The 63,641-nt window shown below is 34.4% G+C and overlaps 1 protein-coding gene across 1 annotated transcript; it reads right to left on the bottom strand.

The window, feature by feature from the left end:
- Window positions 1–18,712: 18,712 nt before the first annotated feature.
- On the bottom strand, window positions 18,713–35,736 carry si:ch211-79m20.1 (uncharacterized). Its single transcript, XM_051094900.1, has 7 exons — window positions 35,252–35,736; window positions 28,773–28,869; window positions 25,908–25,979; window positions 25,132–25,325; window positions 21,820–22,687; window positions 21,459–21,582; window positions 18,713–20,127 (listed from the first exon to the last, which is right to left on the bottom strand). The coding sequence occupies exons 1-7, from the start codon at window positions 35,321–35,323 to the stop codon at window positions 20,115–20,117; spliced, it is 1,440 nt and encodes a 479-aa protein (XP_050950857.1). The 5' UTR covers window positions 35,324–35,736; the 3' UTR covers window positions 18,713–20,114.
- Window positions 35,737–63,641: the final 27,905 nt, after the last annotated feature.

The following is a 63,641-nucleotide window of genomic DNA, read 5'->3' as shown; positions in this document are numbered from 1 at the left end:
TCAAATTGAATAATCACGATTATTTGCATTCCAAATAAAAGTTTGTTTACTGTGTGTATATATAGATAGATAAATAGATAGATAGATAGATAGATAGATATAGATACCGATATAGATATAGATATATACTTTACATATACGTTTGTGTATTTATATATACAAATAAATAAACACATTACACACGAATATATGATGTAAACACAAACTTTTATTTTGGATGTGATTAATTACTTAAGTAGTTAGATTTTTAAATAGTAAAAATATTTCAAAATTTTACTCTTTTTTCCTGTTCTTTGGATGAAATAAATGCAGGCTTGGTAAGCAGAAGAGACTTCTTTAAAAAAAAAAAAAACATAAAAAATCTGTAATGGGATATAACGACATTACAGGACATAAGTGAGTATATTTTACAGGTAAGGTAAGGTGATTCACTAATAAATTCATTTTATTGTTATAAAATATATTAAACAAAAATGTTAAAATGTGTACAAAATTTATTTTACAACTGACAAATCATCAGGGAGCTTATGTTTTGTAAAGCGTAGTTCTTGATAGTGGACACGACCTTTACTTGCCCTAACGGCTAAAATGAGCATGTGTATAAAAACACATCCGATATTCATTGTCTGATGTTTGCAGGTTCCTCCATGTGGTGTGTCGGTTGCACATATATGGCTGTAATCATTCTGCCGTAATAATCATGCTATGGAGCAGACACTTCATTAGTCAGCTGTACTGCGCTGAGTCATGGCAGTCTGATGAAGTACTCACATAATCAGCTTCTGCGGTGAGTATGGCACAGCGCACGTACACACACACACACAAAACCCAGAAATATCCCGACATGATCAAATGGGAACAAGGGAAATTGCAAGAAAGGGCCTAGTAACTGAAGGAGATGACAGGAGAGTGAATTAAAGCCTAATGGCTAAAGGCTGCTAACGGGAAGGAGCGCTGACAGCTCAGGATTAAACAGAGGGGTTTTGGGAGACAAAACGAAACTGTGAGACAGGGAGTGCAAGAGAAGGTCAGAGGTCAAGGATCCAATTAACACCAGGCTCTCCGCACTGAGATGGGTTAAAATATCTCAAAGCATCAGCGCATTTTAACACCAGACACCTCTATGGCAACCGCAATCTAAATAAAACAGCCGAGGACCGGAGGGACAACACCACGTTTCACAATTCGCATTTCGAAAGACAGAGACCAATGGCTTTTATTTGGAGACGTTCCGCTTTTTGAGCGCACAGAACATTTGTTTACTGCATGACGAAGCTTCTCCTTTGTTTTTGGATGGAGTTTTGATGGCAGGATGAAAGAAGGAGTGAAGCAGCTGATGCCTTTTAACTTCTCCAAATGATAAAATGAGAAGGAAATAGGTGGCCTTCTTACTTTCGATTAAACAAGCACATTTTATTTTATCTCAAGGACCGCACAAAGTAATTGTACATTCCAGATTGGACGTACGCAGTAGAAAAAAGAAAAGAAACTAGATTTTTGCACTTTCTGAGGAAAATTGAATTGGCTAATAAGGTAGCATTATGAAACAGTTAATTACAAATCATTTTAAAATTAAAATACATATTTAGTTATTAGTAAGTTATTTTCAACTGTATGTTGATGTTTTCATGGTGTGGTGCAGAATCATTAGCTCTGTTCACTAGTTCTGACTGACTGGTATTGCGTGAATGGCTTTGCATTTTGAAGAGTGGACAAAAAAGGAAAATGCTGATTGTAAAAAATTTCATTCAGCATTTTTCTTGATGGAGGGTGTGAATGATTGTGACATCCAGTAAAACTACATGTGCGAAAGCAGTTCAAGACTGCTTTGAAGACATGCAACGTGTGAAGAAATGTCAGCAAGTGTTAGAGATGGAAGAGTGAGATACGTGCTAGTTAAAAGGTGTGAAGCCAGCAGTGTGTGTGTGTGCAATCATTTAAGTTAGCTTTAGCAAATGTCTAAGCTTAGCTATAGTAACGAGGGGCAAATTTCTAAAATTCTCTTCACGAATATAGTGAAACATGTTGTAAACTGATTTGTGAGCACATTTAATAATTCTAACTTTTTGAAAGACTTAAATTAGCCAAATAACATTTAGCTTTAGCTTTACATCTAATAGAATGATGTAGTGATGACATTTTTGAAGGCCAAACCAGATGGTAGCATCACCCTGGTTTCCTCAACAAAAACCCTACAATATTTTTCCATTGGCTTTTGTATTATGACAGAAAATAAGCTGCGTGACCAGCAAAAGTTTATAATTCTTACACAAACATCTGACAGACGTCTGTAAGATGTCAGTTTTACATACATTCTAAATCATAAACATCTTGAAGACATCTAATAGATGTTTATTTGACATCTGATAGGAGACGTCCTGTAGACGTATTGCAGATGAGCAAACACTCTAAAAACCCAGATAGTATACGTATGTCGGCAAGATGTCTGTTAAAGATCACTTGATCTGGAAAGCATCTGCTGTGTACAAACATCTGGCAGATGTCTGTAAGATGTTAGTTTTACATACATTCTGAATCATAACCATCTTAAAGACATCTAATAGATGTCTATTTGACATCTGATAGGAAACATCCTGTAGACGTATTGCAGATGAGCAAACACACATACGTCTGCAAGTTGTCTTTTAAGGATCACTTGATCTGGAAAGCATCTGCTGTGTACAAATACTGAGATGTTAGTTTGACATCTCAGAAACATCTTAAAGACCTCTAATAGACATCTATTTAACATCTAATAGGAAACGTCCTATAGATGTATTGCAGATCACTCTAAAAACCCAGATAGCACATGCCTTCAAGATGTCTGTTAGAGATCAATTGATCTGGATCTGCTGTGTAGAAACATCTGACAGACGTCTGTAAGATGTCAGTTTTACATACGTTCTAAATCATAAACATCTTAAAGACATCTAATAGATGTCTATTTGACATCTGATAGAACACGTCCTATAGACGTATTGCAGATGAGCAAACACTCTAAAAACCCAGGTAGCACATGTACGTCTGCAAGTTGTCTTTTAAGGATCAGTTGATCTGGAAAGCATCTGCTGTGTACAAATACTAAGATGTTAGTTTTAAATCTCATAAACATCTTAAAGACCTCTAATAAATGTCTATTTAACATCTGATAGGAAACATCCTATAGATGTATTGCAGATAAGCAAACACTCTGAAAACCCAGATAGCACACGTATGTCTCCAAGATGTCTGTTAGAAATCAACTGATCTGGATCTGCTGTGTAGAAACATCTGACAGATGTCTGTAAGATGTCAGTTTTACATTAATTCTAAATCATAAACATCTTAAAGACATCTAATAGACATCTATTTGACATCTGATAGGAAACGTCCTGTAGACGTATTGCAGATGAGCAAACACTCTAAAAACTTACATCTTCCAGATGTAAATGCAGACGTCAAATAGATGTCTTTGTGATGTATGTGTGCTATTGAGATTTTTCCACAAAAGTGCATCCATCCATCATAAAAAGTACTCCACATGGCTCCAGGGGTTTAAAAATGGCCTCCTGAAGTGAATCGATTTGTGTAAGTAAAATATCCATATTTAAAACTTTATAAACATGCAATCACAAGAGAGTGGCGTTCCAGCGGATGACATAGACGAACGTGAAAGTGATGAATGCGGAAGTGCACAGGAGAGAGCAAAATAAAACACAGGTTGCAAATTAGAAGTACAAAACGAGGAGTTGCAAATAAAAACATTGGAGGCGTGTGGAGCACTTTTTATGATGGATGGATGCACTTTTTTGGGCTTCAAATTCTCAACAGCCATTCACTGCCATTATAAAGCTTGGAAGGGCCAGAACATTTTTTAATATAATTCTGATTATATTCATTATGTGAACTATCCCTTTAAGGATGGTGGAACCAGTGGTGCTAAAATGCTAACTGCTTTCCAGTTTTTGGCCTGCAAAAATATATTATTCCATACTCTATAATGTCAACATATTACAAGAGTTACAGTAAGATTAGAGGTAAGTTATATTAACTATCATTATCTTCGTTTCAAAACTATGAAAGGGTACTTCAGCTTCAAATGTCTGTATGTGTGCGTATCTTCAGTGCTGTCAGTCATGGTGAAACAACATATAGCTCATAGCGGATGCTTGAGTGGGGCCGTGATCACTCTCTAGCACACACACATTGACAGTCATGGTGCAGTTGAGAGGTCTCTGACTCTAGCTGGGTGGGCTTCCCTCTACTGAATGCTTTCTAAGGGGAGGAATTCACAAACCGGCTGAGACAGACAGACAATATTGACACAGTACTGCGCAATGAGGGAGAAATCATTACATCTACAGTACATTCCCAAGATCAGTAGAACGTCATAGACGGGTAACCTAAAAATAATTGTGAAAGTAGAACGTCTGAATTGTCCATCAAGCTTGTCCGTGTTTGTGAAGCCTGCAGGCATTGAGTCATGCGATATGTGTCAGATATGTTGTCTGAGGGGAAGACATTAGTCACACAGCGAGATTAGGTCATGACACAAAACCGATTAAAGAGTTAAGATACTGCTCAGATTAACTGTCAGATTGAATTCTGGGATGAATGTGGTGATTACAAACTGCAATGGACACTGTAGGATCTTAAGACTGTTGGCAATTTTATTTGTGGAAAAAGTAGTTTTTTTTATTTTCTTATGTGTGTATGTGACTCATGCAGTGGAAATCTTGGAAATCTAGAGATTTCTGATTAATAAGCACCGTGATAGTATGTGTAATAGTATGCATTTGTGTTCATTCCAGACTTTTTCAATACTAATAAACATGCATGCACATTCTGCCACCAATATAGTCCACAATAATACAAGCCAGGCTCCAAAAATATGTACATTTTAGGAATTGCAAAGCTTAAATCACAAGATGCGAAGCTTATCTGCAAGCAGCTGTAAAGGGGCCAGACAAGGGGCAAATGCAGACAATTTCCTAGTTTGTCACTTTTGACCAATAGGTGGCACCGTTATCAAATTGTTAAGGTGTGGTCAGTGTGAGGTGACAGTAACACATAAAAAGTTTGATGTCACTATGCCTCAGTATCAGCTTGGCATCATGCCAACAATTTCATTGATGTGTTATTCGAAAATGGTTTGGTCTATCAAAAAGCTTTTGATAACATTTTGTCGGCATGGTCTCAAGATGGCCTGAGTCAAATTTGGTGAAAATTGGACCAAAGGTCTAGGAGGAGTTCGAAAAGTTGGTTTTCAAAGAAAAGCAAAATGCCGAACAAAAAATTGCCCAAATTATGGCATTAATGGTATTGATGTTCCTGGCATGATCCAAGAAATCTATCAAGACCTGTCTCATGACAATAAACAAAAATCATCAAAAACTATTAGCATTTTTTAATTTTTGACCACAAGGTGGCAGCAATCTTTTTGAATACATTAAAGGGTTACTTCACCCCAAATTAAATATTTGTGATTAATCACTTACCCCCATGTCACCTCAAACCCGTAAAAACTTTGTTCGTCTTCAAAACACATTTTAAGATATTTTGAAGGAAAACCGGGAGGTTTGTGACTGTTCCATTGACTGCCAAGTAAATACCACTGTCAAGGCCCAGAAAAGTATGAAAGACATCATCAAAATAGTCCATCTGCCATCAGTGGTTCAAGCATAATTTTATGAAGCTATGAGAATACTTTTAATACGCCAAAAAAAAACAAAAAATAACTTTTTTCAACAATTCGTCCCCGCGTCACCGTAGCGCCATTTTGGAGAGTATCCACTGGGCGCAAACAGCGTACGCTGTTCTGTGTCAGCCACACCACACGGATATGTTTTCTATGTTTATTTACATTTTGATTTAAATGAAAACAGCGTATCTGCATAACACAGCTGACACAGAATGGCATACGCAGTTTGCGCCCAGTGCATACTCTCCAAAATGGTGCTACGGTGATGTGGAGGAGACAAATTGTTGAATAAAGCCGAACTGAGAAGTTATTTTTGTTTTCTTTCCGTACAAAAAGTATTCTCATAGCTTTGTAAAATTATGCTTGAATCACTGACGATGCCTTTCATACTTTTCTGGGCCTTGACAGTGGTATTTACTTGGTAGACAATGGGACAGTCACAAACCTCCTGGTTTTCATCCAAAATATCTTAAAATGTGTTCTGAAGACAAACAAAGCTTTTACGGGTTTGAAACAACGTTAGGGTAAGTGATTAATGACAGAATTTTCATTTTGGGGCGGAATAACCCTTTAAGGGCATGGTGCCAAAGATATAAAGTTTCGTAGCAATATGTCAATACATTCATAAAATATATCATTTTCCGTCAAAGTTCAAAATACCAAAAATGCCCAAAATGCCCAAAATGGAAATATTGGGTATCGTTTGACTTGATATGTTGCTCCGAATCAAATAGACTAGTCTTGTGATTTTTGTCCAAAGCGTTCAGAAGCTATAAGCAAAATTTGTCTCCTGACCACGAGGTGGCACTGTGGCAAATCTGTACAGTTAACCTCAGGTCATAGTTATCATAACACTCACCAAGTTTGGTCTGATTCCGACGAAGCGACAAAGCATTAAAGAGATATAGCCTCTGATATGTCCGATTTGGCAAGCTTTTCATCAAATTCATTTGCAGGGTCTTTGGGATGGGATGGGTCTATCTAAAACATGAACGGTGAACCAACTGTCAAGGAAGAGTTCGAAAAAGTAGGTTTTTTGAACTATTAAAAATGTAGAAAAATCTTGACGAGTAGAATTTTAGATTTTTAGAGTCCATTTGACTCAGAATGAGCCATGGAATCAGAGGAAAAATTATTTTTCTTTTAGACCTTGCTGTTCAAAAGTTATTATCATGAGCATGAGTAAAACTTTGCACAAGTGGTGGCACTAGAGAGTTTGAACTTGAGGTGCTTGGCCCCTAATTAAATACACAGTAGCTACTTAATTTTACAATAACAATTATTAAATTATGAATGCAAAATATAAACAATATATTGGGGAAAAAGACAAATATTTGGTACAATAAACATTTTAATATGCCTGTTAAGACCAACACAAACGTCTGAATGCCATCAGTGTGAAGGATTTTTTTAGGAGGTTTCTAATTTCTTTTCCATTTCACTGTAAAGAAAACTGGCCAACCAATAAGATTTGTACTTTTGGTGACATGCCCAGAGCCGCTGATGTTACAGTTACATAAAACTGACTTAGTGGTATTTTACTAAGCGACAGTGAAAATCAGAGGATGAAATCGTTTTTTAACACAAATTGCGCGTAAAAGTGCAATCAAATTTTCGTGAAAATGAACCAACGCTATCTCACGGCCAGTTCACGGCCATTTTACAAGGTGGCTAATTCGTACAAATTCGTATGATTTGTCTAAATCCAAGTGACGTGTAGGTTTGAGGGCGGGGTTAGGTGTAGGTCATTCGTAAAAATTCAAATATATTGTGCAACTCGTAAAAAACGTACGTTTTAGCTAAAATTGTATGAATTTGTACGAGCGAGGTCATACGAATTTGCACAAATTAGCCACCTCATAAAATATGTACGAATTGCCGTGAACAGGCCTTAAATCTGCAGAACAAAATCGTCACTTTGACTGTTTTTATGTAATAAATTACTTGCAGTTTAGATTTTGAATACAAACTCTCTGACGAATTACATTTTTACGAACAATCGGTTACAGATATATCTGTATCGCACAGTTCTGGAAAGTGCAAATATTTTATGTGTATTTTCTTTTTGTTTTTTTGCATTTTTAGTGTTTCCATCTAGCATTTTTCAAACTGATCTATCCCAACATAATCTTATGGCAATTCGTAACTATTTTATGTTTTGGCAGATTGTTAGCTAATTCATATGAATTCGCACAACCGTACATTTTCGTACAATCTGCATGCGTCAACTCAAACGAAATCGTCATCTCTTATTTCCTTGAAATTAAGTTGGGTGTCCCAAAATTTGTATAAAAACATGATTAGCATTATCTTTAGCTAATAGATTAGCATTGTGTCCAAGAATAATGCATTTCAATGTTAAAATTAGCCAGTAAGAAATATTTATGGCTATAATGTTTCTCAATTCTCCAGCAATTTGGGCATAGCCCTTTACAATATTACAGTATGGCCCTATTTCTCTCACTGTCACTATTTTTTTGTTTAAGTGTCAATCTGTGTCCCATATGAATGCTGTGGGCTGTATCTGTCCCTTTAAGAGTGTGTCCTTACACACGGCTGCTAAATCTGGCACAGGTCTGTGTGTAGCGTTACCAGCCCTGCGCGATCTGATGGTGATTATGACACTAGGACATTAGGCCTTATTCCACCCATGCATTATCAGCTCTATCTGTGCCAGCCAAAACACACAGAGCACACAAATGTATAAATAATGCACACTGCAAATCGTAGCCAAAACATACCTCAAATGGTCCAGGAACTCATAAAAAGTTGATTCAACACTAACTGTTACAGAGCAGCTGAGAAAATGCTTATAAAACCTTTAGACATTTGAGTTAGCTGTAATGGTGCTAAATTTGGCAGCATTTACTGTGATATCTCCGTAAATATCAGAAATATATACTCCAGAATTTTTAAGTTTTACACATCAAAATGAAGCCAGATACGAAAGCTAGTTTGCTAAAACACTGGTTATTCAGTTAGCATTAACCAATAGCCTGCCTGGCCTAGATGACATCACTGGAAAATAAAATTGTTTTAGATATAAAATAATTAATGCTTCAGTTATAAAACGTGTAGCTGCTAGTGATAATCTCATATTCTCTTTGTTTGCATACCATAGAATGATCCTTAGCCAGGTGTTTCGAGAGCAAATTTGACCCCCGCTTTACCTTTCTCTTGTGCAAGCACTACACACCAATGCACTTTATATTAGATGCACACACACTTGTTAATTCTTAGAGGTGTTCAGTGGTTGTTTGAGCAGTGTAGATGGATGGAGGTTTGACCGGGACAAGGGACATCAGGCTAGGTGGAGCCCAGGTGTGAGTGAGTTCAGTGAGGGTAAGCTGCAAGATGTGCTAGGGGTCAGCTGGAGCTCTCACATCACGCTAACGCACCAAAACCACAGCATGCATCACAACACACACACACAGGCTGAGACAAAGTCACTCTCAAACACTGTTTTATGTCATCCTCCCCCGAGTCTGAACCTTTTCACTCTGGGTTGAATGAAGTTCACAGAAAAGTACCCTTCTATTGTACATTTCCATGATACTTTTCAGTTTGGAGTTACTAACTTTCCAATCAATATCAGAGTAGTTTTCTGAATGAAAGACGATTTGAGGAAAAATTCTTGGCTGAACTTTTGCAGAGATGCTCTGTTCCAAAATCTAGCGAGTTGCCTTCCTAGACAGCATTTTATGGTGTCATAAATATGAGATAAACAATTATAGACATAATAAAACTTTAAAATGTCCAAATTTATTATGCCATAGTTAGAACTTTTTGTGATAATTAGAACTTTTTATCTTATTATTCAATCAAAAGAGTAGTAATCAAATACACAGTACGAATGAAGAAACAGACAAAAAATCTACTTACTTCAAGAAGTGTGCACACATTGGTCACTTTAATATCCCATGAGTTCACAAGGGAGGAGCAGTTTGCAACATCAAGCACCAGAACAGACGGTTTTTGTGTAGCTAAAATAACCTGAAGTTTAAAATGGCTGGTAAATTCTTCAGTAAATGCAGTACATACTCCAACTCTCGCTACTTCCACTCAAACACAACACTGATAATAAATATACTTCATATAAATAAAAATAGTCATACACTATGTTTTTATGCTGTTAGTTCAGCAACATGCTAAAGTCAGTCTTTGTTGGTTTGCTGGTTTGAGTACACTATTTGTGTAATTGCAGAGCATTCCATTCCATTTAAACCAAAGTAAAATAAAAGTTGTTTAAAGTTGCTATCTCATGGGTGATTAGCTAAATATTAGCCTGAATTGGTAAGCTAGCTAGTTTTTCCAAAATGCCAGCTATGGGGCAAAGTGAGCCAAATGCTGTGGGGTAAGTTAAACCAGCATTATAACTTACCCCACCATAAGGCACTGAAGTTAAGTTAAATCTCTGAAGTATAAACTGGTATTTTAATGTGATATTACATAACTGGTTATATATATATATACATGTGTGTGTGTGTGTGTGTACGTATGTATGTATATATTTGTAGTTTATTTGATTGAGACGGTGTACAAGTGCACCAAATCCTTCTCTGAAAACCAGAAGATGCTTTTCATCACATTATAATCAAATATATCTTTCCACCTGTAGTCCCTAATGGCCAGTTCAACATTGCAGCAAAGGTACCATGCCAAGAATCTTTTGACAAAAAATCTTATTCGTTTCAGTGGCATTTATTCCTTCATTCCAATTCAGGTTTTACTTATTTTACTTAATTTTACAATTTTACTCAACAAACTCTCTGTTTAATCTGTTTTTGGGAAGGTTAGAACTTTGGTTCTACAATTCAACAATTCAAGATTGAAAATTAAACTTTATTTGAATGTTTTTTTTTTTGTTTGTTTGTTTAAGTTAACTTTAAGAAAAGAAATATGACTGTTTGTAAAATTAAATTTAATTATTAAGTTTACTTTTAAAAGGTAAATTATCTTTAAAATTTCACATGGGTTTGAATCAGATTCAGTCAGATGTTCAGTTTTCACCCAGAGGGTGCATCTTACACCCTGACTCGGGCCAACTTACCCATAACCTAGGGCAAATTGAGCCACAGGAACACTTTCTTATTATAAGAAGCCATATTTTTAGAACCGTTTGTGATAGATACATTCTGATCATTTAAAATGATAGGAAACATCCTGAAATTACTTTAGATACTTTCATTGTACTTCTGCCTCATTTTCCCTTACCTTGAGGACCACATAAGTAAAAAATGGCTCATCTTACCCTACTCCCCCATACACACGCTTTTAGAAGCAGCCGTAACCCTGGTAGACAATATCAACCTTACTTTGAAACACTTAAGTGAGCAATTTTCAGTGATTGTATGAGATGCGATTCATTAGCTACTATAGGTAAATAACTAGAAAAATTATTTGTCCTACAAACCAGTGTGCTCATGAATGCGATAATAAACTAAAATATAGCTGCAAGCAGCGATTACCAGGGTTCAAGCGCTTTAAGGCATTTAAGCACATATGAAAAAAGACATTAATATTGTCGTCCGAGAATGAGGAGTTCTATCGTATGATACAATCGTGCATATGTGCAAAAAACCACGCATAAAATCATGTGTATGTGTGAAAAAAAAAAAAACAAAAAAACAAAAAAAAAAAAATATATATATATATATATATATTGATATTTACTCTCCAAAGAATCTTTCTGAACTGGTTTGGTTCCGACCGGTCGAAAAACCTAGGACTAGTTCCCAAAAGTAGGTTTTTCAAAAAATGTTCCGAAAATTCTGCGGGTTCACGATCTGAATCTAAGGTGCATGTTTTTTTTGTTGTTGTTGTTGTTTGTTTGGCATGAGCCAATGATTCCAACGACATAAGACAATGATGGTTTAGGATTTATAAGCAATTTTGTACTTTTGTTTGTTGTAGCGCCCCCATCAGGCCGTTTGGGGCAAGCCTTGGCGCCTTGGTCACATTGTCGCCGGTGTGAGTACTACCATCCCTCCAAGTCTCTATGATTTACGGTTTGGTCTGCACGATCAGTTTTTTACGTGGAGATCTTTGATCCGTGACCATTCCAGCAATTACAATAGGGTTTTAGTGCTATAACAAACATCAATTTGCAATATCAAGCAGCATAAAATCATGTGTATGTGCGAAAAAATAAAATATCGCCCCCCCAGTGGTCGATTTCCTTCAAATTTCTCTCAGACCTTTAGGGCTGTGAGTCAAGCAGGCCCACTGAGTTTTGTTCCGATCGGCCCCTGTAAACCTTGTCTAACAAGTGCTCAATTTTGTCGACCAATGGCCATGTTTTTTTAGGTACTCAAATGTCCTTGTAGACACTTGTGGCACTTCAGACCAAGACACACTGATTTTCATGTTGATATGACAAATGGTTGTTATAGCCATTTTTATGTGTTTTCCCTTTATAGCGCCACCAAGTGGCCAAGCTCCACGATTTTTCCTGTGATCTCAAATAGAGCTCTGACATAAGTGTTCTGAATTTGGTGAAGATATTTCATTCTGTTCAAGAGTTTTAGGCGTTTTACTAAAAGTGGCCCTGCCCCTTTCGAATGTTTAGACATCCCTTTGCAACAGTGAGTTGAAAGTTCATTTTTTAAAATATATTTATGGATAGTTACTCTCTGGAGAATCTTTCTGAACCAGTTGGGTTCTGACCGGTCAAAAAACCTAGGACTAGTTCCCAAAAGTAGGTTTTTCAAAAAATGCAAAATACCCCAAAAATTCTGCTGAATCTAAAGCCAAGGATTCCAGTGACATAAGACACTTGAGCCGGTGACTGACGGTTTAGGAGTTATGAGTGATTTCGTACTTTTGTTCGCTGTAGCGCCCTCGTCAGGCCGATTGGGTCGAGCCTTGGTCACACTGTCGACAGTGTGAGTACTACCATCCCTCCAAATTTCACGTCTCTACGACTTACGGTTTGGTCTGCGCGATCAGTTTTTTACATGGAGATCATTGATCTGTAACCATTCCAACAATTACAATAGAGTTTCAGTGCTACATGCTTAAACCCCTAAGTATTATAACAAACACCAGTTTGCAATATCAAGCAGCATAACAGACTGTTTTCATACAGCTAAAATAACCAGAAGTGACTGACACCGGAAGTCGTGCACATTCAGAGTAGTCCAAAAACCTGTGTATTTTATGGTAATTAGAGTACTGCACTATTAGGCAATGCCAAAATCAAGCTCTGTTGGAATGTGAGTAGAGTTTCTTATTTCCATGCAAACACATGGAGTTGGTGCCTCTGTAGAGCATTCCATCTACACTTAGTATGGCAACTCACCAGTTTTGTCTGGAGAATATTTGACTGTTGTGCATTTTTAACATCTTGCTCATATCTTTATGGATCTGGCGGTGTCTACAAATTATTGCTGTGTCTATTTTTTAAACTTGAAACTCATCTTGGACCCTTACTTGAAGAGGCAGCCCCCATGTCGGGGCCCCCAGACACACACATACCTCCCACTTTGAGGTTACTGAGCACTTGTAAAGATTAGACGGCCTGTGTTCGCAAAGATTTACCACTTACACAGTGTCACTCCCTATATGTCATCCATTTTCAGTTTCTCTCACACTCCCTTTTCTCCCCGTCTGCCCTCTGTCAGACTCTCCTCTCACTTTGCCGTTAGACCCACGTTCTCGTTCTGGCTTTCTGCTGCCCTCCCGTTTGCTTTGTCTGCGTAACATTTATCAGTTCATCTCCTCCTGGCCAGCCCTCTCGTATCTGTTACGCCACCTGATCTCCCTCTGCGTACACGTCCATCTGTGCTGCTATGACGACTGTCGGTAACCACTGCGACCTGTCACCCTCACACACACAAATCACAACTGTAATGTGACCACCACACGCTACATGCTTAGAAAGACTCATGCTGTGCAGAATCATCCATATGTAGACACACAAACAACATTTTGAAAAACCTGTGAAGCTTGATTTCTGAGGAAGTATTTGCATGTGTAAAAGTCTGAAAAATAATATCTATCCTGATAAACATAATCTTGATATTGCATTTGTTTGACATGTTTTGCATGATAAAGCCAGATCTGGGTAGTAACTGATTACATTAATCTGGATTATGCAATCAGATTAGAAAAAAATAAGTACTTGTAATTAGATTAAACTACATTTTACATACTTGTAATCAGACTACTGTTACTTTTTAATGGATTACATTATTACATATTGTTCACGCAATAGCAATACATTTATAATAGTTTTTGACTCTCCCTAATTTTCATCTTTTAATTGTTCTATATTTTAAAAGCCTACAGCTTCTTACAAGTTTGTGGACATTTACACAAAGTCAAAGTCACTAGTCAAGTGGCTACAGAGCATTTGACCATTGGATTTACAAAAAAATCAGGTTTAATAACTGTTTTAACATTGCATCAACTACTGATGAACACATTCGTTTTTATTTGAATTATCACTCTGCAGGAGTCAATATCACCAGAGAGTGGCTTTCAAGCCTCACAATAAAAAATTGAGTCTTAATTTCCCAATCGCTTTATGTCATGTCATAAATAGTAGACACTCGAGTACTATAAAAACATATTAGCTGAGCTCCCACACATTTTTTTTATAGAATATTATGGGCCATTGTTTGAAGCATGAACCATAAGATATGTCCACCCTGTCATGGACATATATATTACTGTTAAATATGTTTGCATTGCAATATTAAAATGCAAATCTTATTTTTTTGAAAGGTATGATGTCCTATTCCTAAACAGGGTTATTTGTTTGCTTTTAAATTATAAGTACATAAAAGATTTTTAATAAACCATGGGTTTTTAAGGAAACTCATACAATTCGCACATGTATTTTTTTCTTATTTGAAGAAAACTGTGATATTTGGATGCAGTTTTTTGTTTGCATGTTATTGCCCCCACACCTAGCTGTTGAACACACTGGATTATACAGATATGATTGAATTATTATTTTAAATATTATTTTTAAATATAAAGATGACAGGGTGGACCAGCACATGACGGGGTGGACACATAAAGCAGAACACATAAACCATGACAAAATATGACAATTTATTCAAAAAAAAAAAAAAAAAAAGAATAAATAAAAATCTAATAATACATTATTAGATTCATTCCCCCATTCAGTTTAGTTTTTAGCAATATTAACTGCAAATGAATGCTATGAGTGCCACAACAGAGTGGACTTTTTGGAACAATGACAGGGTGGACATTTTTAGCTTCAGTTAGCATATTAGCTTACAACAAACTTTGACTAGCTAAATAGTCAGTCTGGTTGTTGAAGAGAATTTGATGTATTTAAATGTACATATTTTGAAAATACTTAATTCTAATAATTTCTGCCATATTTTATGCCGACAGGGTGGACATGTTAAGCTTAGGAAAAGCAAGTATGCAAACTCATATGAAGAAAATTTTTCAGTTTAAAAAGTCAGTTTACTTCTCTCATCCGTTGACATTCCCGATACTAAAGAGACCTGTCCTGATGTCACTAAAGGGGACGACTTTTTCTTAAAGTGGCAGAATCCCCAATACGACAGGGTGGACCATTCAAGGAACTTGATTGTTTTTGATTGGGAAAAATATTGTTTTTAAATTGACACTTAAATTGAGTAATCTCTTATTTAACAAAATATTAACAGGAGAACACAATTTTAAAATGTTATGATTTGACTATATTCTACTCTCATTCAAATTTAATGAGCAGTGCATGGGACATAGCAAAAAATAACACGCATCCTTCTACACAAAACTGAAAAAAAAAAAAACTAGAAAATGTATCTAAAGAGCAAAGTAATGCTTTTGTTATGAATATAAAAACTTAGACTAATATAACACACCCTTTCATAGTCATTTTTACGTTAAGTTATCATGGCAAATGAGTTATTTATGTATAGGACACCAAAAGGCACCCTACAGTGATATTGACCCGTAGGTTGTTTAACCATGTAATAATATGTCTTTGGAAGGCTTTTGTCTTTCGAACACATTAAAATGCATAAATTCACATTATTCCTGTAAATGTAATGCAGGGATTCCCAAACTTTTTTGTCATCTGAAGTACCCCTGAGATTTTAAAATAAATATTTTAATAATTAAGTATGACATTTGCATGTTCATGGACCTCTGATGTTGGTTATGGCCAAATGACATGCAGGTAAACAAATAAAATATATATTTTTTAGTAATTGGTTTATTTTGATTGATTTTACAATATTTTTATTTAACATTTTTATGATTTAATTATTTATTAGCTTTTCATTAAACTCATAAACCCCATGCAGTTCCTTCACAAACCCCAGTTTAAGAAACCTTGACATGATGTAATGTTTAATGCACTTCATGTTAATAACAACAAATGGAATATATTTTCTTTTCTTTTTTTTTTTTTTTTTGTATTTTTATATCAATATGGTACAAGACTGTCCTATTTGAATAAAAGTGATAAATGAGTGAGGTCAAAAGTAATCTAAAAAGTAATCTAAAAGTAGTTTGATTATGTTATCCAGAATTGTGTAATTTAATGGATTAAACAAATTTTGACTTTTATTTTGGAATCAGTAACGAATTTTAATCTGTGTCCAGCTCTGGATACAACTAATGCTACATAGAAAATGTACTGATTTTTCTTTTATGCCAAAAATCATTAGGACATTCAGTAAAGATCACGTTCCATGAAGATATTTTGTAAATTTCCTACCGTAAATATTTTAAAAATTAATTTTTGATCAGTAATATGCATTGCTAACAACTTTAAAGGTGACTTTAAAGTGATGATTTTCTTTTTCACCCTCAGATTCCAGATTTTCAAATAGTTGTATCTCGGCTAAATATTGTCTTAACAAACCATACGCAAGTGGAAAGCTTATTTATTAAACTTTCAGATGATGTATAAATCTCAGTTTAAAAAAATGTACCCTTATGACTGGTTTTGTGGTCCAGGGTCACAAATGTGCCTTTACTTCAAGGGATTTTAATTATATCCTGATTTGATTCATGACTTTCCTAAAAAAAGAATCAACCATATTTACAGACACACACAAATATTTACTGAAGTCATCGCAAAGTTTGATTTTTGAGGACGCTTTAGCATGCACACTAGCAGGAACAGTCCGAAAAATAGTGTTTATCCTTATTTAAGTAAAAATAAGTAGAATTTATGATACTGTTTTTGTCAGATTGTATTGCTGATTGGCAGATAAACACAGTCTTAGCCCTTTTTGTTTGATATTGCATTTGTTTGTTACATAAAAATGTTGGGTGTTTCCAAGATGGCTGCCAAAAAGTGGTTTGGTTTCAAGGGATTTTTATTACATCAAATTCATCAAATTTGTTTCATATTATATCACAATCCAGACCATGTGATATTAATGATATAAATTAGGCTGGGTCAGTGTGTTAAAAATCATTTTAGATTTTCACAGACAGTACCTGTTTCTCATTATGCGTTCTTGTGGACTTGTGAAACGTCATTGCCCAAAATTCTTGATGGCTACTTTCCGGTATACACCACGCCTATCAAGTAAAGGCACTGTTGGTGGTGGAAATGCAAACTTGATCAGGGTGTTCCGTCCGAATCATGCCGTACTGTACTGCACTGACCCGTACTGCTTGGTGGAAATGAGCCATAAGTGCAAATAGCCTGACTTGTTGGCAGAGGCCATTTACACTAACTCCACCCACCAACATGTGGCTAGACAACATTACAAAAGACAATCATCAAACAACAGTTCCTGTGGTGTAGATGGTAAAGCATATGTTGTAGTCTTTTTAAAGCGATTGTCCCGAGTTCGAATCCGCCTTTCGACAAACTTTTTTTCCCTCCCTTTTCAAATCTCATATCAGATCGGAAAGGCATTTATTTTCAATTAAAATGAAGGAAATAATCGAAAAGTTGAAAATAAAGTATCGGGTAGGTTTTATTGTTTCAATAAGGTGCATCCATTTAATAATTTGAATTAAAATTATAATTTACTCTGAATACATTATTACTGCATACAGTTTTATAATGTACTACAATGCTGAGGTGCATATAACTGCCACTATTTGCAATAAGTAGTATAAATAGCAGAAAACCCTGCTATTTTAACAGTGTAAATAGAATCTATAGCTATTCATACTTAGTGTAAATAGCATATCGCTAAAAAATACTGCTATTTGCACTTAATGTAAATAGAATCCACTGTTTTTTGCACACAGTGTAAATAGCATCTATAGCTATTTTCACTTAGTGTAAACAGTCACAGCTTTTATTTATTTGTTTTTATTTTGGGGAGAATTTAGAGATAGAATTTTTATGAGAGGATTTTAGCATGCTAACAGTAACAGTAAACTGCTAGCATGCTAAGAATCCAAGGAAAAATACATCCATTGTCTTATAAAATAGCTCTGAATATTTTGATGTTACATCTTGCTGTTTCGTGAGGGTCTTGAGGACAATGTTTTGTGACCATTTATGTAGTTTAAAATAGTTCAACTTTTAAAAACATGTCTTGAGACTCTTATGCTATGCATATGCCACTTTAGAAACCATAGCCATGGTCATCTTTGAATGAATACACTTCCAGTTGCACTGTAAAAAATAAACACAATTTGTTGAGTCAGCTTAAAATAATTTGTTACCCTGCTGCCTTAAAATTTTAAGTTCAGTCAACTAAAATAAGTTTAGTCAACTTGAAATGTTAAGTTGTACTAAGTAACAACTTAGATATTTGTGTTTGCTAAACTTAACAGATGGGTAAGTAACCCAGCTGCCTTGAAATTATACTAATTGACAACTTAGATATTTGAGTTGAATCAACTTAAAATTAATTAAAAGTTGAATAAACTTTATTGAGTTGACTGAACTTAAAATTTTAAGGCAGCTAGCTTACAAATTATTTTAAGTTGACTCAACAAATTGTTTCTTTACAGTGTGGGAGGGTAAATAAAATTATCATCATATTAGTAAAATCGTAAAAGATTTTGCAAAATTCGATTGGAGGTGAAAAAAAGAACAAAAAAACAACAACATCAATCCAATAATAAATTTAACACTTTTTATATTTATATTAAAATAGCATTATTACATTAACAATAATTTCCATCAAAACAAATAACAATTAATTACTCTTGGAAGCAGATGGGTAGAGCATCTACCTTTTATAAATAAGTTACGTAAAAAGCCAGAAAAGAAATGCATCATTTACAAACAGTTATTTTATAGCTTTACAAGATTCCAGAAGCAGCTGAATGCACAGACGGACGTTTGGGAACAGCAGGCATAAAATGACAGAGCACTCCATACCGCCTCCTACAGGATGGGAGTATTTCACGGTAACCTCATTTATGGCTAAACACAATCTTCTTATTTGCATTTAAATATTGAATTAGGTACTAGTTGACCGTGCATCTACCGACATGCGAACATTAAGTGCTTTCAGCACTTCATAGTTGATAATCTCCAGTGTATGTCAATCCAGTGTTTTTGCACCAATTAAATAATGTACATGATACTGAGAGATCCTTACAAAAAAGTACTGAGACGGTACCATGGTATCAGATGGATTACCATATTCATATACCATGGTATATACATGGTACTCCAAAGTACTTCAACGAATACCATCATATTACCATGGTAAGTGTCCAAATGACTATTTTGTAAGTGCTTTCACTCCTTGGTTTCATATCTAGCCAGCTGATATTTTACTATATAATAAACTTGGAGTGTTTAAGTAGCTTGGACAATGTACAGATTATACCTTGAGATGAATTTGTAATAGTTACTCGTATTTTATACTTTTCTGGAAGTCCTGAGCTTCATATTTCCAGTTGCTCTTTGAGAGTCCGAATTCAACTTTCCAGTTTTAACTTCTTCCAGTTGCTATTCCAGTAGTTCCTCAAGTGGATAAATAGTCCACAGTTGTTTTCCAACCCGAGCCACAAGTAGGTCTACATCATTCATTGGCATTTGAAGGCTACTTTGACTTTTCCAAAGTAGCTAATCACCGATTCGAGCCAGATTCTTGGCCAACCAGTAGTTCAAGTCAATATTGCACCGCATTTGGCAGTTGTTGTGCTGACCGAAGTGTGAAGTGTATTTGGCAGACCGCAATTTTGTTGTTTTAAGTACAGTCTCACTATTTGGCAGGCTGTGTTTGCGTCCATATGGAATCCCTTTTAAGTCCTTTCTCACAGGATATCCTGAGCACGACCAGCTCCCGTAGTGCAGAGACCGCAGAGCTGGTGGCCTCTGGCGACTGCAATGGCTGATGGGAAATGTAGTTCATGGGAGCTTATTTGGCAAAGATCAAAGACATTTCCAGTTATTATAAAAAGATTTCCAGTGTGTCTCTGCTATATCCTGTGTGTGTGTCTCCACCCTGACTCCCAGCTTTGTGGTTGCTCCTGGGACTTTGGCAGCAGTTCAGAGTCTTGGTCTTCTTCAGGACATTACCCTGTTAGAAGATGGAGGTCCAAATCTGGTTAGATCTTTGATTAGATTTCACTTGAAAATTCAATTGCTTTGTCAAAGCCGCAGTGCGTCATTTCCGCGCCACTAATGGTATCAAACCGAACTGCAGTCTGTTCACAAGGGGAACAACCAGTGATGTCTATATGTATGGAGGACACCATTAACCTTAGCATTCGCTAGCATTGTTAACCCAACAACGGTGGACGGGGTGTTGGAAAACACTTCTGCAGTTCTGTTTGATGCCACTAGTTATGCAGAAATGACTCGGTTTTGACACTCTGTTTAATAGTATACGGGTCAATGACATGTAAGACTGAATGACTTTAAAGGGATAGGTCACCCAAAAATTCTGTCATTAATTACTCACCCTCACGTCATTCCAAACCTGTAAGACCTTTGCTCATCTTCGTAACACAAATAGATGAAATCTGAGAGCTTTCTGTTCCTGTATAGACAGCAGCGCAACTGACACATTCAAGGCCCAGAAATGTAGTAAGGACATCATTAAAATAGTCCATGTGACATCAGTGGTTCAACCATAATGTTATGAAGCTTTGAGAATACTTTTTGTGCACAAAAAAAACCAAAAATAATGACTTTATTCATTCACGAGAGTACCACGATGCATTAAATTATGGTTGAAGCACTGATGTCACATGGACTATTTTAATAATGTTCATACTGCCTTTCTGGGTCTTGAACGTGTCAGTTGCATTGCTGTCTATGCATGGTCAAAAAAACTCTCTGATTTCATCAAATATATCTTAATTTGTGTTCTAAATATGAAGGTCTTACAGTTTTGCATGACATGAGGGTGAGTAATTCATGACAGAATTTTCATTTTTGGGTGAACTATCCCTTTAAGTGTCATGTGGTATAATGTAAAAAGTATATATTTCACATACATTATACACATATTATTATTATTATTATTATTATTATTTTTTCAAAAATGGTTAAAAAATGGTAACAAGATTTCAAGGTAATTTCACAGTCATTCCAAACGATATTTTACAACCTGATGTCATTTCCTGTTTTGGTGCTGGTAACCAAACAGTTGATGGTAGCCATTGACTTCTATAGTATTTTTTTTCCATTCTGTGGAAGTGTTTGCTTAACAACATTCTTTAAAATATCTTCTTTTATGCTCAACAGCTAAAAGAAATTTATAAAGATTTAAAACAACTTTTTATTTTTTGGGTGAACCGTCCCTTTAAGATCTTCTTATCAAGAATTTGATTCGTTTATTGAGGCTTTTGTGTCTTTTTGTTGTGTCATACACTTTCGATTATCATACTATAATAATATAATTACATTATCATTGCTCTCATGGAAGCCTTGCTCATCCTCCTCCGGTGTTTTCGCCGGCGCTTTCGCGGGGGCTGAAGAGGGGGCGGAGTCTGTGGGGCTGAGGGCGTGGTGGGAGGGGATTTCGTCACTATTGGATAATGAAGAAAACAGAAGACATAAAGCATGTAGTTAGAATGATGGTTGGATGAACGCTGAAAAAATTAATCTCAAGGCAATATTAGTGTTACATGACCCTTGACTTTATAAGCTACCTCTGACGTTAAAGAAATGGAAAGAATAACAGGAAGCATAAGCTACTAATTACAATACAATGCATACACACACACACACACACAATGACTCAAGAGACATTCTAGATACTGACCTGTTCTTTGTGTGCTAGTCTGTTGTTGGCTAACTGCTTGCGTTGTATGTTGGTGAGGCTGATGGTGTCGGTGGTGTTGGTGACGAAGAAAACGTTGCGTTTCCTCCTGCTGCTGTTCCTTTTCATGCTTATTTTGGTTACTTGCTTCTGATTGATGGTGGTGGTGGTGATGTTTTCTAACTTCTGATTGGTCAGAGTGATGATTTAGCACTTCTGATAAGCCGCTGGATTGGCCAATGACCTCAACGTGGCTGTAAGTGCGACTAAGCCCGTCTAATTGGCTGTTGTGCGGCATGCTGTGCTCTGATTGGACGGAAGTGTGTGAAGGATTGTTTTTTGGTTGCTGTGGCGTCGTTTGGTATGGTTTCGTCTGTTGATCCTCTTGCTGTTGCGTCTTTTTCGTTATGCCGTCACCACTGTGTTCGGATTTCATGGGCTCGACCTCTTCTGTTTGTGTTGTGTCACTCATCATGTGTGGATTTCCTAATGTGGTTTGTCTGGTGGGAATATCTCCTCTGCTTGTATAAACCGGCGTGTGTGTGAGCGTATGTTGGAACGGGCTTTGTCGGTAGCCCTGTGTGTGTGTGACTGTGTATTTGGACTGCCATTGTAGTTCTTGACTCTCTTTGTCCTCCAAATGGAGCCTTTGATTATGTTTCAGTTCATCATTGCGGTGTAGCTCCTCTTTCGATTGCGTCTTTGGTAATGTTACTTTAGGGTGGAGTTTGGGTGGAGGAAGGGGTGTGGTCTGGAGCCGTGGGGAGTGTGCAGGAACACGTGATTGACAGCTACAAGTTACATGGTCCTCCACGGGTATGATAACCTTCTCGTAGACTGGTTGTCGGTTGATAAACTGGATTTTCGTCATCTAGACGAAAAAAACAGAGAGAGGTCAAAATAATGATATTTATAATGATTAAAAACCACTTACTTTCTAAATCCCAACATTTTACTAAGATAAAAATGTGACATACTAATTAGCATAAAACAACACAATACACAAATACTGGGTAAAATAGTCAAGTGTTAGCATGTTACCATGTTGCTACATTAACAATGTGATATGCTAATTTCCTCAAAATATAAACTACATGTAAATTTTGGGTAAATTAATCAAGTGTTAACATGTTAGCATGTTGCTATGCTAACAATATGATATGCTAAGTTTCATCAAAATATAAACTACAAGTAAATATTGGGTAAATTAGTCAAGTGTTAGCATGTTACCATGTTGCTACATTAACAATGTGATATGCAAATTTTCATCAAAATATGTACATTTTGGGTAAATTAGTCCAGTGTTAACATGTTAGCATGTTGCTATGCTAACAATATGATATGCTAATTTTCATAAAAATATAAACTACAAGTAAATATTGGGTACATTAATCAAGTGTTAACATGTTGCTACGCTATCTGTGATATGCTAACTTTCATCAAAATATAAACTACGTTTAAATATTGGGTAAATTAGTCAAGTGTTAACATGTTAGCATGTTGCTATGCTACCAATATAATATGGTGATTTTCATCAAAATATAAACTACAAGTAAGTATTGGGTACATTAATCAAGTGTTAGCATTTTGCTACGCTATCTGTGATGTGCTAATTTTCATCAAAATATAAACTACATATTGGGTAAATTAGTCAAGTGTTAGCATGTTAGCTTGTTGCTATGCTAACTATGTAATATGCTAATTCACATAAAATATATACACTACATGTAAATATAGTCCATTTGTAATAAGATTTCATGATTTTAATGTTAGAAAAATTTGTTACGTTAAATATGCTAATTTGCATAAAATTACCCTGTACAATTGTGTAAAATAGGCTATTTGTAATCAGATTTAAATATTTTTATGTTAGCACATTTTGCTAAGCTAACAACGATATACACAAATTATACTCAAGTTAAAATGCACAGGGCATATAAATATTGAGAAAATTAGTGTACTTAAAATTATATCAAACTATTTTACGTTAACATGTTGCTACGACAATGTTATACACTAATGTTCATACAAATATAAACTACATGTAAATATTGGGTAAAATAATCAATTTGTAATTAGATTTAACTATCTTTATTTTAGCATACTGCAATGCTAACAATGTGATATGCTAATTTGCATAAATTACACTATGATTAGTTAAAATAGGCTATTTATAATAGATTTAAATATTTTATGTTAGCATGTTGCTACGAAATATTGGATAAAATAATCAATTTGTAATTAAATTTAACTATATTTTAGCATGATGCTATGTTAACAATATAATATGTTAATTCGCATAAAAATATACACTACATGTAAATATTCGGTAAAATAGTCCATTTGTATGTAGATTTAAGTATTTTTATGTTAGCATATGTTGCTAAGCTAACAATGTTATACACAAATTAACATTAAAATACACAGTACATATAAATATTAGGTGAATTAGGTTATTCAGAATTAAATTTAACTATTATGTTAGCATGGTTCTACAATATCAATGTTATACAGTACTTCTTATACAATTATAAATTACATGTAAATATTGGGTAAAATTGTCAATTTGTAATTAGATTTAACTATCTTTGTTTTAGCATGTTGCAATGCAAACAATGTGAAATGCTAAATCGCATAAACATATGTACTACATGTAAATATTGGGTAATTAGATTATATTTAAATATTTGTAATTAGATTGAACTATTTTATGTTAAAATCTTGCTACTTTAACGACATTAAATATTTTTGTTATGTTTTGTTATATGTTGCTAAGCTAACAATATTATACACAAATGAACAATAAACTGCAAAGTATATATAAATATTGGGTAAATTAATATTTAAAATTATATTGACAAATTTTATGTTAGCATGTTGCTACGATAACAATGTTATACAGTAATTAGCATAACATACAGTACACAAATATTTTGTAAAACAGTCCATTTGTAACTAGATTTGACTATTTTATGTTAGCATGTTGCTAAGCTAATAATGTGATGAATAATACAAATGTAATACATACAAATACTGGATAACTGCTTCACTTTTATTGATGTTTTAAGATTTTGATTGAAGTACAAGTATTTTTTTGTTTGTTTTAAGATTTCTATCAACTCTCGTAGGTGGGGTTTTTTGTTCATTGTTTTTTTTTTTTTTTTTCTCATCACAGAGCTCTGTGCAATGCATTCTGGGATTCACTTTCTCAGTGAATGCTTCATATAATGTTACCTGAGAAGTTGGCCAAAATAAATCTATTAAGGCATCTTTTAAAAACAGCTACAAAGTGATTGCAGTTTTGCACATATATACCTGTAAATGTCGAGTTTCTGTGGTGACTGGCACACACTGTATAACGTGTGTGTTGCAGCAGCCCGAGCATCGCTGCACTTCCACACACGGAGGCCATAACAAGAAGTTGGCGTTTCGTCTGTCCAACATCGAACGGGTCACTTCCATAACTTCTGTTCTCACCTTACACATGGCCTGCTGGGCCACCTGAACATCTGTCAAAGAGACAAAAATAACAATGGTTGATTTATTGTTTATTTAATGTTTATTTATCATACTCCCACATAGAAGCAGCCAAACTGACTGGAAGTTAGACAAACCAGACTAACAAAACTACAGACGAACTCTATAATTCACCCTCTCAGCGTGTTTGTTGTACAAGTCGCAGATCTGAGGTGCACTTGACTGAAAGCGAGCACTCTGAGAAAGAGTGAAAAAACATAAGGGTTCAAGTACATGTGCGAAAGAAGCGTGGGTGGTAAAATTGAGCTTTGAAACTTGTGTGTGTGTGTTTGAGGGTGACCTAAGGACATGTGGCGAGACAGGACGAGACAGAATCAATCACAGAGACGCAACAGCAGACTCCAGCCTCATATATGCACATCTCACACACTCGCACAAACGCACAACAAAGCCACAACACCATTGTGAAATGGAGATGCCACGGTGTCTCAAAATAATCGCCACAGACTGGAAATACATTGAAATTCTGCTGGAGGACAAAGACCAAGAGACGAGAGTGTGGAAAAGAGACAGCGAGACAAAGAGAGGAAGGGAGGGAATGCTAGCAGACTTACTAAGGCTTCTGGGAAGACGCTTGTGTGTTCCGTTAGAGTGCATCTCATTCTCCGGCTTCTCATCATCTTCCTCTGGAAATGAATGACAAAACATAGGAGGAATTAAAAATATGGACATCGTTCACCTGTTTGGATAGTTAGAGGTCATGAAGTTGACTTTAGATTTGTTACCTACTGAAAGTCACCAGTGTAATTTCATTTTTGTGTAATAAGACTTTAGACAATCACATTAAAGGCTGTTCACACCAAGTATGATGATATGATGATAAGTGTTGGAGGAAGGTTGCTTTTTAAAGTAATAACAATATTGTGTTATTCCATAAAAAAAAGTAACTAATTGCATTACTTAGTTACTTTTTATGAAAAACAATTTTGCAAACTCATGTGCATATATATATATATATATATATATATATATATATCTCTATATACTATATACTATATGTTTGTGTTGTAGGGTCGTGATGAAAAACCAATCCATCACGATTTGTGGATTGATTCTGAGATTCTCCGAATGCATCACGATTCTCTGAAATCGATTCTGATCTTAGATTTTAACAGCCGATGGCGCTCTAATCTAACAATCTGTAATTACAAGGGTGTTGAAAGTGGGATGTGTTTACATTAATCTCGTGTCATAAAAGCCGAGGTGCACAAAATATGCTAACATTTGAGTGTGCAGTTAAAAACTAGATTAGAGCGCCATCTGCTGTTAAAAACTAAGCTCAGAATCGATTCCAGAGAGAATTGTGATGAATTCGAATGATTATTTTAGGTTTAAGTGCGTGTAAGAAATCGGAAGCAAGAAGAGTACGACTGTTTCTAAAGCATGCAGCGCCATCTGCTGTTAAAAACTACGCTCAGAATCGATTTCAGAGAAAATTCCGATGCATTCGGAAAAATCTCAGAATCAATGCAAAATCACTTCTCAATTCACAATGCATCGGTTTATCGTCACAACCCTATTGTGTAGTGTTTCTTTACAAAGCAACATTGCCAACTACTGGCCTGGCATGCATAATACAGCTTTTTTAGTCGTTTTCATAAGTGGTCTGCTTTATAATATGTGGCTCCAGTAACGCTAGCAAAGCATCAATGTTCACTGACATTCTGAAGTAAACTTTGAATCGCCCGGGATAATGCCGCAGCTCCTTAAGGAGGTGCACACAAAAAGTATTCTGTCCTTCCTCTCTGTATCTTATAATTGGATGGACAAAATATGTCCTTTCTTTTACTCTTTTTAAGAAGAGCATGGGCAACAAAATCATCCTCACTGCTGCAAAAATGATTTAATACGCATCAGAGTCATTGTGCAACGTTTCTATGCATGACAATTTTTTTTCCGAAAAAACGAATACAAAAATTTCTGACCTTAATTCTACGCAAAAAGAGACACAGTGTAGCTGTAGTGATATCATTGGAATCACTTTCAAAACAATTTGTTGCAGTCGATTGATGACACAAATATTGACAGCCAATCAGAATCCATCTTACAAAGTGCTTAAAATTTAAAAGCAGAAAACGACAAAAGATGGTGACAGCACACACTTATATATAATGTATAATGTGCCTTAAAGGGAAAACCGCACCACGACTATAACGACAATAACGACACAGAGGAACAATTTCACTCTAATCACTTTCAGAATGATAAAAATACTCACAGCCAATCAGAATCCTTACTCCCTTTCTGGGTTTTAAACGCGGTAGTTGCGTTGCAGGCTATGGAGGGTCAGAAAGCTCTCAGATTTCATCAAAAATATCTTAATTTGTGTTCCAAAGATGTTCTTAAAGGGTTTGGAATGCCATGAGGGTATTTCATTTTTGGGTGAACTGTCCCTTTAAGTTTTTAAAGTGACAGAAGACAAAATAGCACTGACCACTTATATTAAAACAGAACGTAACCATTTAATAGTGTAGTTATCGTTGTAGTTATCATTATGTGAACTGTGGTTTTCTTTCTTTCTTTAATATATGTTCTCCTGCTGTGGAGACACTTCAGTTAAATAGCATAAAAAAAGAACCACCCACTCAAATAGGAAAAAGTTGTGTGACTGACATGTGAAGTGACCACACTGTCTTTTTTTTGTTTATCAACATAATTCTAACATTCATCTTGACTTAAAATTTATTATAAAGTATCTTAAAAAGCTTTTTTAAAAAGTTGTACATATGACTCTGTTTACCACCAGACTCATGGAAACTTGCCATTGTAATGCATTCACGTTGTGCAGCTCTTTACTGTCTGTGCATTTGCATGCGTCTCTATATGCCTCATCCTAAAGACCTACTGCGTCTGGGATTGCCGTTTGAATCCTCTTGATTCCACTGTCCCGTCCCCTTGCCGTAAATCTGATCAAGCCCCGTCTATTGTATATCCATAAGTGACGTTCGTCTGGTATAATAGCGCTTGTAGTAAGGACTAACAACATTGTTAAATCTGGTAAAAATGCACACACATACACACACCGGTATAGTGAACAATAGCGTAGCCTTGTGTTTGTGTCCCTTCTGTAAACTTAGAGCTGGACTGGGCTCAAGGTCACTGCTATTGTGCCTGTGAGGAGCTATACACATCCCATTCATGTAAATATTACCATTATCCACATGCATGCACACACACACATGTACGCACACACACACACACACACACTGCATTCCAGACCCCTCACTCTTTCCTGCCTCACCTTCCCAATCAACACACCCCAGAAAACACACACATTCCACAAATGACGAGACGGTTACCAGTGCTGATATGGGTTTTATAATGGACGATGACGATATGTAAAAAAGAAGGGGGCCAGTGCATGATAGAATATCAATGTGTAACAGAACTCTGTATTTCAAGCACGGGATCAGCTTTACCTACGGATTCTACGTCCAGAAGTCTCTTCAGATCATCTACAGATGAGATCGGACTGTTCATCACTAAATCCACCAGAGATGGAGGGAGAGGGTCCTCCTGATGAAGAAAGAAAGAGATAAAGAAATGGTCAGATATGTCTAAAACAAACACACACCTGTCTGGGTGCAAAACCGGTTCCTGTAATTTCAATAACATGTGCATATACACGTCTAGCCTGAGTATTGAGTACATACGGCACGTGTTGCAAAGTTACAGAGAGCGTGTGTGGAGAGCTCAGTTTGTACTTTGTGTTTATTTATTTTTTTTTATCTGTGTCCTTTATTAAGCTGCATTACTCATAATCAGGTCACTGTGTGTTTGTGTGTGATTTGGTCAGTGTCATGTGGCAGCACACAGTGGGAAAATAAATATATAAATAAAACATATTGCTGTAAGCAACAAACCAATCGAATGAGGGACACGGGATTCCTCATAAAAGTGTTATAGTTTATAATTTTACACCTTGTATTGCAGCCAGGAGATTTTAGAACAATGACAGTTGAGCTGTTATTATCTACATGCATGCAATAAATTATTAATAAACTCATTAGAAGAAATGTGATAGATATGTTGGTCAGGCTGTTTAAAGGCCAATATAGACCGTGTTGTAAACCATTGTTTTTGGTAATAGTATTTCCTCATTTTGGCTACAAGAAGTGATTTCATTTCATTTGGTGTCATTAAATTGTACTAGGTAAGTAAGAATGTTGTTAATGTTAAGTTATGAAAACATGATATCTAATGTTCTCTGAACATTCAAATTGACATTTTTTTTAAAAAGGTAGACGAACATTAAACTAAAATGTTTCAGAAACACTTCTGAACAATGTATAAGTAATATTTCTGTGCTAAAATTTTGTAAATATTAACTGTTACATGTTAAACGATAACTTTAAAAAGAAATGACAAGTTATGTCATGAAACTCTAGATAGCGCAGGCTGGTGCGCAGGCAAACTGATTATACTCACAACGTTAATCTAATGGCACAAGCTGATTCGTTCATGTTGCATATGCAGCCAATGAGCTTGCTGCTTTACATTTAACCCTTTCATTGGTGAGTTTAAAATATTCCAGCTGACCCCCAGAGTTTTTTTAGGCGACTGTTATTTTAGAATGTTTGCCCTTATTGTTTCCATGGCAAAGCGTCATGTCATGTGACACACCGCAGCCACAATAACACTGTATGACGGATGGATCTCTTTTATGTTGTTTTTCCTTTTTTATTCAAAATATTCACTCACTTGCTTACCATGTCATGAATTATCTGATATTCCGATTTACAAATATGTGTAAATTAGTGTGTTTTGTCGTTTAAAACTCTATATAAATGATCTGGATCGTGATCTATAACGTGAGATGGGCGCCGCCATGTTTGTTCGTGCTGCCGTTCAGAGAGTCCTGTCAGCCGGGATTACAGCATGTAAATTCATCAGTTTCTCCCGAAATACATGCAAGTAAGTGGCTGGTGAACTGGAAGAGGAATAAAGTGAACTTTTTAGTTACTTACACTATGTGTATGTGATATGAATAAAACACATCTGCAAATTATATTTGAATGAATTGTTATTTGCTGCTTCCATAGACATCTGTGTGTTTTACAAACTCTGAATGTATTGTTATACTAGTACTTATGTGTATTTAAATGTCTGAAACCTAAAATAAGCATTATGTGGTTAAAACACTGCATAGTTGTGATTAAGTGCAGAGCTAGTCTCTCTCTGGCTCAGCGTCAGCCAACGCACAAAAGCGCAGTTTGAATTTGGCAGTTGCGTGACGTCACCAAACGTTCTAAGTCCCATATGTGGGACCGTACTCCCAGGGACACAGAAATTAGAATCCAACATTTGGGACTGTACCGCACAACAGGTTAAATGGCTGGTTAGCATTCTCTAAAACTTTTTGCAGCACACCTTCAGAGTTCCTCTGAAACCCTCCACCTCCCCAGCTCCACCTGTATGGATCTGCTACAGGTTATTATGTTATTTGTGCAGCAGCAGTATGCCCTAAATACTCACAGCAGCATATTGGTGTGTGTATTGACAGTAGCAAGTGTATACAACAACAGCAGCAGCAATTCAGCAGCATAGCAGATCTAATCCGCCAATACCAAATACATTAACGCTGTCATATCCATTAGCATGCTAAAATCTTTTAATGTTACTGGAAAACTGTTTGTTCATAACTTTGAGAAATCCTTGCCAGAACACTAGCCAGAATTCTCAGTTTGTTCAATGTTAGCTGGGTTTTAACATAAGCCACTAATCACCCTGCTCTCTAGAGATCAGCATCGGCCATTGAAAACCCATTTTGGTTGACCACTAGTAAAACGTTATCATTTAAATGTTCTGTATATTGTCATAACCATAAATACAATACATCTGCCCATTTTAAGTATGCAAACGTGACAATACAGTCTCATAACAATTCATAACTATTTTGATGTGTTCGCATGATGCATTTGTATTTTTGCCCATATATATATATATATATATATATATATACACATATATATATATATATACACATACATATATATACACAGTCGACAACAATTTGTAACTTGGATTTGTAATTTGGAACAAAACTGGCCACTCGTGAAATAACAGTTCTCTCATTCTTACGTTTCCATACAATTTGCCCGAAACTTTATACTTACTTTTTTATAAGCATCACATCGCAAATTTCTACGAAATTGCACACTCGCTAAATAGTTGTAATGTGAACATCTGTCCAAAATGTTAATACTGCTGAGCATGCAATCATAACAAGAAAATTTGCATACAGAAGCCTTAAAGGTACAGTAGCAACAATCTGTTTCATTCAAAGAAATGGTACTCTTGTGAACGTGAACGTGAATGTGAAAGTTTTTGGATAAAGTCATTATTTTTGTTTTCTTTGTGCACGAAAGGTATGCTTGTAGCTTCATAACATTACGGTTAACCTGTGATGTCACATGGACTATTTTAACATAGTGGTAGTTGCATTTTTCTCTATGCCGGGTCAAAATTTTTGTGTGAACTAAGATGCCATCCAGTTGGACAGTAAAAAAATAATGTTCATCTTGTGTATAAAACTCCTAATGGATCCTCAGGTGTGAAGAACTGCATGTTAGTTTGAAACACACATGCACTAAAGCAGTATTTCATACCCACTGCCAAGTGCATGTGTGTGTGTGTATGTGCAGCACTGTAACACATACAGTATACTGATCCTATTAGAATGACATCACTCCCATTTGCCACATGCTGTAATGAATCATGGGACACAGGAATGCCAATAGTTCATCCAGGGGAAAAGTTGAGGAGGAATGGGGTATAATTACGGACCTGGATTGCTATACGCACACACTTGAAACATTAGAGGGCGGCCACATGGCAGTCGGCCATAACTGAATTCAGACATAAAGAAATACTGTATCCACACCTGCACATACAAAAACACAGGTCACATAAATAGATTCACTGAAAGAAGCATAAAAAGAAGGATTTAAGCTTTGATAATCACGCTTGCATAGAGGAGATTAAATATTATATGAAAGGATAAGCACAAGCACAATAAGGTCGATCCATTTTCCATTTTCCAAAACTGAGTCATTAATTCGATGCACATTTGTTTGGCTCCTCTCAGGTGTTCGGCTCAGCTTTCTTTTGCTGGATTCCTGAGTCATGTCTGCAAAAGCAATTTCAATTTTTTTAAGCCCTCAGGCCGTGGCATACACGTAATGCCCCGAGAGACCCAAAGCCAAATCATCTTACGTGATTCCAGCCGCACGTCTTTACCGTGCCGCCTAGATTATTTCTCTCTCTTATATAACTTAAACACAAGACTTATGATGCATCAGCTGGAGGACTAAAATCCCATCAGCTGTGACCTTTTAAACTCCCTGAAACCGCCTGAATCGGAGCACTCCGTTTTAAAGGGTAGACCTGATAGAACGGTTTTTTTTGTAAGTTTGGTGATGACGCAATGGTGATATTCAAGAGACGGATTACAGAAACATCACAAGGAGATTTAGGTCTTATAGCGTGTGTGTGTGTGTGTGGACGGCAATTCGATGTGCATGTCATAAAGACCTTTTCATAAAGGTCAGGACGCATACGTGAGAATATCTGCAACCCAAATCAAGGAATGATTCTGCTAAATCCGTTCTATTATTGTAGGACGGATAGATTTTAGTGGCTGACATCGATACATTTAGAGGATGGCTGTATCATATTATTACAAATGAGATTCATAACAGTATATAAGATACATTTGCAAAATAACTACAAGAAAATCAGTAAAAATATTGCACACTATCCACTGATCAGGCAATTATATGATGCCAATAATCTCAACCATCCATGATTATTGGACTGGATAACCATTTGAATGAATAAATGAATAAATATTTTAAGATGAATCTGTTTGACTGATTCGTTGAAAAGTCCTGAATCAAGTTTAAGAAAATGTACATTCAAAAATATTAAAACAAACACATAAATATATACTTTTACAGACAGGCGCACAAATCTGTTTGATTTTTGATCATATTTAAGAAAAATATATACATTTAAAAATGTTAAAATGTATATAAATATAAATTTTTGTGCACATACACACATGAATCTGTTTGACTGATTCATCGAAAAGATTTGAATAAGACACAAATATTACTTTTCAACAAGTTTTAAAAAAACGTACATTCAAAAATACTTTAAAACATATATAAATATATACTTTTACGGACACACACACATGCAAAAATCTGTTTTACTGATTCACTGAAAAGACCTGAATCAGACACAACTAGGAGTTTTGATCAAGTTTTAGAAAAATATACATTTAAAAATATTTTAAAACATACATATATTTTTACCACACACACTCACACATCTGTTTGACTGATTCAAAAGACCTGAATCAGAAACGACTATGACTTTTGATCATATTTTAGAATTTAAAAATATTTTAAAACATACATATATATATATATATATATATATATATATATATTTTGCGCATAGGCACATGAGTCTGACTGATTCGTTGAAAAGACCTGATTCAGACACAAATATGACTGTTCAAGTTTTAGAAAAATATACATTCAAAAACATTTTAAGCATATATAAATATATTTTACGTGCACGCACACACAAGAATCTGACTGATTTGTTGAAAAGACCTGATTCAGATACCACTATGATTTTTGATCATATTTTAGAAAAAAGTACATTTATATGTATGTATATATATATATATATATATATATATATATATATATATATATATATATATATATAAATAATTTTTTTTTTTTTTTTTTTTTACATAATAGAACTATTTATCTCTATGTCTTTTCAGATGAGATTTTTTTCACATTACGTTTTAGAAAAATTTACATTTTTTACAATATACATTTTGACCAAGCTTTAGAAAAATGTAGCCTACTTTAAAATGTATTTTTAAAAATATTTTAAATATATTTTTACACTTTGGAACGTAGTTCAAAAATGCAAAAAGTACATTTACATAATTATGTACAAATTTATATGTGACCCTGGACCACAAAACTAGTCATAAGTAGCACGGGTACATTCGAAACAATAGCCAACAGCACATTGTAAGGGTCGAAATTATTGATTTTTCTTTTATGCCAAAAATCAAAGATCATGTTCCATGAAGATATTTAGCAAATTTCCTACCGTAAATATATCAAAACTTAATTTTTGATTAGTAATATGCATTGCTCAATTCTTTTTTTTTTTTTGCACCCTCAGATTCCAAATTTTCCACACATCAATGGAAAGCTTATTTATTCAGCTTTCAAATGCTGCATAAGTCTCAGTTTCAAAAAATTGACCCTTATGACTGGTTTTGTGGCCCAGGGCCACACATAACAAATTTACAGTTTGTCTGTGTGCGCCCGCATGAGATTTCAGATTTGATTAATTCACATGATTGTTCCTAGTCTGGAAAACTCAGTTTTAAGTTTTCAATGACCGTGGGAACCCTCCAGAGGACCTTCTTCTCTAGAAACTCACAGCACTATTTTAATAGGGCTAAAGGCGTACCGTAGTGTTAAATGCACAACATAATTGAGGTTTAAGAAGTGACAGTGATGCTCTTGGACTGAGTGATGTGTTTTTGGCAGTGCTGCATCTGGGAACCCATCCAATGCACATTAATGCTGCTGGCAACCCTAACAGTGTCTTTGTTTGAGTTTAGAATTGCAGACATAAACAAATACAGATAGATCAAGCACCAAATCAACTATAGTTTCTCTTTTCTCCTGCACTTCGGGGCCAACACGCAGTCAGGCATGCTTATGAGGGAATTCGTTACAGTTTGCTTGAATTTCATCCTCGAAATCAAGACGTGCCGTGAATGCGGCTATTGTTAAATAACACATAGAAATTAAAGTCAAACCGAGCGTGACGTCAAGCAGGTGAAGCTTACCTGTGCGCGACCAGACCGCAGGCACGCCGCGAGCGCCGCGAGCACCAGCAGCAGAAGCCGCGAGCTCATCATGCGCGCACATCCAACTGTCTCTCTCGCTGTCAAACACACACACTCTCACACACACACACTCTCTCTCTCTCTCTCAGCTGCAGGAAAGTTTATTCCAGAGGGGCTGAGTCACTTTGAACACCGTGCCAGCTGATCCCGTTTGACATTTAACGGCGTATCCCAAATCTCCAGTGTGGAAATAGTGTTCACGTCACCGGTGCGTTAAAAATCGCATATTAATGATACGCTTGAAAGGCGAGAAAGCAAAACTCCACTCTTCGGCTTGAATAAATATCCAATTAAAATACGTCCAGTGTGTTAATTTGTACAAGATAACCCGTGCGGAATCATTCCAGCGCTGCAAGCGTATGCAACTTTTCCCTGGCGCTCCTGCAGCGTGTTTCTCAGGTGCTTTAATGCCGCGCTGCTGCACTTCGCTGTGGCTTCAGCCTTAAAAAAACAAGCCCCGCCCTCCTGCGTTCTGATTGGCTGGCTGCGCTGCCGAGGCTGGACTGATGTTTCCATATAAGGCAAATGATTAGGAGCGATTCTGCACGGATGAGGGGGGGGCTCTTCATACACGACCTGACATTCTCACAGTGTGACTTTTATTGGGAGAAAGGCAACAGTTTTCTGACACCCACCTGTTGTGTCTTAAATGCTTGTGAAGTGGGAAGACACTGCGGTGGACCAGAGCCGAAATTGGTGGTGAGGAGATGATGGAAGTGGTGTCATATACAGTATAAGCTTTATGACTCTTATGAAATCTGTCAAGGACATTTCTGGGTCAGATACTTCTGGGCCAAATTTTCTGGATCATATATTGAAGGAAATAATTTTATTTTATTGAATTAATTTTAGGAGCATTAAGATTATTTTACCCCAAAATAATAATAAAAGAAAGAGATTGATTCATTGATTCACTAATTGATTTATTGATTCATTCAGTCAAAATAACATTATATATATATGCTATATATATACTTTATTGCTTAAAGTAAATTAAGGTTATTTTAGGACCATACAGATTTTTTTTTTTTTTTTTTTTTGTACTATGAATTTGTGACATTACTTCAACAAAATTCATGACATGTTCATCACAAATTCTCTTTTTGATATTACAATGTCTAATTTAAAGTGTAAACTGCACCATTTTTGCACCATGAATTTGTTGTACTCTATTTGATGCTGATTTAAACAAAACGATCAAAAATTAGCAATAATTGTGATATTATTTTAAAAACAATTATCTTCTTGTCATGTAAATAATATCACAAATCTTAAATAGGTCTTAAACTGGATTCATATTCTGTATGATATGATATCATATTCATGTATATTCATTTGAAATTAAATGTAATTTTTGAAATTGACTAAAATATAATAATAATAATAATAACAAATAATAATAGTTATTATCATTAATTAGTTTATTTTTATTTAAATTATTTAATCATAATTGTTATTGTGTTATTATAGTATCATTTTTATAATATTTTTCAAATTAAATTAAATTAAATACAGTTATAACAATAAAAATAGTATTATTATTATTATTTTTCAAATGTAATTAAATGAAATAAAGATATAATAATAATAATAATAATAATAATAATTTATTTCATTTAAATTATTTTACCATAATCATTATTTGTTATTATTATTATTATTATTATTTTATCATTTTTATTTAATTTCATTTTTCAAAATGTAATTAAATGAAATAAAGATATAATAATAATAATAAATAGAGTAATATAGAAATATAATAATAATAATAATAATTATTATTATTAATAAAAATAATAATCATCATAATTATTATTATTACTAATCATTTTATCATTTATCATTACTAATAATTTTATTATAAATTAATAAAATATTAATTCATTTTTATTTTATTTTTGTAAATAAACGAAATACAGATATATGAGAATAATACATATATAAATAGTAATACAGATAATAATAATAATAATAATAATAATTCTCTTATTTAATGATAAATAATTTTTTATTTTCAAATGTATAAGAATTATATATATATATATATATATATATATATATTATTTAGATTAATATAGATATATTTTGATCTTGGAGTAAAATATGACGCGTACACATTCTTGACAAGCTTGGTGAGAATTAGTAGATAAGATACTGGGAAAACATTAGTTGGATGATGTGTGTTACCAAATATATATTTTTAGATATAAATATTGCACAACAGAGAAACTAAAAAGTGAAACACATCAGCAAATCACCTTCTGATTTCACAATGTTGTGTGTTTTGGGATTTCCAGTCGAACAATGACTTCATGGAGCTGAGGTCATTTCCAGAGAGCCGGAGCATATATTTGTGAAGGTCTGACCTGATGTTCTGAAAGTTTAAGTGAGATGTGAAATCCTCCACTGGTGTCCCGTTTCACTGTATGTACGGTGTTTGCCAGCTCTTCTGCTTCCAGGGAGTATCACACATCACAAACTCCGGGAGGTCAGAGGTCACCGGGACACCACGGCCCCCTTTGCTGCAGCAGCAGGAAGTGACACGGGCGTTTGAGCATTTCTGGGGGGGCTATTTATAAACCTGTTGACCTTTTCTGTCCACATGCAGCAAGTAATTGACATGACACGTTATTGTGAGCCATGGGAGCTACTGATCACCTGCACTTCAGACCACAGAGAACTCTGACACAAAAATAAAAAATAAAAATCACAATGGACAGATTTAACAGACTGCAGCATGAATCAGACTACAGACAGACGGAAAGGAACTAAGGGAAAATTTGCCTAGAGTAAATGCCTGAGTAATAAATTATTTTAAATTATTAATAAATATTTATTATCACTGTTATTATGTTGTTATTATTATTATTCATTTATAATATTAATAATATTAATAATAATATTAACATATAATAATTACAATATAATAATAATAATAATAATAATTATTATTATTATTATTATTTATTTATATTATTATGGCAATAATACAGTAATATTAAAATATATAAAAAAACAGCAACATAATAGTAGTAGTAATAATAATAATGTTACATTTTATTTTAAATAAACATTAATAATAATAATTATTACAATAATGTTAAAATGTATATAAAAAGCATAATAATAATAATAATAATAATAATAATTAATAATAATGTATTTTAGTTTAAATAAACAATAATTGTTACAATAATACAATAATATTAAAATGTATAAAAACAGCAATATAATAATAATAATAATAATAATAATTATTATTATTATATAATTATTATTATTATTATTATTAAGTTTTACTAGTAATTTTTTTTACTAAACTTATATAATAAATTAAAAATGATTTGTAATTGAAATAGGAACATTAGTGTTGTTTTACTGTCAGAATAATAAATGATGATAATTACTGTCATTAAAAAATGATAAGAAAAAAATAATACATTATAGCATTAATTTTTATAATATTTATAATAATAAAATAAATAGCTGAATTTATTTTCATGGTATTATTTGTATTTGAAGTGGAAACATTTGTGTTGTTTTATTGCCACAGTAATAAATGATTATAATTGCTATTATAATCATTATTATTAATAATAATATAATAATAATTGTATTTTTTTAGCAACAACAGCGATATTAATAATACTATTACTAATAATAATAATACTAATACTAATAATAATAATAATAATAATAATAATAATGAATGAATAACTGAATGAATGAATTATTATTATTATTATTATATGCTATATAAACCCTATAATTATAGAAGTTTTAACAAGTATTTAAATGTATTGTTATTGTATTATTTGCATTGGGAACAGAATTGTACAGAATATGACCTGTGCTGAACACAGTTTGCACAGCCAGAGAGAAACTTGACCCTGACTTAACCTCTGACCTCAGGTGACCTCTACTGGTTCACTGTCACCCAGGAGTTACAATAATGTTGTAGTGTAGTTGTAGTGTAACGTAGTAGATAGTAATGTGAAAACAAACATGAGCTGATGTCATTAAGATAAGATGAGCCAAAGTACAGTATGAATCAGACGTGACACACAGCGTGAGAGTGTTATGATGTCTGTCCTGTGCAGACGGGGCGAGTGTGAGCGACAGGCAGTCAGACCTGGTGTGTCACTGCAGATCAAGTCCTGTCTGGTTGTCTGATTTAATTGATAAAGCCAATTTTCAACCCCCATTAGTAGGCCAGCCAAAATTCCTGAATTCAGGCTTTGAAGAGCTGCTCCTGCTCCTGCTCCTCCCCACCGGCCTCCTCCTGCCAGCGGCCGCTTCCCTTCTGTCTCAACAGAGCTCACTGGAAGAATCCAAGATTTTCAAGGAATTTCTTCAGTGAAATACAATCTGGAAGCAGAGGGAGGGTCTGCCACAGAACATAGACGCTTTACTATCAAGAATCTAGCAGGACTGAGACACAAATGTAACATTTGTAGTTAATATCTAATAATTCATATGCAAAGTGAAATAAAAAAAATATTGTACATAATTTAACGCATAAATTAATTAGCCATTGCAGGTCAGGTTCTTTGTTCATCTCAAGTTGATCAATAGTATCAATAGTGTTATTATATTTTTAATAATAATAATAATGATAATAATGACGATTATTATTCTAAATTATTATAATAAAATACAATAATATTAAAAACATCATCAGTGTTGTTGTCAAAAATATGGTTAATAATAATAATAATAATAAATTATTATTAATTATTTATTTTTATTATTAATTCTTTAATATTATTATTTAATAATGATAATAATAAAACACAACAACAATAATAACAACACTATAAATAACAAACAAAATATAATATTGTTACATTTTTAGAAGAAAAAGAATAGTATAGTAGAATAGTAAACAACAATTAATCAATTAAGTAATAATACAATACAATTAATACAATACAAATACAATTAATACAATAATACAATTATTATTATTATTATGATTATTATTATTACTACTAGTACTATTATTATAAAAATACAATAATAATACAAATATTATTGTTGTTGAATAATAATAGTAATAATAATTAATGATAATAAATAATAATAATAATTATTATTATTAGTTCATTTTAACAACAACACCATTAAAATATTGTCTTAGAAAATGAAAACACAACAACAATAATAACACTATAAACAATAAACAAAAATATAATATTGTTCTACTACTACTAATTATTATTATTTCTTAAAAAAATTGTAATTTTTGTTATTGCTGTTGTTATAAAAAATTATTATTATTATTATTTTTCTTTAAAATATTATAATTTATGTTATTGCTGTTCTTAAACAACTTATTATTACTAATGTTGAATTTAATAACAATAATAGTAATAATAAAAATTATTATATATTATTAGAATAAAAATCAAATAATAATAAAAACATAATTAGTGTTGTTATTGTCAAAATATATGGTTAATAATAATGTTGAATTTGATAACAATAGTAATAATAACAATTACTATATATTATTAGAATAAAAATCAAATAATAATAAAAACATCATTAGTGTTGTTATTGTCAAAACATATGTTTAATAATAATGTTGAATTTAATAACAATAGTAATAATAATTATTATATATTATTAGAATAAAAATCTAATAATAATAAAAACATCATTAGTGTTGTCAAAAAATATGGTTAATACTACTACTACTACTAATAATAATGTTACATTTAATAACAACAATAGTAATAATAACAATTATTCTTAGAACTTGCTATAATAATAATAATAATAATAATAATAATAATAATAATGCATGTTATATTTTTGTATAACATGTTTTATTAATATTAATTAAAAAACTTCATTATACATACATATATATATATATATATATATATATATATATATATATATTTTTTTTTTTTGTCATTTTTATGGTTTTATTTCTGTTTGGGATTTGTATTCTGTGGGAACAAATGTGCAATATATATATTCCTTTTTTTCTGAAGGATACAAGAGCTGTTGGGGAATTTCAGGCTTGATCTCCTGATTGTCTGGGAGTTTCACCGAACAATGGCGAGCTCACGGCCTCCATGCTGTGAAGTTCGCCCTGCTTTCGTTCTCAACCCACTTCTTTTAAATCTGAAGGGTGGCAGGAGGAGGGGGCGTACAGACGCGGGCCTGTAGAGAGGCACGGCAAAACGGCCGGGTGGGGGGCATCTGTTTGTGCATTGTATGTGTTTTCCCGAGTCAACAGTAGAGGAAATGAACGCAGCAGCTAAATATACAAACATCACAATGAGCTAGCGAATAGCAGCTGCACGCGGGAAGGCTAATGCAATGAGTATAATAGCAGATGAAGACAGCCGGCGGATATGAGGATCTGGTAACGAGTGCGAACGGATAGATGGACGGACAGATGATGTGAACTGGAGGTCAAGGAGAGAGCGGAGAGCCAGGTGAACGAAGCGCTATGCGATAGGTTGTTAACGCCCAAGTCTTCTCAATGTGACACTGTGTTGAGGTGTTTGTATGCGATCATCATAGCAGCAGGTCATGAGGGAATCACCGTTCCAGGCTGGAGGAGAAAACAGGAAGCCGTGCTGATGGTTTTTTTCCTTTAACTGGTGTTAATGTGGACTTAGAGTTCTGGATTTAACCCAATCATCATAGAAAGACACAGAGCTTCACTGTACACCTCAACCTGGACAGAATCATTACCAGAAAACATCCACAATCAGACATTTGCTCAATCTCTTTCTCTCACTATATTTACAGATCTGCCCATTTTGGGACAAGTTTACTAAACAGGGCAAATTAGCAAAGCGCAATCCCGTAAGTCATGTCAGAAGGACCGAATTACGGTTACGCACATGAATGTCACCACAAAATTGTAATTATGAGCAGGAAAATTTCCTTTAAAGTGGACACCGGATGCAAAATTCACTTTTACATGGTGTTTCCATATAGATGTACATGGACACAATCACCCTACATTTATAAAAATCAATTTACTTCCTTTTTTTGAACCCCCAAAAAACCTAAACAATCTCAATTATCAAGCCGTTTGATTTTCTGACCAGTATGATGTCATATTGCTCAGGCTCCGCCCACAACCGCTGACGGACTGTTCTGTATTAGCATATTTCTGCCATTTTCTCTATGCTCGAGCAGCTGTAGTGACAACGTCTCGTAAGCAATGCAGGTGCTTTGTATTTAAATGTAAAAGTGAACATAAAAGTCTCTCCCGATATCAGAGCCACAGAATAAACAAAAAATGGTGGAGGGGGCGGGGCAAGCAGTAGCTCATTATCATTTAAAGAGAAATGCACCGAAACGGGTTGCGCTGTTTTTGACAAGGCAAAAACGCGTTGTTTTACACAACCATAGAGGGATTTTAACCAAAGAACTGTATGTTGCAGACATTTCATGAAGACCCTAAAGAATCATACAAACTTGTGGAAAATGGGTATCTGATGTCTCTTTAAGCCCATGTCAGTGAGAAAATCTAAAGCAGTATCTATGGAGTCTGTACTGACAGAAATTATTCACATTTTTATTATTTTACAATAAAACTATCTAGGTGTGTGTACAGAATACCACAGTGCAGTACAATTTCAATATTATATATAATCATTCAACTTACAACACCTTCATAAGTTCCATAAAAACATAATGCTTTATTAATCATTTTGTAGATACAGAGGGACGTACCATATGACAATAATGCTTCACTAATGCTTCTTTAGCACAGTTTTTGTTTAAACTATTTTTGTTTAAACAAAAATTGTCATCAAATGAGCATTTCAGAGTATCCCACACCTTAAGGCCAAAGTATACGTTTTTGTATGTGTATGTAAGCGAATGTTTAGCCTTTCAAAGTATACTCCATTTGATATTGTGTGCAAATGTGGACAGTTGACACATGCTTCATCTATGTCCAGTGTCTGCTCTATACTGCCCTGCAAAGGCAAAAGACCTTAATTTCGATTTTGGTCAAAAATGAGTTATTGATATTTTTGGGACATTCAAGACATCCTTCATCATGTGTATAAGTATCTTAAGTCAATTTAGTTGTTTTTCCGAGAAAATAATGAATTGTCTTAACCGTAACTGGGAGAAACCAAGGCAGAGCACCTTAAAACACCAGTTACCGCTTTTTGACTTTGTTTGGAACGTTCAAATTGAGTTGGGGCGTTCTGCCTTTGTTTAGCCACGCGTCAGTATAAAGTTACAGTGCTGACTCTGAGTTATATGGTGTTTTGCCTTTGTTTTACTGTCCATTAAAGTCTGCCGCATTTTAATTACTGTGTAACTTGTATACTTTCATACATCTGATCTGTCACTGAAGCATTAGACAAACGAATTGGATAGATAGCGATCGGCCAGACAGCTCCATATAATAACGCACTGTACAGAGATATTTTGGCAAATGTAAATGTGAATAATCTTTAAAGATTTTTTTTTTTACTTTTTATAATGCAGATTATACAGCAAGCTGTCACTGCTAGTTGGACGCGTGTGGAATAGAATGCAGTAGCATGTAGCATGATCAATTATAAAATTAGTAGGCTACGAACAGTTTGCAATTAAATCCATATCCTACCTTTTCTTGTAACCCGATAAAATGAATACACAAGCATTCTGGCCATTCCTGCTTGCTGGCATTCACATCAATCCACAAGTCGTTCTTTTAGGTTAGGCTATTTCATTCAAGTCAATATAAAAACTATTATGCTATGTCTCGCGTTCTCTTACGTTACTGAGCATAGCAAAGTGTGGTACGAGTACTAGTAGTCGAAATTACCGCAGTTACACAGAGGAAGTTACCGCATTTTGCCTTGGTGTGACTTCTCGCTTTTTGCAGACACTGCAAAGCTAGAGTACGCTAACTTCGAAATAGGGGTAAAAATTAAGTTTGAGCTCACAATTTTTTAATGTAGATAATTTTTATTGCTAAAACATCTAATTGCCAAATTTCCAGTGTCCTACCTATAATTAATTTGGTTGGACAAATAAAAAACTTTAAAGTCATTTTTCTCATTTTCACACTCTAGCCAGTTAAGGTCTTTTGCCTTTGTAGGGCAGTATATTCTCTTACAAGTTATGACTGATAACACATATTTTTGAACTACTTTAAACCAAAGCTGAGTAAGCTCTTGTCAGTGTGAGCGTCTGTTGGTCTGTTGCTGTTGCAGTTTCTGCTATTTTGTTGTTCCGTCTCATTAATTTCATTTTCTACTCTGAAACAGCAGCCCCAGGACAGTATTGCCACCCTGTGAAACAACTGAGTACCGCAAAACAACTTTGACGTGCATATGAACCTGTGCATACAAATTAAGCCCAAAACAAGTTGTAGCTGGATGCTTTACATGTCATTAAACAGTTTCATCCTGTCTAAAAGTGGGCGTAACCTGGACAAAAAATAGCTGTGAAGTAGACCAGACTTTATGCGGATTGCCAAAACACAGGTTTTGTGAGACATTTTACTTTCTGGATAAGGTGAAATTTCACTTCCTCTCCCTATATAACACCGTGTCCTAACCAGATGCGATGCGACACTGACCTAACCAGCTGTGACACGGAACAAAGGATTCTATTTTGATGTGATATCACAGCTGAAAAACAACAACCCAGCAGACACAGGACATCAATATAACATCAGGTTGACATTGGACATGACGTTGGACAGACATTGCATTTTGGTTGAGAATGAAAATCAGGTCGAGCATACAAACATCACAGAGACGTCTATTTGACATCCGCATTTACATCTGGAAGACATATTTTTTATAGTGTTTGCTCATCTGCAATACGTCTATAGGACATTTCCTATCAGATGTCAAACAGACGTCTATTAGATATTTTTAAGATGCTTATGATTTATAATGTATGTAAAACTGACATCTTACAGACATCTGTCAGATGTTTGTACACAGCAGATGCTTTCCAGATCAAGTGATCTTTAACAGACATCTTGCAGACATACATGTGCAATCTGGGCAGTATTTGACTCCAATTTGACGTTGACCTAATGTTCAATTTTGCCCTGATAGCACACATCCATGACAGCACACGTACATCTTGGAGACGTCTATTTGATGTCTGCATTTACATCTGCAAGACATCTGCAAGACATCTGTTGGACGTTTCCTATCCGATGTTAAATAGATGTCTATTAGATATCTTTGAGATGTTTGTGATTTAGAATATATGCAAAACTGACATTTTATAGATGTCTGCCAGATGTTTGTACACAGCAGATGCTTTCCAGATCAAGAGATCTTTAACAGACATCCTGCAGACATACGTGTTCTATCTGGGACACATCACAGAAACGTCTATTTGACATCTGCATTTACATCTGGAAGACGTATGTTTGCTCACCTGCAATACGTCTGTAGGACGTTTCCTATTATTTGTCAAATAGACGTCATTTAGATGTCTTTAAGATGTTTATGATTTAGAATGTATGTAAAACTGACATCTTACAGATGTCTGCCAGACGTTTGCACACAACAGATGCTTTCCAGATCAAGAGATCTTTAACAGACATCTTGCAGACGTACATGTGCTATCTGGGCAGTATTTGACTCCAATTTGACGTTGACCTAATATTGAATTTTGCCCTGATAGCACACATACATCACGGAGACGTCTATCTGATGTCTGCATTTACATCTGGAAGACATATTTTTTAGAGTGTTTGCTCATTTGCAATACGTCTATAGGACGTTTTCTATCAGATGTCAAACAGACGTCTATTAGATGTTTTTAAGATGCTTATGATTTAGAATGTATGTAAAACTGACATCTTACAGACGTCTTTCAGATGTCTGCACACAGCAGATGCTTTCCAGATCAAGTGATCTTTAACAGACATCTTGCAGATGTACATGTTGGGTGGTTACACAACCTAAAAACAACAAATATCAACATCAGCTGACGTCGATATTGTACATCAAATTAACACTGACATTAGATGCTGAATTGACATTGAATTTTGGGAAGCTATTTCAAGCATCACACTGATCTGCAAAAACGGTTAAAAACACTGTATTATGCATACCATGCCAGTAGATGGCGATGTCACATTGTAAAGAAACACTACGCAGTTACGCATATACACATTTCTTTAGTCTAAACACATAACATGCATGGGCATGGCATCATAAATTCATGTTTTTGTAGTTTACATAAAGATGATAACGCCATGTGAAATCTGTTTTCAAATGTGTGCATTTTCAAGCCCCCGATATGCCATTGTTGTGTAAAAAAAGGGCTAAAACACATAAAAAGTTTTACGTTTTTTTGGTTGAAAACCGTGTCATGTGAACGCCCACCTAAATTACCTAAATAAAAACAAGGCCCTTATCAATTAATGCTCCACCCATATGCCACCCACCCCTTACCTAAATGTCACTGCTGCTCATATAAACAGATTAATTATGTTTATTGATGATCTTTCCATGCCAGTGCTCTTTTATATAGCATTACACCCACCAGAATACTATTACAATTTCCACTCTCAAATATTTATGCAGGCTCTATAAATACATCTCTCATTAGCTTCCTCTTCTGAAACAGAAACGTAATGTCATTTTCCACAGTGTGACCGCACAGTGTTGGTCATCTAGGGGTGAATTTCCAGAAACTTTATCTCATCTCCTGTTCGTTCTGGTTCACATAACACCCACCCCTAAGTCTCTATATTCTGCTTTTAATGAGTCTATTTGCCATTTTATCATCTACTAGGGGAAAAGTAATAGCACACATCAGCTTGAGAAGTTGCATAATTTGAGGTATCATTCATGTCTGTAACACAAATGGTTTCAATGAACTCTGGTATTGCAGTCATGTAAAACGCTATATAGCCTTAAGGTGTATTTTAATCTCCTTTTAGCGGTCTCTTGCTTCATTGAGATTTGGAAAGTGTGGCAACATTAAGATCAAATTTCAAGGATATCTGTAAATTAGTGGTTTGTAATCCACGATTAAATTAAATCCAGCATGAAATCCACTCCGCTGATAAAGGACACTCCAGCCTCTGTTCTAGCTCGAGCATGTCATATCAGATATCTCACATCTTCATATCTGGCTTCCTGCCACTTTGGCTGCTTCAAGAGCAGGCAGCAAATCTAAATCCAATCAAAAGGTGCTTGTTTGTACACAACAAATCAGATGCAAACAGCTACAGAGGGAGTTTGACTCATCTAGATCTCTTTCACCTGGACTTCTACAAATCATTGTGAAATGCATAATTCAAGATGATTAAAGGGTGCAGCTTGGGCTTCAATTTTCCAAAAATAGAGCTTTAGTCATTGATGCGGAAGTAAAGTTGATGTCACGCTACAGTGGAATGAAATGCACGAAGAAGAAGAAGATCAATATAGTCTTTTAATAAATCCACACAAGGCTAAATCACAAGGTAGGCAGGATACACATGTAGGGACGTAGTGAACCGGACCAAGCAACACAGGACAGACTAAAACTAAATACACAGGCAAATGAAGATAATCAACAACCAAATTACATAATCAGAGATCACACTAGGTCACACTGAGCACATGGGGAATGAAAACATAACAAAACAGGTCCACAGGTGTGACAGTTATTTGCAATTTGAGAAAAAGTAATTTACGAGTAATTTATTGCAGTTGTGAATATAAAGTAAAATATAAACTTATGAGAATAAGTATTGTTGCAATTGTTAAGCATACCACTACAATCATTAACAATTGTTTGAATTGCCTGTGATATACACTACCGTTCAAAAGTTTGGGGTCAGTACATTTTTATTGTTTCTTTTTTATTTATTTTTTTTAAGAAATTAATACTTTTATTCACCAAGGATGTATTAAGTTAATAATTAAAAGTTTATTAAAGTTAATAATAAATAATTTACATTGTTATAAAATATTTATATTTTGAATAAACACTGTACTTTTTAAACTTGTTATTCATGAAAGAATGTGTTAAAATAAAAAACATTATTTTATATTGTAAAAACATTTTGCAATATTACTGTTTTTTTTTTTTTCTATATTTTTAATCAAATAAATGCAGCCTTGATGAGCATAAGAGACTTCTTTAAAGACTATTACAAGTCTTACCGACCCCAAACTTTTGAATGGTAGTGTATATAATGTTGCAATTACAAGAAAGTCACATTTTGGAGAAAATGTTCACAATCACAGTTGTGAAATATAAAGGTACAATTGCAAGAAAAAGCAACAATCATGTGAAAAAGTCACAATTGTTAAAGGGCTCATCAGATGCCCATTTTCCACAAGTGAATATGATTCTTTAGGGTCTTAATGAAAAGTCTATAATATACTTTGGTTAAAAATTCTCAATGGTTGTGTAAAACAACACCCTTTTTACCTTGCCAAAATAAGCTCTGCAAAAATCATCTCTTTCTGGTCGAGGCTGCTTTACATGCAAATGAGCTCTGCTTGCCCCGCCCCTCTCTTCTCTCTGTGGAGTGACGAGCCTGTTTACTTTAGCTGCTAAACTTGCTAACTAGCACATTATTAGGAAACGCGATCGCAAAGATTCATAAAAAAACCTTTATACTCACTTCTGCTGTAAGTGAAGCTGGATAGTGAATGATTTGCGCGAACATAGACGGATATATGTAGATTGGGAGGCGCATTCACTTCACAAACAAATGTAAACTACTGCATCTTCAGCAGCTCAGATGTCGGGAGTAAATGACGACCACTACGTTCATTATTACATCCAGCAACACAACATCTCAATTGCTCAATCTGAGATATTCTTGTCTAATTTACATCCCTGCTCTGGCATTGAAACAAAGAGGTCGGACTGTGACAGCTGAGGTAAGATGCTCATGTCAATCAACTATTGTGGGAGCGGGCTCTGTGGGTGTGATGCCACACCGACAGGCATCTAAGAATGGCTCGATTTGAAAAAGGGGATATTATTTTTTACAGATTAATTAAAAAACACTGCATGGATTTTTATCATTATAGGGTAGATTTGTACATACACTGCCAACACACATTAATGTTCAAACAACATGTAAAAGTGAACTTAGCATCCGATGACCCCTTTAAGTATAACATTGCGGTTATTAGCAATTGTTCGTTGTTAACTGCAGTTGTTTATTGTAATTTTGCAATTATTAGAAAGTTGTAATTGTAATTGTGATGTACTTCACAAACACAATAGTGAATATAAAGTCGTCATTGTGAAAGTTGCAATTACAGGAAAGTCACATTTATGAGAAACAAAGTTACAATTGCGAGAAAAAGCAACAGTTATGAGAAAAAGTTGCAATTATGTGAAATAAAGTTTTAATTGTTAATGTTGCATTTAACTATAACATTGCAATTATTTGCAGTTGTTAATTGCAATTGCTCGTTATGAAGTTGCAATTATTACAAAGTCACATTTATGTAAAATAAATTTGTAATTGTGATGTACTTCATGATCGCAATTGTGTATATAAAGTCGTAAATATGAACAAATGCGAGAAAATGCAACTATTATGAGAAAGTCGCAATTATGTGAAATAAAGTTTTAACTGTGAGGTATTGTCGCATTTGTAAAGTATAACTTTGCTAATTGCAATTGTTTGTTATAAAGTTGCAATTATTAGAAAGTATTTGTAATTGTGATGTACTTCACGATTGCAATTGTGAATATAAAATTGTAATTGGGAAATATAAAGTTACAATTGCAAGAAAAAAAAACAATTCTGAAAAAGTTTCACAATTATGTGAACTAAAGTTTTAATTGTAAAGTACTGTAGCATTTGTTAAGTATAATGTTGCAATTATTAGCAATTCACATTTCTGAGAAAAAAGCTGTAATTGTGACATACTTCACAATCACAACTGCAAATAAAATGAGAAATAAAGTTGCAATTGCAAGATATAAAATTGCAATGATACAAAATAAAATGACAATTGTGAAATATAAAGTTGCAGAAAACAACAACAAAGTTATGAAAAAATGTCACAGGTCCTCTTGTAATTGTTAAGCATAAAGACAAACTGTAAAAAAAAAAAAAAATGGAAAATTGCAAATGTAATTTAAAAAATTCTCATTTACAAATTCAATTTCTAATTTCTAATCACAATAATTAGCAAATATTTATTGATGATCACAATTGTTCGGTATAAAGTTGAAATTATGAGTCACATTTTTAAATAATTATTACGTAATTGTGGCATTTTTAATATGTGCAGTTATAAATATAAAGTCGCAATTGTAACATTAAGGTGCAATTGTGTGAAAAAGCAACAACTGTGGAAAAAACTCACAATTATAAAAAAATAAAGTTTTAATTGTGAGGTATTGTTACAATTGTGCAGTCTAATGTTGCAATTATTCGCAATTGTTCATTCTTAATTGCAACTGTTGGATATAAAGCAACTATGAAAAAAGTCACATTTACGAGAAATAAAGTTGTAATTGTGACATACCTTACAATCACAGTTTTGAATATAAAGTCGTAAATGTGAGAAATAAAATTGCAATTGCAATACATAAAGTTGGAATGACAAAAATGGCACTCGTTGAGTGTAAACTTGCAGAAAAATAAGCAAAATATAAACAATCATGAGAAGTTGCAATTATGAGAAAAAAAATGTATACAGTTTCGATTTAATATAAATTTAAGGAATGATGACGCAATTGTGAACTTTGAAAAACAGTTGCAGTTGTAAGTTTCAATGTAAATCAATTTTGTTTTGTTCTGAGGAAACCCCTGAGAAAATTCTGTCTTCCACTGTTCCCTGCAAATTATATTTGATAGTAAAGCTGGAAACAGGATGGGCTTAGTTGGAAGTTTCTAAGTGTTTGCAAAAGTACAAACTTGGCGGACGAACGTTTGTCATGCAATTTGCGAGGTTGTGCATGAGGAAATGGTGTCAGGTTCTTGATGAATAGGCAAACCAAGGTGTGTTTTCTGTGAGTGAGGGGTTAGTCTTACCGTCAGATCAACTGTTAAAGGAATTGTCCCACAGGTATGTACACAGCTAATGGGAGGCCAACCGCAAATATTCAGGGGTCAGACCTGCACACACACTCTCAACTCAATGAGAACACAGGTGAACAGTAATTGCACAAATTGAGAGTGGAGAGCAAGCTATGTTCAAATGTAATTAGATCTGAAGTGTACGCCCAGGTAAAGAGGCATTTATTGGTTAAATTACGAGCCTAGGTCGAAGTTTCTGGCTGAGGTTAGCTTCAGGGTCACAGTCTTTCCCTCAGAGGTAATGGAGGCTGATTGGATGAGAAGTGGAAACTCGGGCAGGCTGTAATTCAGCACTGTTGACACCTGCTGTCAATGAAACTCAGTCGAAACCTCACATACCAACAATATGAGCTTGACTCAAGTTTTAGCCTGAAAATGGTATAATATCTGTAATTTTTGATAATAGCACAGATGTATAAGGGAACCTCTGGAGATTCATGTCTGGGTGCTTTTATGTTTATTAAAACTGAATCCAATGTTTTTCAGTATTTTGAAGTAATTTAAAACAATAGTTTTGAGGATATGATTGAGATCGTGGATATGATTGAGATCGTGAATATGAGCTAGATGCTGAATGTACTGACTGGCAAAACATCCATGCATTTAAGGGTTAAAAGAGACCGAAAGTGCCTACAGTTGAGGAAAACACCCATATATCTTCTCAGTGAAGGCAGATTTATTGTAACAACAAACTAGATGAGTAATGTTTGAGAACAAACTTTAAGTTGGCTTGAGAAAGCCTAGCCTGAAAGTTTGAAGCAGTTGTAAAAGTATGAAAGATAATGTTGCTGGCATGATTTGGAACAGGGGTGCTCAACCCTGTTCCTGGAGATCTACCCTCCTGCAGAGTTCAGCTCCAACCCTGATCAAACACACCTCAACCAAATAATTAGGATCTGTTTGATCAGGGTTGGAGCTAAACTCTGCTGGAATGTAGATCTCCAGGAACAGTGTTGGGCACCCCTGATTTAGGACACTGTTTACATAATTTAACATGTTGTTAGCATGTTTTAGCATGATTAGCTTGTTGTTAGCATTTTATAGGCTGATTACAATGATTCACAAGTTACTAGCATGGTTCTAACATGAATAACCATCTAATAGCATACTGTTAGCATGATTAGCAAGTTACTAATGTTTTTTAGCACGATGAACATATTACTAGCATGTTGTTAGCACATTTCTAACATGATCAGCATGTTACTAACATGTTGTTAACATGATTAGCATGTTACTAGCCTGTTACTAGGATGATTAGCAAGTTACTAGCATGTTACTAACATGATTAGCAAGTTACTAGCATGATTTTAACATGTCCCTACCCTGTTGTTAGCATGTTTCTAGCATCATTAGCAAGTTACTGGCATGCTTTTACCATAATAAGCATGTTACTAGCATGTTGTTAGCATTATTACCATGTTGCTAACATGTTTCTAGCATGATTAGCAAGTTACTAGCATTTTGTTATCATGATTAACATGATGTTACTAGCATGTTGCTAGAATGATTAACATGTTACTAGCATGTTTCTAGTATGATTAGCAAAATTACTAGTATGTTGTTAACATGATTAGCAGGTTACTAGCATGTTGCTAGCATGATTCTAGCATGATTACCAAGTTACTGTTTTGTAGTACGATTAACATGTTGCTAGTATGTTGCTAGCACTTTTCTAACATGATCAGCATGTTACTAACATGTTAACATGATTAGCATGTTACTAGCTTGTTCCTAGCATGATTAACAAGTTACTAGTATGTTGTTAGCATGACTAGCAAGTTAATCGCATGTTAATAACATGATTGGCATGTTGTTAGCATGTTGCTAGCATGATACTAGCATGATTAGCAAGTTACTAGCCTGTTGCTAGCATGATTAACAAGTCACTAGCATGTTTCTAGTATGATTAGCAAAACTACTAGAATGTTGTAAAAATTATTAGCAGGTTACTAACATGTTACTAGCATGTTGTTAGCATGATTAGCATATTGCTAGCATAATTTAAATGGATTAGAAATATAAGAAATATTAGATGTTTTAGATGAGTTTGAATGAGTCGAAATGGATTAGAAATACATAGAAGGGAAACTTGATTTAGTCTCAAGGAATTCTGGGAGTTTAGATTAGAATTTTGTCAGTTGGAGTTTGATGAGCGTTGGCTCAGTTGAACATTCCGCCAGTGTAAGTCTATGGGATTTTTGGTGGTTTTGATAGTCTGGTTTACGAAAACCGTAAGCCGGATCAGTCTGAAAAGACATAGCACACAGAGTTTGGTGGTTTTAGCTTGAAAGCTCTAGGAGGAGATAGTGTTTGAATTTTGGCTCAGAAGAAACGGAAGAATAATAATAAGATTAAATAGTAGATCAGTAAGTTGGCTTTCTAAGGCAATTTAACTACTTGTCAAACAGGTATACAAATTAACCAGTCAACTCCCAGTTTAACCCAAACATTCCCAAGCATTAATCTGTGGACGGCGCTCTGGAATCCTGTGGGAACATAAACTACCTCAACTGTTTCTCCTAGAGGGTTCTTTTATTGATTTGCTATGTTTCTGCTGGCAGACGTTAGACAAAAGTGGAAGTACGAACATGTCAGATGTAGAATTCCGGGAGGGGACGACATAAATTATGTATGCAGCGTTTTGGATGAAGGTTTTAACTCTCGCAGGTGGCTGCGTGTTGCAGGCATATGTGACTTTAGATCTGAGAGGAGTGTTTTAAGGTTCTGGGGAAATTCCCACAGCATGGAGGGTCTCTCTCTCTCTCTCAAATTATGAAAACTCTGGGAGCATCCGTTCCACTGTTCTCTCCTTTCCTGCTCCAAGTCCACAGAGGTTGAGGAAAACGGTACCTGAGGGAATACAGGGACTTTGGCCGCCCTCACTCGCTTTGACACACACCTCAGTCTTTCCCTTGTTCTCACATACTGTCCTAATATCATAAATATCATACAGTCAAAGAGAGGAACTTGCCCTAACAGTCCCAGAACTCCTCTGTAGGGCCCACAGGTCAGTGCTCGCTGCTTAAACACGTCTGCCTGTGCGCTAACCAGCCCACACATGATTTGTAGTGTGAACGTGTGTACGTGCATCTATTAAAGCCTTTTGCACACTATAACACAGAATCTAATCACCTTTTACATTTAGAGTCTGCAACAAAAAGTCCCAGACTGTGTGGATGCTACAATAGATTTAAAAGTTTAGTCAACTAATTATCAGTTTAATAAATTCTTATTTATATTTTTTGTGCTTAATATATATTACAAGAAATAGAGTTTATATTTTGAGACATACAGTCAAAGTTACAAGTAACAAAGTTAAAATTGTGACTGATAAACTTGCAATTGTGAGACACTATGTATCAATTGTAAGATATAAAGTCAAAATTACAAGACATAGATGCAATTACAAGAAATTTGAAAGTGTGAGTCAGATACTAAGTTGCAATTACGAAAGTCCCAGATGTGAGATATAAAATCATATTACGAGCAATACAATTGCAAAAACTAAAAATATAGTTGCGATTATGAAAAATTAAGATGCAATTACAAGACATAAAGTCACAATTCTGAGATATGAAGTTGCAATTACAAAAAATCGTTAGTTGTGAGACATTAAGTCTCACAACTTTATCATGAGATAAAGGTCGAGATAAAGTAAATATGAGAACTTAAGTATCAATTTACAATAAATGAAATCGGAATTACAAGAAATAAAGATGCAATTACAAGAAATAAATTTAAAAGTGTGAGTCAGATATTAAATTGCAATTACCAAAGTCTCAGATGTGAGATATAAAATCATATTATGAGAAATACAATTGCAAAAGCGAAATATATAGTTGCATTTATGAGAAATTAAGATGCAATTACAAGATAAACAATTGCAGTTGCAAGAAATAGTCAGAATTCTGAAATATAAAGTTGCAGATACCAAAAAATAAATAAATAAAGTTCATTTGTGAGACATTAAGTGGCAATTGTAAGATAAAGGTTGAGATGAAGTAAATACGAGAATTGAAGTATCAATTTACAAGAAATGAAGACGCAATTACAAGAAATAAATTTGAAAGTGTTTCAGATATTAAGTTGCAATTATGACAAGAAATTAAGTCACATTTCTTATATATGAAGTTGCAATTACAAAAAATGGTCATGTGTGAGACATTAAGTGACAATTGTGAGATAAAGGTTGAGATAAAGTAAATATGAGAACTGAAATATCAATTTACAAGCAATAAAGTAGAAATTACAAGAAATAAAGGCACAATTACAAGAAATACATTTAAAAAATTGAGTCATATTAAGTCTCAGATGTGATATATAAAATCCTATGAGAAATAAAACTGCAAAAACAGAGTAGTTGCAATTGTAAGTAATTAAGACACAACTGCAAGATGAACAGTTGAAATTACAAGAAATAAAGTCATAATTTGTAGATATGAAGTAGCAATTACAGAAAAGGTCAGCTGTGAGACATTAAGTGGCAATTATGTGATAAAGATTGATATAGGTAATATACTGATAAAGGTAAATATGAAGTTGAAATTACAAGAAAAGAATTAAAAAGTTTGAGTCAGATAAAGATGCAATTACAAAAGTCCCGAATGTGATATATTACAGGAAATACAAGTGCAACAGTGAAACATATACACTGTAAAAAACAATTGTTGAGTCAACTTAAAATAATTTGTAACCTAGCCGCCTTAAAATTTTAAGTTCAGTCAACTCAAAAAAAGTTTATTCTTGAAATGTTAAATTACACTAAGTGACAACTTAGATATTTGAGTTGAATCAACTTCAAATTTTAAGGCAGCTGGGTTACTTACCCATCTGTTAAGTTTAGCAAACACAAATATCTAAGTTAGTAAGCTACTTAGTACAACTTAACATTTCAAGTTGACTAAACTTATTTTAGTTATTGACTGAACTTAAAATTTTAAGGCTGCAGGGTAATAAATTATTTTAAGCTGACTCAACAAATTGTGTTTTTTATTTACATTGTAGTTGCAATTATGAGAAATTAAGACACAATTGTAAAGATATAAGGCTGCAATTACAAGAAATAAAGCCATAATTATGGTGTATTGGTTTGCGATTACGAAAAATAGTCAATTGTGACATGAAGTTGCAATTGTAAGAAAACTGGAAGATATGAAGTCAGATTTTGAGAAAAAGATTACAAAAAGACTGTGTAATAATTAAATATTTAGTTGCAATTATCAGTTTTGAAATTAAGATGCAGTTAAATTGTAAGATAAACAGCTGCAGTTACAAAAAAAATATTCACAATATAACATGGAATTACAATTCCAAAACAAGTTATGAGTTATGAGTTATTCCAAGTTATGAGACATGAAGTCACATTGGTGTGATAAAGTTTGCAAATATGAGAATAGAAGAATTTACAAGAAATAAAGTTGCAATTGTAATACATAAAGATTTAATTAGAAGAAATTATTAAAAATGTTACCTGAGGTCACAATTAAGTCCGAAATGAGATATAAAAGTATATTATGAGAAATACAACTGCAATTTGCAAAATATGCTGTTGCAATTATTAGACATTAAGACACAATTGTAAGATACAATTGATACAAGTTGCAATTTCCAATTACCAAAAAGAAAAATTGTCAATTGTGACGTCGCAATTGTGAGAAAACTGGAAGATATGAAGTCATATTATGAGAAACAGATTAAGATTGTGAAATAATTAAATATATAGTTGAAGTTATAAGAAATTAAGACACAATTTAAATTGTTAGATAAGCAGTTGCAATTACAAAAAAGTCAAGTGTTGAGACATGAAGTCACATTTATGAGATAAAAGATGCAAATATGAGAACTAAATCAGCAATTTATAACAAATAAAGTTGCAATTGTAAGATATAAAGATGCAATTACAAGAACAAAACATCAAAAGATTGAGTCAGATATGAAGTCACAATTGCAGTTTTGAAAAACTACGATATAAAGTTCTAAATGGCAAATATAAAGTCAGATTATGAGAAATAAAGTCACAATACCAACAATATAGTTGCAATTATGAAAAATTAAGACACAATTATAAGATAAATAGTTGCGATTACAAGAAATAGTCTTAAATCTGAGATATGAAGTTACATTATGAGACTTGCAGTCACAAATATGAGAACTGAAATTGCAATTATGAGAAAAAAGATAACTGTGAGAAAACTCTAAGTTATCAAGTCACAATGAGAAACGACACTGCAGTTGTGAGATATAAATTCACAATTATAAGATAAACACACACTTTTGCAAAAAGAGCGTTTTTCTGTGTTTTGAGTGTTCTGTGTTCTAGTACTTCTCCTTACCAGTATCTCTTTTTCTTGGTGTCTTTTCTCTCTTATTCAGTTCATATGGTGCTCCAACTGCTCTTTTCTTTAATATGGAATGAGGTAAGGAGGTAATAGCTGAATGTGTTCAGCAATTAGTACAGATGTGATTTCCGTCGTTAAACATAATTAATGGCTGGGAGAATGAACACCTGCCTGCCCCCCACCCCAAACACACACACACACACACACACACACACACACACACACACACACATTTACACAAACTTTTACCAATGCACCCTCACCTCTAGCCTTCACACCCTACGGCCTTTTTCCATGTGCATATGTGTGTGTGTGTGTGTGTGACAGATTCTTAAGTTGTCAATCCTATTTGTGTTTTTTTTAAGTAATTATGCATGATTTTTTTTATTCATAATACTTATGACTTTCTATATTTATTGTAACTTATTTTCAACTAAATTTCAATATTTATCAAATGAACTTTCATTATTTTGCATAAATCCTCAGCACTTCCCACTGAAAGTAAAACAACAATCAAGATATTACACTAAATAATAATAATAATAAAAAGAAATAGAAACCCTATTCTATTCTGTTTCCCAGAAAACCATAGATAGCACACAGGAACTGTGCTCTCTTTTATCTCCGGTCTTTAGTAATAAATAGAAAATATTATACTCCCCCCAAAAAATGTTCTGCTTTCATTTGGAGTCACCAACCGCTAAATAAAGCCAGAACAGGAAGTTTGGCTTTACATTATTATTCAAAAAAATGACGATTTCGCCAAACCAACCAAATATAACTTGCTTCCAGTGGGTGTTTAGTGTCAAATGGGAACAAAGATGGTGCGGCGTTGCCTTTTGAGAAAACACCACCCAGCTCCATAGAGGAAGTGTGGGTGTGTCCCGGCAGAAAATGAAGAACTGAAGAGCTATTCTGGTGCACCTTGAGAAAAAACGAGAATACGTTGAGTCAAAAGGTGTGAACGTGTGTCAAGGGTGTGAGGAGCCTATTTGGGGACATGTGTGTGTGTGTGTGTGTGTGTGTGTTTGTGGGTGGGTGACTTTAAGTGTGACCTTTCTGTTTGCATCTACAAATGTTACCATTTTTGTCATCCCGTTATCACATACATGTGTGTATTTCCATGACAAAGGTCCCCTGAACAGAGTGAGTTTACATGAAGTCTTTATTTCCAGCTTAGTGAGATGTTCCAGCTTCCAGCAAACGTAAGAAGATATATATGGAGCAGATCACAACAACATGTGGCTATTTACGTATGTTAGATCTCGGAGTCAGATACGTGTGATGCAGGAAGCAGAGTGGTGACTAGTTATGCATTCGTTCTGCATTTATCTGAAGTCCCCCAGCAACAAGAAATGCTTGAAAGTCATTAGCTCGAACCCTTACCTCTTGTTTTACTCATTAAACAAACTAAACCTCTCCAGCTTCACTTGATCTAACATTTGACTCAAGCTTCAATGTGCAACTAAAAATGTGGTCATGTTAGTGAAATCTCCACGTATGAAAAGGTCAACCTGATCTCATGACGAAAATGTTTCTGTGGGAACAGGTTTCAGTTTTTTCCACCGGAACAGATGAACGTACATGCGGTAGGTTTTATGTGACGTTGGATTTGTAGGTATCACTGCAGTTCTTATTAGAAATGTCCGTTGAGTGGCGAAATAACTCTAATGCTCCATGACGTTTTAAAATAACGTCTGCACTACACCTAAACCTACCCAATATTATGTCTACAGGATTCATACCCAAGGATTCCACATCTTTAAGTCCAAATTCATGCTGGCTTTGCTATCGAGCAAGCTTGTTATGTCCGGAAAGCAAAACATATGGAGCTGTAATCATAACTGTGTATGAAAATGAGTACAAGTGTTTGTTTTTCCACCTCTAGTGTTCATTTTTGTTGGAAACTGCAGTGATATGTAATTATTGGTGCGTATTTTGCGTCTTGCAAAAAAGGTATGTTTTCGTCATGAGATCAGGTAGGGTCCATAGTGTCAATAGTGTGGCTCACACAAAAGTCAAACCAAACCGCTTTCTGTTGGTCAATGTGAAATAACTAACCGCAAATTAAATCTGCATGGACAAATCTTTCAACCCTCAAAATTGCTTGGATTCCTTTCAGTCGTGAAAATTGGCTGAACAATAAATGCGATGCACCTTAATGTAAATATACTAAATACAAGCAAAACCGAAGTACAAATTTACAAGTAATTTTGGAACAAAACCAGGCCAAAACAAAGTTCGTTTGGAGTTAATTTTGGTAGTTTAAAACAGCTTTCCAGTTTCTGGAGTTTGAGAAAGCAAACTTTCTGGAAAAGTTAACTCTGACTGGTAAACACCATTGAACTAAAACTATTATTGATTTTTTTTGTTTTTGTTTTAAATAAAGACTGAAAGAGTTGTCACAAAATTAATGGTGGTGATGCTGAAATCATGTGACAGTGATGTAGTTTTTGTTTATAGCCTACAAGACTGATGGGCTGTTATCACAGCGTTAAACTACTTGGCACAAGCTGATTGGTTCATGTTGTACATGCAGCCAATGAGCTTACTGCTTTACATGTAAATGGCTGATTAGCATTCACTAGATCAGTTCACAGCACACTTTTAGAGTTCAGAGAACCCTCCACCTCCCCAGCTCCACCTGTATAGATCTTCTATGGGTTATTGTATAAGCTACTGTGCAGCACCTGTATCTCTCAAACACTCACAGCAGCATATTAGCGTATATACTGACAGCAACAAGTACCTGTCCTTGCTTGCGGCAGCAACAGCAACAATGATTTACAACAACAGCAATAACCAACAGCAGCAGCAATTCAGCAACGTAGCAGATCTATTCCACTAAGACCAAATACATTAACACTGTCATATCCATTACCATGCTAAAATCTTACAACAGTTGTCATGATAGAACTGTATTTAGGCTTCGACATTAAAAGAACGAGAAAGGTGAAAGTCGAGCTCATTTTGAGAGTTCAAAACAACTTGCCAAATCAAACTTTCAGCTGGTACTGTAAACACCTTTAAACTAGCATTCGTCCATGGCAGTTAGCATGTTTAATACTATAAAGCTGCTTGGTTTTAAATCAACATCTTGTATAAAGTACTATATAAATAAACATGACTTTACTGGAGTGTTGAGTTGCAGAGCTGGTGCACATATATCCACATTGCTATGATCAGATTCTCTCTTAACTGATGTTTTTTTACCACTGTCATTTCTGTTGTATATTTCTGGGGACAGCGCCCAGCACAAGTATGGGCATCGGGATGTTTGTCATCTGCTTGCATGTTTCAGCAAAGAACAAAAAATAACTTTGCTGTAAGTATTTCTGGGCCTTAAGGGGAAGTAGGTTACTTTGTGACAGGCAATAGGTTGCTCCATACGTCAGTCAACTAACCGTTGCCATTGTTGATTAATGTGCGAGAAGGAGGGAGAAAAAGGGAGAAAGAAGGAGAGAGTGACATGAAGAAAGAGCTATTTAAGGAATGCATACAGTGAACTGAAAGACATGAGAAGGTGAGATAGTTTAAAACGTGGTCTAGTTCCCAGTCATCACATTGTATCTTCTTGAAGCAACGTTGCCAGGTATGCTTGACAAAACTAGCCCATACTAGTCAAAAACCGCCCAAAGTAGCACAATGACCATATCCCGAATATCGAAACTCAAAATATGTAATTTCCATACCTAAAATACACATTTTACAGTCACTGTTATGCACACTGCTCATAAAAACAGCTCAAACCCTTCCTACCAGTGGCCCTCCTTCACAAAACTTAACATCTAGTGTTGTTTCAATACAAGCATTGCAGTCAAATGTAATTTGTGCAGTATTTCAAACATTTAACCCATAGGGGAAAAATCAGCGTTTGGCAACAGTTTAAAGGTAGCCCAATTCTATGGAAAAAAGGAGGACTTGGCAACCCTGTCTTGAAGGGTTTTTGGTTAAATGCCTGAAATAAGGTCTGTGGTGAACATAAGCTCAATATATTTTCACATTTCAATGTACGACACAAATCAGTAATTCATAGTTTTAAAAAAAGCTTTCACTTGTCATGAAAAAAATAACAAGTGGCTACAGAGGTTGTCTGGGACATTAAACTGTACCCTCAGCAAACTCAGTACTAGTAAATTGCTCAAAATAGACTTGGAACTAGGCTAGGGACTAGTTAATAAAGTGAAATTTGATTTTATGTTAAGAGTTTTGTTGTTAGCCAACCAGCATGCCAACCTTGCAACCCTAACTAAGTTCAGCTCATTCTGCAAAAGTAGCAGACATTTAGAAAGTAAATATTAAATAATAATCTAAAAATGCTGCAATGAATTCCAAATGACTGTCCAGTGGAAACAGTAATTTGTTGTTTGCTGGAAGCAGTGAGGGTCAGTAAATGTACTGGCTGAATCTGGGCTCTTTCTGATGGTATTACCTGATGGAGGGGAACTTCCATCTTACTGTGATATTAATATCAGGCATGCTGCTACACGCATCACTGAATTTCTGCCAGGGAACACATTATTCAAGAGAGAGAGAGAGGAAAAGGGAGGCCTTGGAGAAATGAACAAGTGAAAGTTATGATGAGAGAATCTGACTACTGCATGAGAAATTCTGGAGTTGCTTAAAGCAGGCAGACAAAAACAATCAGACTTTCGTCAGCAGGTGACCAGACAGAAAGTGTCTCCAACACATCCAGTGTCCCTTCCATTTCCTGTTTGTGTAGCTGGTCAAGTGCATTCACACACGCAGCAGGACTTCAGCAGGTCTTGACATCTGATTTAGTCACTCACATGTTCTCAAACACCAAGACAGTAACTTTCTATCTTTTATACCTTTAAATATATACACTGTGAAAAATGATCTCCAGTTTCAACTTAAAAACTTAAGTTCAGCAGCTGCTTTAAAATGTTAAGTTAAATCAACTTAAATTTACAAGTAATTTCAACTCAACTCACTACAATAAAGTGAGTTTAAATGACTTGTACTTTTAAGTTGATTTAACTTACAATTTTAAGGCAGCTGCTAAACTTAGTTTGTAAGTTGAAACTGGTAAAAATCTTTTACAGTATATATATATATATATATATATATATATATACACTACCGTTCAAAAGTTTGGGGTCAGTAAGACTTGTAATAGTCTTTAAAGAAGTCTCTTATGCTCATCAAGGCTGCATTTATTTGATTAAAAATATAGAAAAAAACAGTAATATTGCAAAATGTTTTTACAATATAAAATAATGTTTTTTATTTTAACATACTTTAAAATAGAATTTATTCCTGTGATGAAAAGCAGATTTTTATCAGCTGTTAATCCGGTCTTAAGTGTCACATGATCCTTCAGAAATCATTCTAATATGCGGATTTATTATTAGAATGATCAATGTTGGATAATATCAACAGTTGTGCTGCCAAATATTTTTTGGAACCTGTGATTTTTTTTTTTTTTTTTAAGATTCTTTCATGAATAACAAGTTTAAAAAGTACAGTGTTTATTCAAAATATAAATATTTTATAACAATGTGAATTATTTATTATTAACTTTTAATAAACTTTTAATTATTAACTTAATACATCCTTGGTGAATAAAAGTATTAATTTCTTTAAAAAAAAAAAAAAAAAAAAAGAAACAATAAAAATGTACTGACCCCAAACTTTTGAACGGTAGTGTATATATATATATATATATATATATATATATATATGTATATATGTATATATATATTCATTCATTCATGCATGCATGCATTCCCCATATGCTGACAAAAAGCATGATGCATGAATGAATGAATGAATGAATGAATGAATGAATGAATTTGTGTGTGTTCTTGGCTACTTAATATCTAAGTCTTATAAGATTTATTATTAGAAAGTCCATACAATATTATGACTACTAAGAAATGTCTTTTTTTTTTTTTTTTTTTTTTTTTTTTTTCCTCTTGCTTGGTCTCTTTCCTCTCTGGCTTTAATAGGGATGCAGGTGTTCTCTGAT

Source organism: Labeo rohita, chromosome 22 (assembly GCF_022985175.1).
Source record: "Labeo rohita strain BAU-BD-2019 chromosome 22, IGBB_LRoh.1.0, whole genome shotgun sequence".
NCBI lineage: Eukaryota > Metazoa > Chordata > Actinopteri > Cypriniformes > Cyprinidae > Labeo > Labeo rohita.
The sequence above is the reverse complement of the archived record's forward strand: the minus strand, read 5'-3'. Positions and strand labels throughout refer to the sequence as shown.

Coding starts and splice junctions, on each gene's coding strand:
- si:ch211-79m20.1 (XM_051094900.1), bottom strand. CDS start 35,323: ATGATGAGCTCGCGGCTTCTGCTGCTGGTGCTCGCGGCGCTCGCGGCG. Junction 25,326..25,907: donor GCGTCTTCCCAGAAGCCTTA/GTAAGTCTGCTA, acceptor TCTCTTTGACAG/ATGTTCAGGTGGCCCAGCAG. Junction 22,688..25,131: donor CAGAAACTCGACATTTACAG/GTATATATGTGC, acceptor TTTTTCGTCTAG/ATGACGAAAATCCAGTTTAT.